Below are 72089 nucleotides of genomic sequence, written 5' to 3'. Positions count from 1 at the left end.
TAACTATGGTCCCCAATCAGAGACAACGATAAACAGCTGCCTCTGATTGATAACCAATCTAGGCAACCATAGACATATAAACACCTAGACTAGAAAAACCCCATAAACATACAAAAACACATAGACTTTACAAAAACTACACAAACCACCCTTGTCACACCCTGACCTAACCAAATAATAAATAAAACAAAAGATAACAATTTTTTTCTAGCACCTACAGATTGAAACTTATGGAGTCTTAAAGGAAGCCTGGGTATGCCCAAAATACCATAAACATGCTAATTTTGATTATACTCAATTATGCTTTTAGATACATTATAAATGTAAAATATATGTTAATAAACCTTCCTCCAAAAGGACCATTCTAAATCAAAGCAAATCACATTTTATTGGTCACATACACATATTTAGCAGATTTTATTGCTGGTGTAGCGAAATGCTTGTGTTCCTAGCTCCAATAGTGCAGAAGTATCGAACAATTCACAACAGTACACAACAATAATGTAAAATAATGGAATGAACAAATATAGAAATATTAGGACGAGCAATGTCAGAATGACATGAACTAAAATACAGTTGAATACAGTATACACAGTACATTCTTAAAGTATTTCGACCCCTTGACATATTCTACATTTTGTTACGTTACAGCCTTATTCTGAAATGGATTCAATTGTCCCCCCCATATCCATATACACACAATACCCCATAATGACAAACAAAAACACGTTTTTAGAAATGTAAAAAAAATCTAAATAATAATAAAATGTAACATTTACATAAGTATTCAGACCTTTAACTCAGTATTTTGTTGAAGCACCTTTGGCAGTGATTACAGCCTTGAGTCTTCTTGGGTATGATGCTACAAGCTTGGCACACCTGTATTTGGGGAGTTTCTCAGGTTGGATGGGGAGTGCTGCTGCACAGCTATTTTCAGGTCTCTCCAGAGATGTTCGATCGGGTTGTGACGCTTGGCATTCAGTCTAAAGAGTTCAATCTTGGTTTCATCAGACCAGAGAATCTTGTTATTCATGGTCTGAGACCCCTTTAGGTGCCTTTTGGCAAACTCCAAGCGGGCTGTCATGTGCCTTTTACTGAGGAGTGGCTTCTGCCTGGCCACTCTACCGTAAAGGCCTGATTGGTGGAGTGCTGCAGAGATGGTTGTCCTTCTGGAAGGTTCTCCCATCTCCTCAGAGGAACTCTGGAGCTCTGTCAGATTGACCATCAGGTTCTTGATCACTTCCCTGACCAAGGCCTTTCTCCCCCAATTGCTCAGTTTGGCCAGGCGGCCAGCTCTAGGAAGTATCTTGGTGGTTCCGAACTTCTTCCATTTTAGAATGATGGAGGCCACTGTGTTCTTGGGGACATTCAATGCTGCAGATATTTTTTGGTACCCTCCCCCAGATCTGTGCCTCAACACAATCCTGTCTCAGAGGTCTATGGACAATTCCTTCAACCGCATGGCTTGGTTTTTGCTTTGGGACCTTACACAGACAGGTGTGTGCCTTTGCAAACCCAAATCATGTCCAATACATTTAATTGACCACAGGTGGACTCCAATCAAGTTGTAGAAACATCTCAAGGATGATCAATAGAAACAGGATGCATCAGAGCTCAATTTAATTTAGAGTCTCATGGCAAAGGGTCTGAATACTAACGTAAATAAGGTATTTCATTTTTATTTTTAATAAATTTGCAAACATTTTTAAAACCTGTTTCCACTTTGTCATTATGGGCTATTGTGTGTAGATTGATGAGGATTTTTTATTGATTTAATCCATTTCAGAATAAGGCTGTAACGTAAAAAAAAGGGGGTCTGAAAAAAAAGAGGTCTGAATACTTTCCGAATGCACTGTACATATGTAATGAATAAAGCAGTATGCAAACATAAATAAAGTGACAAGTGATTCCATGTCTATGTATATAGGGCAGCATCCTCTAAGGTGCAGGGTTGAGTAACCAGGTGGTAGCCGGCTAGTGATGGCTATTTAACAGTCTGATAGCCTTGAGATAGAATCTGTTTTACAGTCTCTCGGTCCCAGCTTTGATGCACCTGTACTGACCTCACCTTCTGGATGCTAGCAGGGTGAACAGGCCGTGGCTTGGGTGGTGACTCTTGATGATCTTTTTGGCCTTCCTGTGATATCGGGTGCTGTAGGTGTCCTGGAGGGCAGGCAGTGTGCCCCCGGTGATACGTTGGGCAGACCGCACCACCCTCTGGAGAGCCCTGAGGTGGGCAGTGCAGTTGTTGTACCAGGCGGTGATACAGCCCGACAAGATGCTCTCAATTGTACATCTGTAAAAGTTTGTGAGGGTCTTAGGGTGCAAGCCAAATTTCTTCAGCCTCCTGAGGTTTGAAGAGGCAATGTTGCGCTTTCTTCACCACACTGTCTGTGTGGGTGGACCATTTCAGATTGTCAGTGATGTGTACACCGAGGAACTTGAAGCCTTTCACATTCGCCACTGCGGTCCCGTCGATGTGGGTACGGGTGTGCTACATCTGCTGTTTCCTGAAGTCCATGATCAGCTACTTCAATTTGTTGATGTTGAGGGAGAGGTTGTTTTCCTGGCACTACTCCATCAGGGCCCTGTCTTGTCGTTGTTGGTAATCAGGCCTCCTACTGTTGTGGCGTCTGTGAACTTTATGATTGAGTTGGAGGCGTGTGTGGCCACGCAGTCGTGGGTGAAAAGGGAGTACAGGAGGGAGGGAGGTGTTGTTTCCAACCTTTACCACCTGGGGCGAACCATCAGGAAGTCCAGGACCCAGTTGTACAGGGCCTCAAGCTTAATGATGAGCATGGAGGGTACCTGATGGAGGGTACCAGCCTCAATCAGCTGCCTCTGATTGGGAACCATACCAGGCCAACATAGAAATACAAAAACTAGACTACGCATAGAAATAATAAACCTACTCCACCATAGAAAATAAAGGCTTTCTATGGTCAGGACGTGACAGGCAGTATTCAAATTAAAGTGGGTCTAGGGTGTCAGGTAAGATAGAGGTGACATGATCCTAGCCTCTCAAAGCACTTCATGATGACAGAAGTGAGTGCTGCAGGCGATAGTAATTTGGATTAATTACCTTTGCTTTCTTGGGTACAGGAACAATGGTTGATATCTTGAAGTAAGTGGGGACAGCAGACTGGGACAGAGAGAGATTGAATATGTTGTTAAAAAAACCACAGGCAGCTGGTCTGCGCATGCTCTGGGGACGCTGCTTGGGATGCTGTCAGCAGACTTGCAGAGGTTAACACGCTTAAATGTCTTACTCACGTTGGCCACGGAGAATGAGAGCCCACAGTCCTTGGGAGCAGGCCGTGTTAGTGGCACTGTGTTATCCTCAAAGCGGGCAAAGAAGGTGTTTAGCTTGTCCAGGAGCAACATGTCAGTGTTTGTGACATGGCTGGGTTTCCATTTGTAATCTGTGATTGTCTATAGACCCTGCCACATATGTCTTGTGTCTGAGCCGTTAAATTGCAACTCCACTTTGTCTCTGTGCTCGTGTGGGTTGCTGGAAACCAGGTGCAGAGGATAAGGCTGGAGCAAGAGGGGTTGAGACAGGGGAAGCAGGTTGGAGGGAGAAGGGTTGAGACAGGGGCAGCAGGTTGGAGCGAGAGGGGTTGAGACAGGGTAAGCAGGTCGGGAGGGGAATCCAAGGCAACAGTAGAGTGGGGAAGAGTAGCAGGATGGCGAGACATGGGACTGCAGACAGGGACCAGAGTCAGAGCAGGCAAAACTGTAGCAGAGAGGAAAACATCGTCGGGCAAGGGATAACAGGAACAAACAGATAACAGGATCTGGATAGTAACAAACGGCTAGAAATGTAGCCTGCCTAAGCCGAGATTGCGATCTGGCTGCGTGGACGTGACAGGGTTGAGTATTTGTAGAGGTCTTGATTATGGAACAGGTTGCAGCTTGTGGGGATCTGCTCTGACTCCAGCACACCTGTCTCTGCCCACACAATCACACACAAACAGAGAGAGAGTACTGGGGGAGTGGCGGAAGGTCAAAAAGACACCGGATGAGGAGTAGAGGGCATTGCAGGATGTGACGGCTACAATAAATGCGGAGTCAAGATATGTGGTTTCCAGTTTGCACAAAGTCCAGCGTAGTAACTTGAGGGCCATTGTGGTATCGGCTTGAGGGGGAATATACACGGATGTGACTATAACCGAAGATCATTATTTTGCGAGGTAATGTGGTCGGCATTTGATTGTGAGCTATTCCAGATTGGGAGAACAAAAGGACTTGAATTACTGCACTTTATCACAATCACAAAATGAGTAGTTAATCATGAAACATACAACACCACCTTTCTTCTTCCCGGAGAGTTCTTTATTCCTGTCTGCAGGATGTACTGAGGACCCAGCTGGCTGTATGGACGGGGACAGTTTATCCGGAGAAAGCCATGATTCCGTGAAACAGAGTATGTTACGGTCCCTGATGTCTCTCTGGAAGGAGAGCCTCTCCCTACTTTATTGTCCAGAGACTGAACCTTAGCGAGTAATATACTTGGAAGTGGTGGATGGTGTGCACGCTTCCTGATTCGGACTAGAAGTCTACTCTGAATATGTCTTCTCTGCCGGTGGCATCTTGGAGTAGCCAAAGGATGATCCAATTCAGGAAAGTCGCATTTCAAAGGATCCAATTCAGGAAAGTCGCATTACTGGTCACAATGCTGGTGAATCTGATATCCAAAAGTTATTTCCGGCTGTATGTAATAACACAAAAAGCGTTCTGGGTTAACAAAGTAAGAAATAACACACAGAAAACAAAATACTGCAAAGTTCCTTAGGGCTGAGATCCCGCTAAAGGCATCGATATGACAACAGCCAGTGAAAGTGCAGGGTGCCAAAGTCAAACAACAGAAATCTCAAAATTAAAATTCCTCAAACATACAAGTATTTCACACCATTTTAAAGATACACTTCTTGTTAATCCCACCACAGTGTCCGATTTCAAATAGGCTTTACAGCGAAACCACCACAAACGATTATGTTAGGTCAGAGCCAAGTCACAGAAAAACACAGCCATTTTTTTCCAGCCAAAGAGAGGAGTCACATAAATCAGAAATAGATTTCACTAACCTTTGATGCTCTTCATCCGATGACACTCATAGGACTTCATGTTACACAATACATGTATGTTTTGTTCGATAACGTTCATATTTATATAAAAAAATCTCAGTGTACATTGACGCGTTATGTTCAGTAGTTCCAAAACATCCGGTGATTTTGCAGAGAGCCACATCAATTTACAGAAATACTCATAATAAATGTTGATGAAAATGCAAGTGTTATACATGGAACTTTAGATACACTTCTCCTTAACTTCTTGGTGACAGGGGGGCAGTATTGAGTAGTTTGGATGAATAAGGTGCCCAGAGTAAACTGCCTGCTACTCTGTCCCAGATGCTATTATATGCATATTAGTAGTAGTATTGGATAGGAAACACTCTGAAGTTTCTAAAACTGTTTGAATGATGTCTGTGAGTATAACAAAACTCATATGGCAGGCGAAAACCTGAGACAAATCCAACCAGGAGGTTTGTAGTTTCATATAAAAGTGATTGCCTTTCCAATGTGCTGTGTCTATGGGGCCAGATTGCACTTCCCAAGGTTTCCAGCAGATGTTAACAGTATTTAGAAAGTTGTTTGAGGCTTCTATTGTGGAAGGGTGTCAAATAAGAGTTGTTTCAACAAGTGGACTAGGCTGAGGCCAATCAGTTGTTTATTGCGCGGTCATTCGGGCGCGCCGTTCCTTATTTTTCCTCTGTAATGAATACGCTTTTGTCCGGTAGGAATATTATTAAAGCTTTATTATAAAAATACCCTACGGATTGATTGGTAACATCGTTTGACATGTTTCTTCAAACTGTAATGGAACTATTTTGATTTCTCGTCTGGATTTTGAGCTCACGCATTGTGCCTTTGGAATAGTGAACTAAACACGCAAATAAAACGGAGGTATTTGGACATAAATATGGACGTAATCGAACAAAACAAACATTTCTTGTGGAAGTGGGAGTCCTGGGAGTGCATTCCGACAAAGAACGGCAAAGGTAAGTGAAGATTTATAATGCTAATTATGACTTTTGTTGACTCCACAATTTGGCGGGTATGGCTTGCTTTTGTGGCTCAACCTGTTCTCAGATTATTGAATATAAGTGCTTTTGCCGTAAAGCTTTTTTGAAATCTGACACAGCGGTTGCATTAAGAACACGTTTTTCTTTAATTCTATGTAAAAACATGTATCTTTCATCAAAGTTTATGATGAGTATTTTTGTTATTTGATGTGGCTCTCTGAAATTTCTCTGGATGTTTTGGAGGCATTTCTGAACATGGCGCCAATGTAAACTGAGGTTTTTGGATATAAATATGAACTTGATCGAACAAAACATACATGTATTGTGTAACATTGAGTCCTGGGAGTGTCATCTGATGAAGATCGTCAAAGGTTACTGATGAATTTGATCTATATTTCTGCTTCTTGTGACACCTCTCTTTGGTTGGAAAATGGCTGAATGCTTTCTGTGACTAGTTGCTGACCTAACATAATGATATGTTCTGCTTTCGCCGAAAAGCCTTTTTGAAATCGGACACTGTGGTTGGATTAATGAGATCCTTAAAATGGTGTAAAAAACTTGTATGGTTGAATTTTAAACATGAGATTTCTGTTGTTTTGAATTTGGTGCCCTGCAATTTCACTGGCTGTTAGCGAGGTGGGACACTAGTGTCCCAAACGATCCCAGAGAGGTTAATGCAACCGCTGTGTCAGATTTCAAAAACACTTTACGGAAAAAGCAAACTATACAATAATCTGAGTACGGCGCTCAGAGACCAAAACAACCCAAACAGATATCCACCATGTTGGAGTCAACAGAAGTCAGGAATCCCAGTTCCACAATAAATGTTTGTTTTGTTCGATAATGTCCATCATTTATGTCCAAATACCTCCTTTTGTTAGTGCATTCAGTTCACAAATCAAAATTCATGACGCGCATTCACTAGGAGCAGACGAAACAGTTCCGTTACAGTCCGTAAAAACATGTCAAACGATGTATAGAATCAATCTTTAGGACGTTTTTAACATAAATCTTCAATAATGTTCTAACCGGAGAATTCCTTTATCTGTAGAAACACAATGGAACAGAGCTCGCTCTCACGTGAACGAGCGTCACGAGCTCATGGCACTCTGCCAGAGCCCTGTCTCATTCCCCTCTCATTCGCCTCCACTTTACAGTAGAAGCATCAAACAAGGTTCTAAAGACGGTTGACATCTAGTGGAAGCCTTAGGAAGTGCAACATGACAAATATCTCACTGTATCTTCAATAGGGAATTAGTTGCAAAACGACAAACCTCAGATTTCCCACTTCCTGGTTGGATTTTTTTCTCAGTTTTTTGCCTGCCATATGAGTTCTGTTATACTCACAGACATCATTCAAACAGTTTTAGAAACTTCTATCCAAATATACTAATAATATGCATATCTTAGCTTCTGGGACTGAGTAGCAGGCAGTTTACTCTGAGCACCTCTGGGCACCAAGCTACTCAATACTGCCCCCAGCCATAAGAAGTTGAGAGCTAGAAGCAGGGCTCCCATGTCTCTCGGCGCCAACTTCTATTTATTAAATTTTGTGAAAATCAGTGTCTTTTTCCTCCTGGTTTCGTGAGGAATCACTCATGTGCCATGCATGCCCTTTGTGCCAGGCCTACTGTGCCTGGAGCTCTTGGAGAGATTCAGAGCCAAGAGCGCAGTGTGTGTTTGTCTCTGAGTGTGGGTGTGTTCGTGTGAGTGTCTGTTTGTGTGTGTGTGCGCGCGTGTGCTTGTGTGAGCATGCTTGGCAGGGCCCACTGTAGAGACCCTTCTGGGTATCCTGGCCAAGTTCATGTCCAACAGATCAGCGGGTTTATGTGCTGTATCAGAAACATGTTCCACTTTAAATTAAGCCTTGTACTGTGTGTGTGTGTGTGTGTGTGTGTGTGTGTGTGTGTGTGTGTGTGTGATTTACCTTGCCAAAGCCACATGCAATGACACAAATGTCATGAACATGGAGAAACAGCCAGGAGCAATACGCAACCTGCCATTATTGTCAGTACATTTCCCAAGCTGGGTGTTGCCTGGGGGTGTCTTGCTGCTGATATATAACATATTCATCATGAATACAGAAAATAACTCTCTGCTAATTAATGTATTGTGCCTCATGTCGTAATTCTGGGGTCATTTTTCTCATGTTATTTAGCTTGCTACCACTTATTAGTGCATTATAAACATGCATCAAATTTGCGTCAACTCTCAAACACTTTTAAATGTCGAAATCTCCAACTTAATTGTGTCATGATTACTGAAATCCCAACAAAAAGTGAAGTCTCCTTGGCATATTCAATATATATTTTTTAAACCTTTCTGGACTTTTCACATTTAATCATTCAGTACTGAAGTTTCCATTTGCGGAGAATGTGTCCACTTTCCACACAGCCGAATAACTGAATGAGTCAACAACAACAAGGGCGGATCATTTTTTACCACCCCGGGGCCATTCCTCAAAATGCCATGTCCTGATGAAATCAAGATGATTAGGATTGGGGGAGAAACTCAGAGAGCAAGATGCATAGTGACATCGTATACCGTCACACTTCGTCTGATGGAGCTGGTGATGAAATAGTAAAGGTCGAACATGAAGATCATCCTTTATTACTACGAGCCTCTGCTTTTATTAATGAGTCAAAAGAGCAACTCAAAGATTTCCAAACATAGAAATATAATTATTAATAATAGTAATAGTAATAAATGGTGATTTCTATTGTATATATCAAACCAATCCCTCTCTCCTAGTAGTTGTTCACTATAATTGGACTAGAGGAGCCATATTGGCCATTGTACGCATGATTAAGGCCTACTTGAGAATGAGAGGAAAAGTCATTTAGATGTCTCTACTTTTCTATCTCTCTCCGTATGCCTGCTGCAAAAAAATGAGCTTTTAGTCTCAGGTTTAAAGGGAACCTGTAATCTTTGGGGAAAGACAAGATGGCACCGACATACATGGTCACCCTGTTTCTACCTCCTAGCCATTTTTTGTGTGTGTTATTTCTTACATTATTACCTACAGCCATAAATAACTTTTGGATAATAGATCAGCAGTCACTTCCCAGCATTTCGACCAGAAATTAGACTTTCCTGAGTTGGATCACTTATTTGAACTCTCCGAGGCAATTCCATTCATCCTGGGGGCTGCTCCATGATGCTGTCGCCAGAGAAGAGGAATAAGAAATGGGCTCCTAGTTAGACTCAGGAGGCGTGCATACCATCCACCGCTTCCGAGTATATTACTCACTAACGTTCAGTCCCTGACCTGTGAAGTAGGCAAGCTCAGGGAGAGGATCATCTTCCAGAGAGACTTCAGAGATTGTAACATACTCTGTTTACAGAATCATGGCTCTCTCTGGATATACTGTCCCCATACATTCAGCCAGCAGGATTCTCCGCCCATCGTGCGGACATGAAGAAATAGCAATGATGCATACACTGTGTCGGTGACTGAGTTCATCAGGAAGTGGATAGAAGATGTTGTCCCACTGTGACGATTACAACTTATCCAAACCAAAAATGGTGGATAGATGACAGTATTTGTGCAAAACTGAAAGCACACACCACCACATTTAACGCCATGTCTGTCGGCGCCATTTTCTATGGATTACATTTTGTGAAAATCCCCCAAATCTGTGTCTTTTCCCCCCCTGGTTTCGTGAGGAATCACTCATGTGCCATGCATGCCCTTTGTGCCAGGCCTACTGTGCCTGGAGCTCTTGGAGAGATTCAGAGCCAAGAGCGCAGTGTGTGTTTGTCTCTGAGTGTGGGTGTGTTCGTGTGAGTGTGTGTGTGTGCGCGCGCGTGCGTGTGCTTGTGCGAGCATGTTTGGCAGGAACCACTGTAGAGACCCTTCTGGGTATCCTGGCCAAATTGATGTCCAACAGATCAGTGGATTTATGTGCTGTATCAGAAACATGTTCCACTTTAAGCAATTACTTGTGTCTACTGTACGTGTGTGTGTGTGTATTTGTGTTTTACTTTGCCAGAGCCACATGCAATGACACAAATGCAATACAATACTAAAACAACAACACAAACAAAATATGGGAGCAATGTCATGAACATGGAGAAACAGCCAGGAGCAATATGCAACCTGCCATTATTATCAGTACATTTCCCAAGCTGGGTGTTGCCTGGGGGTGTCTTGCTGCTGATATATAACACATGCAGCGTGAATACAGAAAATAACTGTCTGCTCATTAATGTATTGTGCCTCGTATCGTAATTCTGGGGTCATTTTAAACATGCATCATATTTGTGTGAACTCTGAAACACTTTTAAATGTCGAAAACTAATTTTCTCATGATTACTGTATCCCAACAGAAAGTAAATTCTCGCTGACATATTCACCATTCTGTGGATGACAGAGGAGCTAGTACAAAGCCTTGCAGCTAAAAAAATCCTTCCTGGATTCCTCAGATTTAATCATTCAGTACTGAAGTTTCCATTTACGGAGAACTTGTCCAGTTTCCACATAGTCGAATAACTGAATAAGTCAACAACAACAAGGGAGGAGAATCTGTTTCCACCAGGGACCATTCCTCAAAATGCCATGTCCTGCTGAAATCAAGATGATTAGGATTGGGGGAGAAACTCAGAGAGCAAGATGCATAGTGACATCGTATACCGACACACTTCGTCTGATGGAGCTGGTGATGAAATAGTAAAGGTCGAACATGAAGATCATCCTTTATTACTACGAGCCTCTGCTTTTATTAATGAGTCAAAAGAGCAACTCAAAGATCTCCAACCATAGAAATATAATTACTAGAACTGGAATCCCCATTAAAGGGGCCTTTTCCCCATTCTAGTCATTTTATTTCTATGGTTAGAGATCTTTGAGTTGTTCTTTTGACCCATTAATAAAAGCAAAGCCTCTTAGTAATAAAGGGTGATTTCTATTGTATTTCTCAAACCAATCCCTCTCTCTTAGTTGTTGTTCACTATAGTGGGACAATTTATTATTTATTATATATTTAACAAATTTTTATTTTCAATGACGGCCTACACCGGCCAAACCCATGCAACGCTGGGCCAATTTTGCGCCGCCCTATGGGACTCCCAATCACGGCCGGTTGTGATACAGACTAGAATTGAACCAGGGTGTTTGTAGTGATGCCTGAGATGCAGTTCCTTAGACCTCTGAGCCAATCGGGAGCCCCCCGAGGGGCCATATTGGCCATTGTATGGGCCATTGTATGCATGATTAAGGCCTACTAAAGAATGAGAGGGAAAGTCATTTAGATGTCTCTGTTTTTCTCACTCTCCATCTCCCTCTCTCTCTCTGTATGCCTACTGCACCAAAAATGACAAGATGGCACTGACAGACAACTCCTAGCCATTTTTTTGTATGTTATTTCTTGCATTATTACCTACAGCCATAAATTACTTTTGGATATTAGATCAGCAGTCACTCACCAGCATGTCGACGAGAAATGAGACTTTCCTGAGTTGGATCTTTTGTATGAACTCGCCGAGGCAATTCAATTCATCCTGGGGGCTGCTCCATGATACTGTCGCCGGAGAAGAGGGATAAGAAGTGGGCTCCTAGTCAGACTCAGGAGGTGTGCATACCATCCAACACATCCGAGCATATGACTCGCTAACGTTCAGTCCCTGGACAATAAAGTAGACAAGCTCAGGGAGAGGATCATCTTCCAGTGACTGTAACATACTCTGTTTACAGAATCATGGCTCTCTCTGGATATACTGTCCCCGTACATTCAGCCAGCAGGGTTCTCCGCCCATCGCGCGGACAGGTATAAATAACTCTGCGGGAAAAAGAAAGGTGGCGGTGTATGATTCATAATTAACTACTCATGGTGTGATTGTGATAACATACAGGAATTCAAGTCTTTTACCTCAACATCAAATGCCTACCACATCACCTCCTGAGAAAATGTTCTTCGATCATCATCACGGCCGTGTATATTCCCCCCAAGCCGACATCGCAATGGCTCTCATGGAACTACACTGGACTTTGTGCAAACTGGAAACCGCTTATCCTGAGGCAGCATTTATTCTAGCTAGGGGTTTTAACAAAGCACATCTGAGGAAAATGCTACCGAAACTCTATTAATACATCTCCTGAGCTACTCGCACATCAAGAACTCTTGACCACTGCTACTCCACCTTCCGGGACGGCTACCAGACCCTTCCCCGCCCTCCCTTAGGCAAATCAGATCATGCCTCCATTTTGCTCCTCCTCTCCTGTAGGTAGAAACAGTAAGTACCTGTGGTAAGGACTAGTCAAATGATGGTCTGACGGATTAGAATCGATGGTCCTAGATTGTTTTAAATCAAGCGGACTGGGAAATGTTCCGGGTTGCCTCTGAGAATAGTATTGATGCATACACTGTGTCTGTGACTGAGTTCATCAGGAAGTGGATAGAGGATGTTGTCACACTGACAATTAGAACTTATCCAAACCAGAAACTGTGGGTAGATGGCAACATTTGTGCAAAACTGAAAGCACAAACCACCGCATTTAACCATGGCAAGGTCACTGGGAACATAGACGTGAACAAACAAACCAGCTATGACCTCTGTAAGTCAATCAAAGAGCCAAAACAACAGTACTGGGCCAAAGTGGAGTTGCAATTCAATGGCTCAGATATGAGAAGTATATGGCAGTTACTCCAAACAATCATGAATTATAAAGAAAAATCCAGCCACGTTGCCAACACCGACGTCTTGCTCCAAGACAAGCTAAACACCTTCTTCAGTCCCCCGCCTCTCACAGGGACTGTGAGCTCTCATTTTCCGTGGCTGACGCGTGTAAGACATTTAAGCGTGTTAACCATCACAAGGCTGCCTGTCCTGACAACATCCCAAGCCGCATCCTCAGAGCATGTGTACACCAGCTGGCTGGAGAGTTTATGGACATATTCATACTTCCCTATCCCAGTCTGTTGTCCCCACTTACTTCAAGATGTCCACCATTGTTCCTGTAACCAAGAAAGCAAAGGTAACCTATCGCCCGTAGCATTCACTTCTGTCATCATTAAGTGCTCTAGTTAAGGATCATATCATATCACCTCCACCTTACCTGAAACCCTAGACGCATAAAAATGTGCATAGCGTCCCAACAGATCCACGGTGACACAATCGCCATCGCAGTGCACACTGTATTATCCCATCTGGACAAGAAGAATACCTATGTAAGAATGCTGTTCATCGACTACAGCTCAGCATTCAATACAATAGTGCCCTCCAAGTTCATCACTAAGCTTGGGGCCCTGGGTCTGAATCCTTCACTGTGCAAAAGGGTTCTGGACTTGCTGACTGGCCGAACCCAGGTGGTGAAGGTAGGGAACAAACCTCTGCCACTCTGATCCTCAACACGGGGTGAAGAGCCCATCTGTACTCCCTGTTCACCCATGACTGCATGGCCACTCACATCTCCAACTGAATAATGTTTGCAGATGAAACAACAGTGGTATGCCTGATTAACAACAATGACGAGGCAGCCTACAGGGAGGAGATGAGGGCCCTGGCGGAGTGGTGCCAGTAAACTAACCTATCCCTCAATGTCAACAAACTTAGAAGAATGATCGTGGGACTTCAGGAGACAGCAGAGAGACTATGCCCCCATCCACATCGACGGGGCTGCATCAACGGGGCTGCAATCTTCAAGTGCCGATGGCATGCACATCACTGACAGTGTCGTGAAGAATGCGCAACAGCGCCTCTTCAACCTCAGGAGTCTGAAGAAATTTGGCTTGGCCCACAAACTTCTACAGATGCACCATCGAGAACATCCTGAGAGACTGAAAAACAGGCCATAAATAGTCACCACTAGCCGGCCTCCGCCCAGTATCCAGCCCTGAACTTAGTCACTGTTACTAGCCGTCTACCACCCAGTACTCCAATTTTTTGTATTTGTGTGTATTGTTTTTATTGTTAGGTATACTTCACTGATGGAGCTATTAGGGATACAACGGTACACAGTATGTTATCGTGTCTGCTCCTAGTGAACGCGCTTCGTGACTTTGGATTTGTTTACAAAACGCGTTAACAAAAGTAGCTATTTGGACATAAATGATGGATATTATCAAACAAAACAAACATTTATTGTGGAACCGGATTCCTGGGAGTGCATTCTGATGAAGATCATCAAAGGTAAGTGAATATTTTTCATGTTATTTCTGGCTTCTGTTGTCTGCACAATATGGCGGATATCTTTTTGGCTTGTTTGGTCACTGAGCACCGTACTCAAATTATTGCATGCTTAGTTTTTTCCGTAAAGCTTTTTTGAAATCTGACACAGGGGTAGCATTAACCTCTTGGTGTTAGGGGGCAGTATTTTCATTTTTGGAAAAAAAACGTTCCCGTTTTAAACGGGATATTTTGTCTGGACAAGATGCTAGAATATGCATATAATTGACAGCTTTGGATAGAAAACACTCTAACGTTTCCAAACTGTAAAGATATTGTCTGTGAGTATAACAGAACTGATGTTGCAGGCGAAAGCCTGAGAAAAATCCAATCCGGAAGTGCCCCAGGTTTTGAAAGCGCTGCGTTCCAATGACTCCCTATATGGCTGTGAATGTACCATCAACGAGCTTACGCTTTCTACGTATTCCCCAAGGTGTCTACAGCATTGTGACGTAGTTTTACGCATTTATGTTGAAGAATAGCCATATGGGGGCACATTGCGTAAGTGGTCACATGGTGGCTCCGAGAGAGATTCTCGCGTAAAGTGCAGAGGTAGCCATTACTCCAATCGGTCCTAGAGAAAAAGGAATTGTCCCGACGGATCCATTATTGAATAGATATTAGAAAAACACCTTGAGGAATGATTCTAAACAACGTTTGCCATGTTTATGTCGATATTATGGAGATAATTTTGAATATTTTTTGGCGTTGTGGTGACCGCAATTTCCGGGCGATTTCTCAGCCAAACGTGAAGAACAAACAGAGCTATTTCGCCTACAAAAATAATATTTTGGGAAAAAATGAACTTTGGCTGTCTACCTGGGAGTCTCATGAGTGAAAACATCCGAAGTTCATCAAAGGTAAACGATTGAATTTGATTGCTTTTCTGATTTCCGTGACAAGTTTGCCTGCTGCTAGCAAGGCATAATGCTATGCTAGGCTATGATAAACTTACACAAATGCTTGTCTAGCGTTGGCCGTAAAGCATATTTTGAAAATCTGAGATGACACGGTAATTAACAAAAGGCTAAGCTGTTTTCAGGAATAGGAATATTTTCTAGGAAGATTTATGTCCATTGCGTTATGCTAATTAGTGTCAGATGATGATAACGGTCCCGTTCACGGGCTGGGCGTCACTACAGGTTAAGGAGAAGTGTATCTAAAGTTCCATTCATAACACTTGTATTTTCATCAACATTTATTATGAGTATTTCTGTAAATTGATGTCTTTTTCTGCAAAATCACCAGATGTTTTGGAACTACTGAACATAACGCGCCAATGTATACTGAGATTTTTTTATATAAATATGAACTTTATCGAACAAAACATACATGTATTGTGTAACATTAAGTCCTATGAGTGTCATCTGATAAAGATCATCAAAGGTTGGTGATTAATTCTAGCTCAATTTTTCTGATTTTTGTGACTCCTCTCTTTGGCTGGAAAAATGGCTGTGTTTTTCTGTGACTTGGCTCTGACCTAACATAATCGTTTGTGGTGCTTTCGCCGTAAAGCCTATTTAAAATGGGACACTATGGTGGGATTAACAAGAAGTGTATCTTTAAAATGGTGTTAAATACTTGTATGTTTGAGGAATTTTCATTATGGGATTTCTGTTGTTTTGAATTTGGCGCCCTGCACTTTCACTGGTTGTTATCACATCGATCCCGTTAGCGGGATCTCAGCCCTAAGTTAAACAACCAATGGACGATTTGCAATGACATCCCAGTAGGAAACCTCCCTAAACGGGCCCCATGAAGAGAGGGGAAACTAAAAACAAATATTCTCAGCTCCAACTTGACAATGGCGAGCGCTAGCGAAACAGAGAGAAGCAAAAGAAGAGGCATTGCCGCCTTTCAAATCCGCTGTGTGGGAACATTTTGGATTCAGATTTCAATACGATGATGACGGTAAAGAAGACAGTAAAAAACAAAGTACAGTCCGCAAGCATTGCTTTGCCACTAGCTACTCGAGTGGAAACACTTCTAACAGGATGTGTCATTTACGTCACCATCACCCGGCAGTATCCCTTGCAGGTGGAGTTGGAGCAAGGAGAGCACACTCGTTAGCAAAAACACAACAATCTCTCGCTGCTGCCTTCCAAAAACAATTTGCGACAAATTCAGAAAAACATAAAGAAATAACCAAAGATTTGCAGCCCTATTCGGTGGTTACTGACTCTGGATTTCATCCCCCGATGAAAAAAATGTAATCGCGTTACAATGTCCCCTCCCACACACATTTCAGCAGAAAAGTAATTCCCAAACTCTATGAAACATCACGGAGAGAAATTGGAAACAAATTGACACAGACACCCTATCTAGCTCTCTCTACTGATAGTTGGACCTCCAGAGCAATTCAATGCTACCTCACTGTGACGGTTCACTATGTACTGGATTGAGAGAGCTATGTGTTGCAAACTTGTCCCCTGTATGAGTCATACAAGCTCACAATCTTCTTAAATATAAAGGTACCGAAACCATACCATTACCGTGGCTGACAAACCGTGATACATACCGAACCTTGGGCCCACTGTACCGTTGCATCCCTAGGAGCTATAAACATAAGCATTTCACTGCACCTGCAATAACATCTGCTAAATATGTGTACGCGACCAATAAAATGTGATTTGATTAAAGGGTCCTACGTGACAAGCTTTGACGGCTTCACACCCTCTCCCGCCCAAGCAAACAAGACCTGGTGTATGTTTACAGCTGATATAGCACAGCTTTGAGTGGTTTCCACGACAACATCATCTCAGAATATGGAGACATAGGGGACTTATGTTATTAAAAACGCCTAAGCTTTTGCTGTTCGTTAGACCTACTCATCTTGTTGGCTAACAAAAAATAAAGCTTGCTCTAACATCTTCAATATGCCCCTCGGAATTTGATAAGGACACGCACAGTTGTGTCCCCGATGTGTTTGTCTTTACCTCTCTCTCTCTCCCCCTCTCTCTCTCTGTGAAATGATAAAGGTGAGGTCTACTCTCTGGTATTGGACTATTTCAAACACTTGACAATTGACAAAACAGGAAGTGGTGGTGTGAAGGTCTGCAGAAAGCCAAACATGATAGAATGTGTGATGATTCCATTAAACCTACCCACTGTTTTGTCCATATCCAAAGCCGTTTGGAGTATTGGCGATGTATACTGGACATGTAATATGAAAAGCATCACCCCCTCTATTTCCTTTCCTTCCTTTCCACAACACCTTCTGTCCGGATAAATAAATCATACAGTACATTTCTATTTTCTCTCGTTCCATTTATTTCACCATAAAACACCTCATTCAGCCCCTTATCAGAAGGTGCTGCGGGCTACCCAAACACCTCGCTCCCATTTGTTATCTGGACTCAAAGAGGCACAATCAGAGCTGGCTGTCTGCACATGGTGTGTGTGTGTGTGTGTGTGTGTGTGTGTGTGTGTGTGTGTGTGTGCATGTGTGTGTGCCTGCGAGCATGTGTGTGTGCAACAGAAGGAGATGGGGCTGTCTGCATATGGTGTCCGTGTGAGTCTGTGTGAACGTCTGTGTGCGTGTCTGCATGTATGTTTTAATTAATTTAAGGATCGGACCCTTTATTCAATTTTCGCCTAGAATACCCAAATACCTGACATACCCACATCTAACTGCCTGTAGCTCAGGCCCTGAAGCAAGCATATGCGTTTTCTTGGTACCATTTGAAAGGAAACACTTTGAAGTTTGTGTGAAAGGAATGTAGGAGAATATAACACATTAGATCTGGAAAAAGATAATACAAAGAAAAAAACAACCATTGTTTTTTTTTGTACCATCATCTTTGAAATGCAAGAGAAAGGCCATAATGTATTATTCCAGCCCAAGTGCAATTTAGATTTTGGCCACGAGATGGCAGCAGTGTATGTTTTAGACTGATACAATTAACCATTGTATTTCTGTTTAAAATGTTGTATCAAGACTGCCCAAATGTGCCTAATTTGTTTATTAATAAATGTTAATGTTCAAAACTGTGCACTCTCCTCAAACGATAGCATGGTATTATTTCACTGTAATAGCTACTGTAAATTGGACAGTGCAGTTAGATTAACAAGAATTTAAGCTTTCTGCCAATATCAGATATGTATATGTCCTGGGAAATGTTCTTGTTACTTACAACCTCATGCTAATCGCAATAGCCTACGTTAGCTTAACACGTGTGTGCGCATGTGTGTGTGTGTGTGTGTGTGTGCGCATGTGTGTGTGTGTAACAGCTATCTGCAAGGGATGCTCTTTACCTCTGTGCTCCGTCTGCAAAAGATGTGCCCTGTCAAAGAACACAAACAGAGTTCTGTGGGCCGTAACAGCATGGCATGGTGATAAGAGTGGAGCAGACACTCATCTGAGATCTGACACTGTAGGGGAGGTGCCGCGATACTGCCCTGAAGCCAGCTCGGGCCATGATAAAAGCTGTCACAGGCATCACCCCTTTCTCTCTCATTCTTCACTCTCTTTGATTTGAATTGGATGGGTAAATGCATGCCACTATGGTCTGGTCTGATAATTCAAGTGATGCTGTCCCTTGCTTTGTTATTGTCATTTGCTGCAGTTCTTTTTCAATAAATGCCAATTATGTTTTTTTTTTTACCAAGCTTGTTTTCATCACTCATTTATCACTGTCATACTCAGGACTATCTGAATGAGGTCATCTCACTTTCAAGTATAATGTTCAAGTGAACAGTTTTATATGACTGAGCTTTGCTGTATTTGTAGCTCTGGTCATTTCCAGTGGCTGGTCCATTGGCCGATGGTTCAGAGGGAAGGTCAAAGAGAGCTTCAGGCCAACCTGGACTCAAGGATAGACGTAGCATAATAAATGTATCTCCTTCCATTTTTAATTTAATTTTTTTTTCTTCCATTTAGTATGGTATGTATTCATTTGTCGATGTCCATGTTACATTTTGCATTTTAAAAATTTGCAATAAGTATTCTATGTTACGAATTCCACTTTGTTGTGGCTAACATTAGCTAGGTGGATAATGTTAGCGAGGCTAGGGTTTAGGGGTTAAGGTTAAGTTAGAGGATACGGTTAGGGGAAGGGCTAGCTAACATGCTTAGAGTTGCAAAGTATCTAAAAAGTTGTTGCAAAGTTGCTAATTAGCTATAATGCTAACCTTTGGGTTGCTAGATGTTCATGTTGTACACCCACCCATCCTCCCTGACCAGCAGCTTATAAATAAAATATTATATTTTATTGGTCACATATACATGGTTAGCAGATGTTATTGTGAGTGTAGCAAAATGCTTATGCTTCTAGATCCAACAGTGCAGCAGTATCTAACAGGTAATATCTAACAATTCCCCAACAAAACCTAATACACATAATCTAGTAAAGAAATGGGATAATAATATATAAGTATTAAATATATGGATGAGCAGTGACAGAGCGGCTAAGATGCAATATATAGCAAATAATAGATAGTGAAGGATACAGTAGTGGCTCAGGTGGTTATTGTCCTTGATTATCTTTTTTGCCTTCCTGTGACATCGGGTGTTGTAGGTGCCCTGGAGGGCAGGTAGTTTGCCCCCAGTGATGCGTTGTGCAGACCGCACCACCCTCTGGAGAGACCTGCGGTTGTGGGCGGTGCAGTTGCCATACCAGGCAGTGATACAGCCCGACAGGATGCTCTTAATTGTGCACCTGTAAAGATTAGTAAGGGTTTTCGGTGATAAGCCACATCTTTTCATCCTCCTTCATCCTCATCCTTTTTATATTGAAAGTATAAAAAAATATATTAAAAAATAGTTCTTAACAGGGTGTGTTTTTTATTTATCCTCCCATTCTTCACCACATTGTTTGTGTGCCATGAACCATTTCAGTTTGCCGGTGATATGTACACCGAGGAACTTAAAACTTTCCACCTTCTCTACTGCTGTCCTGTCAAAGTGGATAGGGGTTTGCGGTTTCCTGAAGTTCACGATGATCACTTTTGTTTTGCTGACATTGAGTGAGAGGTTATTTTCCTGACATCACACTCTGAGGGCCCTCGTCTCGTCGTTGCTGGTAATCAAGCCTACCACTGTAGTGTCGTCTGCAAACTTAGGTAACCTTCTGTCTTATGTAACCATACCTAGGGCTGTTGCGGTGACCATATGACCGCCACACCGGCAGTCACAGCAGTCATGATCGGAGTCAAATTCCACATGACCGCTTAGTCACAGTAACTTTGCTTCTCCAAGCTCTGATGCTGCTGCTGGTCATTAGTAGCCTACCAAACTTTGTAACTGCTTGGTACCCAGCACTCTATTGTCTCTCTAATCACTCTGACATCAGTGCAAATGTAATCAAACATCTAATGAAACACTTCATGAGAGCCCATGAGCTCATGTTGTGCAACATTTCTATAGGCTGTGTAATTATGAGAAAGCAAAACTCTATTGAAAAATGGAGGATCCCATCAGCTTTCTATAGGCTAGGCCTATTATATTTATTTCTCAACTTTCTTAATACTAAACACATTGCTTTGCTTTACAACAGGAGTATAGCCTACCTGGCTGGCATGAAAATGAACCATGGGAAAAAGTGCATAGATTACATGTATTTTTCTCCCCTGCCCCTGTTCTGAGATAGGTGCATGATAATGGTCTAATTTCACATATTTTATTGAGTATATGTAAACATATTCTGATGGGTGACAATATTAGCCTTTCACTTGTGAATGATGCCCAGCATAAAGTAGCCAAATAACTTCTTAAAATTAAGAACAATTCATTCGCTTTACAACCGGTGAAAAGCCTAACTGGCATACAAAGGCGACGCATGAGTTTAAAGTATGGGGAAGATCATTTTCACCATAAAAATGCACCTTCATAATAAAGTATAACATAAATAATCACATTTGCGGTCACTTTTGAGAATGGTGTTTTTCCGCTAATTGATTGCATTTTGGAACATTGTGTATAGCCTACTACCGTGTGCACACTGCGGCGCTTATAATGTGAAGAAATAGCCTAACATGTTATCAACATTTTAAGCTAAACATTCTGATCTGTTGCATCAGCCTCATTGCTTTGAATTTTTTTTTTGATGCGAGTTGATCTGTCACATTCCACAACTGTCCCAGAATATGTTTCGGATATTAGAATAGGTCAACTTTTGTACTATGGGAGATAGTAGATTGACATAGACTAGTGCTTTTGCTCATCTGGTTGGCTGACGAAAAATAAAGGTGGACATCTAACATCTTCAATATGGCCCTCGGAATATGATAAGCAGGACGCGGTTGTGTCCCTGATGTGTCTGTCTTCACTTGTACCCTACTTCGGAGCTGAGATGCCTGGGAAAAGGACCCGATCACATGACGGGCATTGGCTAATAAGAATTGAGATATCTGAGAGAGCCATGTGAGTGAGAAGTGCTTCGGAACACGGTGACTGGCAGACAGGAGAAGGGAATTGTAATTATTATATTCAGCCCAAGGGCACAACGGCCACTTTGGCAGCAAAAGGCATGGATTTTTATAAGGGGGGGTTATGGCCACACAAGGGTGATGCCCCCAGGAAATTTGAGGCCTGGTGAGAATATTATCAAGTGGTTGTCAAATTGTGAATGAGAGACTAATGAAGTGTGTGCAACCTGCGCAAGAAACAATGCAGAGCTCCTGCCTTTCACGCACCTTTTTGCATTTCAAAATGCTGTCTTTGACATTGGGAGAACAGGAGCTCTGGATAAAGTATTGAGCAATAAATTAGGTTTATGCAAATAAATTGTTTTCCATGAAGTTGAGCTAATTAAAATTCCCTGACTTTCTCAAACTGAAAAACTCTTAGCAAAGATCCACAATAACAGTTTAGCAAAACAACGTTGAAATTAGCATGACCTCATTAAAAATGTGGGTGATTTGCATGAAGTACTTTATTTTATAATCCACAAAAACAAAGAATTTGAGGCTCCACTACTGTCAAAATTATAATACTTTCTAAACATTTAAAATATAACAATCTATTTTCTCTGTCCTTCATCTCCTCATCCAGACTCCTTCTGTCCTGCTGCTTTTGGTGTGTGGAAGCATGACGAAATTTGCCAACCAAACCATTGAAATGAAATCTGTTGGGTGCAGGCAAACTGCGAACAGGACACACATCTTTCCATCTATCTTCTATAAGGGAATAGGTGTTGAGGGAGAGAGAAAGAGAAGAGGGAGAGAGAAAGAGAAGAGAGAGAGAAAGAGAAGAGAGAGCGAGAGAGAGAGAGAAGAAAAGAGAAAAAACGGAGAGAGAAAATAGAGAGGGAGAAGGTGAATGTTATGGTGCATTGTACTAGCTATTCTGTATCAAGCACTGCCCTTTGCAGATATTGACTGGTATTGGCTTGGCTGTCAACAGACCCTGACACGTTAACTACCAAGACCAAACAAAAAACAGCCTCAAAGTCATGTCGGAATATGCAACCTCTACCTGTGTGTGTGTGTGTGTGTGTGTTTACATGTGCTTGCATGTGTATGTTGTTGTTATTACTATGGCACTAAGATTTTCAGAGTTGCAGGTGGAATCTGATTGTCATCCCCTTTCCATTTTCAAATATTTTGAGTGACTTCAAAAATGGAAATTTAGCACATTTGCAATTTGTTGCTAAGATGCATATTCTAGAATGTATTTTCTCTTGTGAAGTGTCTGTGTGCAATTGTGTGTACTTGAGTATGTGTAGGCCTACGTGTGTGTATCCCTGCTCATCTTCAAAATGTCTTCCAAGTTCAGCATGATGTCGGACGCGCAGGAGATATTAGATATGTGTAGGTGCCGTGTAGTAACCATGGGGCTCAGGTATCTCTGAGCAACCAATTAAAGATCTGGAATGAGAGGTATGAAAGAAGCAGTGATGGCCATTGCTACCCCTGTAGCATCTCTACTGCTTCCCTTCCTCATGGGCCAAGTGTCACTTCACCTGCTGGGGCCCCAATATGGCCAGGAGGTTTTTCCTGACCAATGTACCTGAGCAGGAAAAACTTGGGAATACTTACAATATAGGCTAAAACCAGAGCCCAGAGTTTTTCCTGCTCGGGTCACCTGGCCCCAGTCCCTATCAACTTTGTTCCTTCCTTCACCACCAAACTTGAGCTCCAAGAGGGAGGGGAGGGGACACAGTCGGCCTCAGTCTCCCAACATGGCAGCCCTTCTTTGGGAAGGACATTTGACATGTACATGGTCACACATGGCTGCCTGGAGCAGGTTTTCCACCAGCCTGTCCCCCTCACGCTCTGACAACACCCCGCCATCACACGCAATGAGAAAGGTGAGTGGAACAGATTTCTGCCAGGTACAGGAGCTTGTGGAGGGATAGAAAAGAGGAATGGAGAGAGGGAGGGAGATAGAGAGATGGAAAAAGGAATAGAGTAAATGGTAAAGCAGAGGGAGAGGGAGAGAGATTGGGAGGAAAGTAGGAAGGGAGTGAAGGAAGGAAGGAACAGTGGTGGAAAAAGTACCCAATTATCATACTTGCGTAAAAGTAAAGATACCTTAATAGAAAATGACTTAAGTAAAAGTGAAAGTCACCCAGTAAATTACCACTTGAGAAAAAATCTTAAAGTATTTGGTTTAAAATATACTTAAGTATCAACACTAAAAGTATAAATAATTTCACATTCCTTATATTAAGCAAACCAGATGGCACCATTTATTTAATTTTATTTACGGATAGCCAGGGGCACACTCCAATAATTTACAAACGAAGCATGTGTGTTTAGTGAGTGCCGATCAGAGGCAGTAGGGATGACCAGGGAGGTTCTCTTGATGAGTGTGTGAATTGGACCATTTTCCTGTCCTGCTAAGCATTCACAACTCAACAAGTACTTTTAGGTGTCAGGGAAAATGTATGGAGTAAATGGTTAATTATTTTCTTTAGAAATGTAGTGAAGTAAAAGTAAAAGTTGTCAAAAACATAAATAGTCAAACTAAAGACAGATACCCCAAAACACTATTTAAGTAGTACTTTTAAAGGATTTTTACTTAAGTACCTTACAGATTTTCTGTCTGTGAGGTGTCAGCGACTCCGACAGACGGTTCCTTAATAACAAGTGGTCGCCCCCTCTTGAACTCTGAAGTGACGCGCAGCATACAACCAGACGGGTGTGCATGGTGGTGGTGTGACCCTGGAAAAGGGGCCAAAAAACTGGGGTTTGAGGGGCTGGAGGGAGTAAGGGAAACACCACAGGGACCAGCTGCTGGTGAACTATTGATAGGTGTACAGAGTTGTGTTGCCAACAACAATAATGCTGACTCCCAACCTGAATTTGTGGAAACTATATTTATGGCAAGAATGAAAATATAGAGTTCATAGAATTCTGCAAACTCAAATGCAGATTCAAAATCATATGTGGGCGCTGTGGTGGCATCAAACATTCAAAAATGGACAATACCTTATTTTTCCCCATATACTTGCTTTCATTGCCACCCCTAGCCTTTTGGGGGCCGTAAGCAAGTTTCGGTTGGTGGGGCTCCCTCACCTCGTGGGCAAAAGCAATTATACACATTTTCCCATGGGTGTAAAGTAAATGTTGCAGTTTTAAAGCAAGTTTTCAGGTGTTCTTTCATTTCCCCATGTAGCGGCGAGAACATTTTGCAGTTACATTTCAGTGCAGCCTTTGATATTATTGATCATGAATTGTTATTGAAGAAACTCACTTGCTTTGGCTTTACATCACCTGCCCTCACATGGTTGAGCTCACTGAAATTCTAAATAAGGAGATACAGTGAGTATCAGAATGGGTGATTCATAATAAACAGGTATTAAATGCATCTAAAACTAAAAGCATTGCATTTGGTTCAGAACAGTCTAAGACCTGAACCTCAACTGGAGTTGTGTATAAAGGGTGTGCCCATTGAGGATGTTGAGGAAGCTAATATCCTAGGTATAACAATGGATTGTCAATTATCATGATCGAGTCATATTGACAAAGTTGTTGTGAAGATGGGGACAGATATGACTGTTATAAAAAATATGTTCTGTGAAAGAACTTTTTTGTCCCATCTTGATTACTGTCCGGTAATATGGTCAAGTGCAGCAACAAAAACCTAGCAAAGCTTCAGCTGGCTCAAATCAGTGCATACGGATGCGGATTTAGGGTTGTACCTGGTAGGTTCCTTGATGATTTGTGTGAGATTGAGGGCATCTAGCTTAGATTGTAGGATGGCCGGGGTGTTAACTTCTCTAGGGTAATGGGCAGAATTCTGAACTTTGGATGAAAAGCATGCCCAAATCAAACGGCTGTAATGAATTTCCTCCTCCTCCTCCGAAGAGGAGAGGCGAAATGGATCTGAGGACCAATATGCGTCGTGGTAAGTGTCCATGGTTCTTTTTAATGCGTTAAGGTACACATGAACAACTGACTACAAAAAACAAGAAATGTGAAAACTCAAAACAGTCCTATCTGGTGCAAACACAGAGACAGGAACAATCACCCACAAACACAGTGAAACCCAGGCTACCTAAGTATGATTCTCAATCAGAGACAACTAATGACACCTGCCTCTGATTGAGAACCATACTAGGCCGAAACATAGAAATACTCAAATCATAGAAAAACAAACATAGACTGCCCACCCAACTCACGCCCTGACCATACTAACTAATTACAAAACACAGGAAATAAAGGTCAGAACGTGACAGTACCCCCCCCCCCAAAGGTGCGGACTCCGGCCGCAAAACCTTGACCTATAGGGGAGGGTCTGGGTGGGCGTCTGTCCGCGGTGGCGGTTCTGGACCCCACTTCAACATTGTCTTAGTCCGCCTTATTTTCCGCCTCCGTGGCTTTCTCATCATGGCCACCCCTCTCAATGATCCCACTGGACAGAGGGGCAGCTCGGGACAGAGGGGCAGAAGCTCTGGACAGAGGGGCAGGGGCTCGGGACAGAGGGGCAGGGGCTCGGGACAGAGGGGCAGGGGCTCTGGCGCCTCTGGGCTGAGGGGCTCTGGCGCCTCTGGCCTCTGGGCTGAGGGGCTCTGGCGCCTCTGGGCTGAGGGGCTCTGGCGCCTCTGGGCTGAGGGGCTCCGGCAGCGGCGCCGGGCAGGCGGGAGGCTCCGGCAGCGGCGCCGGGCAGCGGCGCCGGGCAGGCGGGAGGCTCCGGCAGCGGCGCGGGCAGGCGCTCCGGCAGCGCGGGAGGCGCTCCGGCAGCGGCGCCGGGCAGGCGGGACGCTCCGGCAGCGGCGCCGGACAGGCGGGACGCTCCGCAGCGGCGCCGGACAGGCGGGACGCTCCGGCAGCGGCGCCGGACAGGCGGGAGGCTCCGGCAGCGGCGCCGGACAGGCGGGAGGCTCCGGCAGCGGCGCCGGACAGGCGGGACGCCCGGCAGCGGCGCCGGACAGGCGGGAGGCTCCGGCAGCGGCGCCGGACAGGCGGGAGGCTCCGGCAGCGGCGCCGGACAGGCGGGACGCTCCGGCAGCGGCGCCGGACAGGCGGGACCACCTGCAGGGAGGAGACAGAGAGACAGCCTGGTGCGTGGGGCTGCCACAGGAACCACCAGGCTGGGGAGACCTTCAGGAGGCTTGGTGTTAGGAGGAGCCTGAAGGACCGGGCTGTGGGGAGCACTGGAGCTCTGGTGCGCAACCTTGGCACCACTTCCCCAGGCTGGACAACTACTCTAGCCCGGACCCTCCAGAGTGCAGGCACAGGTTGAACCGGGCTGTGGGTAAGCACGGGAGATCTAGTGCTTACTACACGCACCTCTCCCTTTGGCTCCACTCCCACATTTGCCCGGCACGAGTGGAGCGCAGGCAGAGGACGCACTGCACCCTCCCAGCGCCCCGGAGACACAGCACGCAGAGCCGGCGCAGGATAACCTGGACCAAAACTGCGTACCGGCGACCAGACCCGCTGAGCAGGCACCATACGCCCTGGCTCAATGCCCACACTCGCATGGCACTTTCGGGGGGCTGCCCTATAGCGCAACGGGCTATGGGCACGCACTGGCAACACCGTGCGCTTAACCGCATAACACGGTGCCTGACCAGTAATGCGCTGCTTATCATAAGCACGAGGCGTGAGCTCAGGTCTGCTACCTGGCTTAGTACCACACCTTGTGTGCCACCCCCCAAAAATAATTTGGGGCTGCCTCTCGTACCTGTCGCACTGCCGTGCTGGCTTCGCCAACCTCATCCTCCTGTAGCCTTCCTTGCACTGCTCCATCGAATCCCAGGCGGGCTCCGGCACTCTCCCTGGGTCGACCGCCCACCTGTCTATCTCCTCCCAAGTTGTGTAGTCCAGATTCTGCTCTGATGCTGGCCGCTGTTGTTGCTGCTGCTGCTGCTTTCGTCGCTGCTGTTTACCACGCCGCTTGGTCCGAGTTGGTTGGTGGGTGATTCTGTAATGAATTTCCTCCTCCTCCTCCGAAGAGGAGAGGCGAAATGGATCTGAGGACCAATATGCGTCGTGGTAAGTGTCCATGGTTCTTTTTAATGCGTTAAGGTACACATGAACAACTGACTACAAAAAACAAGAAATGTGAAAACTCAAAACAGTCCTATCTGGTGCAAACACAGAGACAGGAACAATCACCCACAAACACAGTGAAACCCAGGCTACCTAAGTATGATTCTCAATCAGAGACAACTAATGACACCTGCCTCTGATTGAGAACCATACTAGGCCGAAACATAGAAATACTCAAATCATAGAAAAACAAACAGACTGCCCACCCAACTCACGCCCTGACCATACTAACTAATTACAAAACACAGGAAATAAAGGTCAGAACGTGACAACGGCCTGCTACTCGGGCCCAGAAGATATGATATGCATTTAACTGGTAGATTTGGATAGAAAACACTCTAAAGTTTCCAGAACTGTTAAAATAGTGTCTGTGAGTATAACATAACTGATCTGGCAGGCGAAATCATGAAAAAATCCATTCAGGAAGTATATATATTTTTGTTGTTGTTGTAGTTTTCTATTCAATGCTATTACAGTATCCATTGACTTAGGACTCATGCCTTCCACGAGATGTCAATAGTCTTTAGAAATGGTTTCAGGCTTGTATTCTTATAAATGAGAAAGTAAGACCAGTCTGAATGAGTGGGCCCTACCGTGTCGTAGAGCTTTTTCATGCGCAATCCCGAGAGAGTGCATTTCTTGTTTACCTTTTATATTGATGACGTTATTGTCCGGTTGAAATATTATAGATCATTTAGGCTAAAAACAACCTGAGGAATGAATATAAACATTGATTGACATGTTTCTATGAACTTTACGGATACAATTTAGATTTTTTTGTCTGCCTGTTTTGACTGCGTTTGAGCCTGTGGACTACGCGCAAACAAAACAGAGATTTTTTTACATATAAAGAGACTTTATCGAGGGCCACCATATGAAGATCATCAAAGGTAAGGGATTCATTTTATCTCTATTTCTGAGTTTTGTAACGCTTCTGCTTGGCTGGTTACTGTTTGTAATAATTTGTTAACTGGGCTATGTTCTGGGCTAGGTATGCTCTTGTCCGAAAAGCATTTTATAAATCTGACACTGTGGTTGGATTAACAAGAAGTTCATCGTTAAACCTGTAAAATATGTTTTGTTTTCAGAATTTTTATAATGAGTATTTCTGTATTTGAATTTGGCGCTGATGGGACACTAGCGTCCCACATACCCTAGAGGTTAAGCATGTCCCAGTTTAGGTCACCTAACAGTACGAACTCTGAAGATAGATGGGGGCGATCAATTCACATATGGTGTCCAGGGTACAACTGGGGGCCGAGGGGGGTCTATAACAAGCGGCAATGGTGAGAGACTTGTTTCCGGAAAGGTGGATTTTTAAAAGTAGAAGCTCAAATTATTTGGGCACAGACCTGGATAGTATGACAGAACTCTGCAGGCTTTCTCTGCAGTAGATTGCATCTCTGCCCCCTTTGGCAGTTCTATCTTGTTGGAAAATGTTGTAGTTAGTAATGGAAATGTCAGAATTTTTGGTGGCCTTTCTAAGCCAGGATTCAGACACGGTGTAAGGGATTTCCTCCTCTTCTTCCAAAGAGGAGAGGCGAGAAGGATCGGAGGACCAATATGCGGCGTGGTAAGTGTCCATGGTTCTTTTAATAAGAAATACTACACATGAACACGACTGAAATACAAAAACAATAAATGTGGAACGAACGAAACCCAAAACAGTACCATGTGGTGAAAAACACAGACACGGAAACAAACACCCACAAACAAACAGTGAAACCCAGGCTACCTAAGTATTATTCTCAATCAGAGACAACTAATGACACCTGCCTCTGATTGAGAACCATACTAGGCCGAAACATAGAAATCCCCAAATCATAGAAAAACAAACATAGACTGCACACCCCAACTCATGCCCTGACCATACTAAATAATGACAAAACAAAGGAAATAAAGGTCAGAACGTGACACACGGCTACGACATCTGGGTTTGCTGAGTGTTCTAAAGCAGCGAATAAAACAAACTTAGGGAGAAGGCTTCTAACGTTAACATGCATGAAACCAATGCCATTACTGTTACAGAAGTCTTTTTAAAATTATATATATATATTTTTTTACTGTGACAGAAGTCAACAAATGAGAACGCCTGAATTTAACCGATTTACACATTTCTTACTGAAAATGTAGTTAATTTAATCTGATTGTCATGAGGTTCCATGACTTTGTCCACACGTCTGAACACACAAAATACATTTAGATGGTTTTCATTACATTTTGGGTGTTTTATTTCATTTTTGTACACCTGTGGTGTTCCCGGGTAAAAATGGCCGGTCATTGGAAATGAATGGGTGAGACTACAATTAGTGTATTAAATTGAGTTCAGGCACATGCCCATTCATCAAATGGACACACTTTCTTTCCCAGACCCCCACATGCATGTTTGTTTGAGCACACACACACACCTCATTCCCCTTCTTGGCTTCCATGGCAACCCCAACAGGAACCTTTCCTCAATGAGTCTTTCCCCCAGGAACCACACCTGTTGGTATTTTCACAAACAATCGCAACATTGTTTCAATAATACAGTACATAGAACTTTTCTGGCAGTTCTGGTATATAAAAGCTTTTTTGAGGCCTTGCTCACATTTCATTCTGTGGCAGCACAATGACCAAACGATATAGTGTTTGAGGCTCTTCATGTCTTTGATCATGACACTGGTGAGGAGAGAGGCCAGGAAACCCGACAGTGAAGATACATTAGAGGAGAAAGTAGTCTGTGATAAATATATGTTTCATCTGCCTATTTGTTATATTCAAAATAATCCGTACATTATGCTTTTTCTACTCAAAAATGAGTTGTATAAGCTCAGGTCAATGAGGCCTACAGGCCATAAATAGCAAATAGAAGTTAAAAACTTGTAATGTTCACAAGAACTTAACTAGATAAAAAGATCTAACACAACATTAGGTGATAATATATGTATTATTATGGATTTATAATCAGCTATAATGGGGCGGTCATTTTGGACCGGGAACACAGAATTAATTAACCTAAACGAACACAACAGGAGGGTTAAGTAGTATGCTTTATTGGTTTAACCAGTAGTTGTTGGCTCTCTTCAAAAGTAAAAACTGGTATTCCTGCTTATGTTCAGACATGTATTTTCTTTACATTGTAAAGATTATTCATGGGCTTTTTCTAAAATAGGGATTTATTTTTTATTTCTAATTCAGATTTAATTTTTGGGGAGTATAAGATTATCATTCCCCTAATGCACGCCTTGAAGACATCTCAAATTATACCGGGGATCGGCTTTTCTCTGTCCTCTATGTCTACATTTGCAATGGTAAAGGTTTTTATATTTTTTGTTTATGTATTTAATACATTTCGGGTCCAATACATGTGCTTTGTTTATTCTCCAAATTCTGGTTGCTAAGTGTATTTTCCATTAGTGTATTTAAGAATGATCCGTTATCATTATATCATGAATTTTGGAATCCAGTAAATTGTATAGTGCATTTTTGGAAACAAAATCTAGTCAATTCTTGAAAAGATTTTCTTACTTTGAGAAAAAAAGGATTAGTATTTTGTAGTTGAGAATAGTAATCTCCAGGTGTGCTGTAAATCATTTGTAGAGATTACATTTTTCAACCGCTTTGGAGGCTCCTTAAATTAGCCTTTTTATTGCTACGTCTGTCAGTCTTAACAAATGTATGATTTAGTTCACTTGCTAAGATAATAGTTCCTGTTTGGATTTGAAACAACAATGTGTAATCTTCACAATGCAAGGTAAAATTCAAAATGGCCTTCTTGGTCCATGTGCTGGGATAATGCTATATTCTTATTTACCAGGATGCCTACACCTCTGCTGTTACTACAGTAAGAGACAGCACAGGCCTCACCAAACCAGCTTCTCTTTAAATGTAACATGTATATATTTTTTAAATGTAACTCTTGCAAGAAAACGATATCTGCTGCCAATCTCTTTAAGTGTTTGAGAACTATTTGCTTTTTTTTTGCCCCCATCATGGAGCCCATGCATATTTCATGTGATAAATTTGTTTTTGTTTTCTTGTATAGAATCAAAGTTAACCTTATCTGTTCTGTCTATCATTGAAGAACCAACTAAAACATTTTAGCAGACATGATATATGAGGGTGGTGGGCATTCCATAGAATGGGAGGATCATAGTATAAACACAGTACATAATACAGTACATAGTTACAGTATACCCTATGTCATATAATCTGTCGTTCTGCCCCTGAGCAAGGCAGTTAACCCCCAACAACAACTACTCTCCGAGCGCCGATGACATGGATGTCGATTAAGACAACTCCCCGCAACGCTCTGATTCAGAGGGGTTGGGTTATATGCGGCAGACACATTTCAGTTGAATGCAGTCAGTTGTACAACTGGCGAGGTATCCCCCTATGCCTCCTCACACCCATTCTCCCCCTCCCTCCTACACATATTGTCAAAGATTCCAGTCACCCAACTCAAATACTGTTCTCTCTGGCAAACGGTACCAGAGCGCCAAGTCTAGGACCAAAAGGCACCTTAACAGCTTCTACCCCAAGCCATAAGACCGCTGAACAATTAATCAAATGGCCACCCATACCAATTACATTGACCCCCTTCCATTTGGTTTTACACTGCTGCTACTCGCTGTTTATTATCTATGCATAGTCACTTTACCCCTACCTACATGTGAAAATTACCTCGACTAACATGTACCCTTGCACATTGACTCGGTACCGGAACCCCTTGTATATAGCCTCTTTATTGATATTCTATTGTGTTATTTTTTATAATTTTTTACTTTAGTTTATTTTGTAAATATTTTCTTAACTCTTTCTTGAACTGCATTGTTGGTTAAGGGCTTGTAAGTAAGCATTTCATGGTAAGGTCTACACTTTTGTATTCGGCACATGTGATCAATAAAGTTTGATTTGATTTATTAATATTCACCTGCCTTCACTCTCCCATTCATATACACGGACATATACCTACACATACACCCACTGACACCCTCTCTCCCACACACATAGAACAATTCACAATTATTGACTTACATGCTTTATTTAATCTTTTATATTGTCTTTTCAGTCTCCATGTATCTCATTGGCATTGGTTGATTCTAGCGTTACTTCCTAGAGAAGAACATTTACCTGGGGACAATAGAGTCTAGATTGTATTGGGGGAGGGGGAAATAATTATGTCTCAATTTACAATAAGCTGGTCTTGGGCATCACTATATGTAGGTTAGCGTGTTTATCAGTTTTTATCACATGTTGGATTATTCAAGGAGAGTTGGGTTGAAGCATTCGAATGCCAAGAAAAATTGGTTTTGTTTTCAGTGAGGACTGGATTGAATTGTGAGGATGACCACACAATTAATTTTCATAATGAGACAAATCTATTGCTTTTTCTACCCAAAGACGCAAAATAAATGTTGTGATCTGTTTAATAAACATGGGAGGGCAGCAAAATGGATAAACGAGTGTGGCATTAAAGAAGGAACATCTTGATCGAATGGTGAAAACTGGTACTTTCACACTACTTTATGGTAAATTTTCACGCCCTGATCTGTTTCACCTGTCTTTGTGATTGTCTCCACCCACCTCCAGGTGTCACCCGTTTTCCCCATTAGTCCCTGGGTATTTATTCCGGTGTTCCCTGTTTTTCTGTTGCCAGTTTGTCTTGTCAAGTCAACTTTTGCCTCTCCACAACCATTTTCTTGCCTGCCCCTTGTATTATAATAAATATCAGAGACTCGAACCATCTGTCTTCCGTGCCTGCATTTGGGTCTTGCACCGTGCCCTCATAGTAAATAATGCAAGCGACTTCAATTACTAATTTCTCTGAGCAGGGGAAAAATAACATCACCAGATTCACAGGGAATACATTATATAGTATGGAGAAGCAACCCTCTAAGCCACAGCTTCATACTACTTGTTAAACATAGAGAACTGATACCGTATTGTTGTGTCTTTGGCTATGCCGGATTAAGTGATGACATGCTATTCTATAAAATCCTTTCTCCGTAATTAATATTACCTGATTGAGCTAATCATGTAAATGTAATTAACTAGAGAGTCGGGGCACCACAAAATAATATTTATAGAGCTGTTATCTTCCGAATAAACTCTTAAAGACCTAGTAATATTTTACATCAATAGCAGTCAATATTAATCGTCACCTTAATTCAGTCTCATCTGAAAGTTGTACATTCTTGGTTCTTCACGAACCCTGGCTAACAAGTTGAATCAGCAATACAAAATTGGGTTTACATTTACATTTACATTTAAGTCATTTAGCAGACGCTCTTATCCAGAGCGACTTACAAATTGGTGCATTCACCTTATGACATCCAGTGGAACAGTAGTGCATCTAAATCTTTTAAGGGGGGGTGAGAGGGATTACTTTATCCTATCCTAGGTATTCCTTAAAGAGGTGGGGTTTCAGGTGTCTCCGGAAGGTGGTGATTGACTCCGCTGTCCTGGCGTTGTGAGGGAGTTTGTTCCACCATTGGGGGGCCAGAGCAGCGAACAGTTTTGACTGGGCTGAGCGGGAACTGTACTTCCTCAGTGGTAGGGAGGCGAGCAGGCCAGAGGTGGATGAACGCAGTGCCCTTGTTTGGGTGTAGGGCCTGATCAGAGCCTGGAGGTACTGAGGGTTTATTATTTATTTACTAAATACCTAACTAATCACACAGAATTACATATACAAAGAATGAATTATACCTTGATTACAAATTATGTCATAAAGGAAAATGTCCCAAGCGGGCGGAACAGATATGACAGCTGGTTACACAAAAGAAAAGGAACTGGGTTTGAGTGAAAGAGCGGGAAGACTGAGGGACAAAGGGAGAAGCTGTGCTATCGTAAATACAGTATATTATGCATTCTAAATTACCGCCCATTTGGAAAAGGAAAATGCAATAAATATTTACTCTGAGCTGCGCTTCGGTAGGTTGGTGGTAGATGGAAGGCCATGTTGCCAATCCGAGTCCTTTGAAGAATGTCTTTGGTGGTCAATTGGATACGTTGTAGTAACGTCGTTGTGTGGTAGACAGGATACTCTGTCTGTTCTATCCTAGCCCGCGTTTGCTGTTGCTAACTCAACAGCTAGGAGGTATCACTTCTGTAGTGAATAAGAGTTCAAAGTTCATACCATTCGCAACCAAAGCTCACGCTGAGGTTGGCTTAGTTCTGTAGTTGACATGTTAGTCCTTTTAACGCAGAGGCTGCAGACCTTGCATACTTGGAACAGGAGGTTATATTGTCATCAAGGCTTTATATAGGAAGGGAGAGGAGGGCGTGTTTGAAAAGTTTTATAACCCATGTCCCTTCACAGGGGCGGGCCACTGATTGAGCAGAGCCCTAACCTTATGAAAACCCAAATCTCTCATTTGGAAGCTAAAATTACATTTCATCTCTTCACCAATAATTTTATATTCAAACATTTAAATTGAACAACAATTCCATGTGAATCCGATAACTACAATGTGCAGACTTTCCACTGTAGAGTTTATGTCATCTTATCATTGATGAGAATGTCTCAGATGACAACCGAACTGACATCATATTTATTAAGTACCGCCGCCTATGTTCAATTGGTCGGATTACCAGAATATAGTTAATTTCCCCCCACCTTCTGATGTTCCCAGAATCTCTATGTTAATTTTCAAATTTCACATCAGTAGGGTAGAGAGAGGAAAAAGGGGGGGGGGGGAAGAGGTATTTATTACTGTCATAAACCTAGCCCCAGGCCAAAGTCATGACAGTATATTGGTTGTTGGGGTGGGATTGGCATTGGAAATGGGGAATCCGTGGGTGGCTTTTGACCGAACAATTATGGATTACTCATTAGTAGGATCAAGTTTGGTCCAAATTGAATGTTGGGTACTATATGTCTTATACATTTAAATGACCTATTTGGCTGCAAACAATAAGCTTCATTTCTCAGAGATCAGATTATATTTCAACAAAATAATTTTTCAGGAATGCTAAATGCTAAATTGTATCTGTTCCTACTAAAACTACAGAAACGATTTCAGAACAATCTGAGATGGTGGGTGTCAATCCTCTTTCCTGTGTTTTTGAGGTGGAATGGCTCAATGCTGATATCTTGCAATTCTACACATTTTGCTGGAGAGAAAATGTTGCAGTTATGAAGATTATTCTTTAGATTTTTCCATGATTTATAACATGTTCGTATGATATCTAAGAGAAAGTGACTTGGCCATGGACCCTATAGCAGCCGTGGGGCCCTATGCGCAGCGTGAAGTCTGATATGTAATGATATGTCTGGAATCAATATACTTCTTTATGATCAACATACATTTATTCAGATCCAGCCTATAGCTTATCCAACCCTATTCAATCAACATACATTCCCTTCTACTATCAACAAGCTGATCCCTTTACAATCAGCATATGCATTAATCTAGTCCAGAAGCTCTCTGACAGACATGCATATTGTGAGAAGTGAAAACAGTCACCCAGTTTGTATTCTATTTATCCAAATATTATCAGATTCCTATCAGCAGGCTGTCTCACCAAGCACTGGCACATTTACAATGCATGGCATATGAATATGATGCATGGTGCCGGATGATGTCACAATGTATAAGAGACATCTAATCAGGTGGATTTGTCATCCACATTCCAGGTTTATTCCGAGTGTTTTTAAACACATGCAGCCTCATGAATAGAAATATGAATTAATTGAAAGTGCAAACAAAACCGCTTTTTATTGGTATGAATAAATGTTTTCCTTCTAACTTAGTTGATGTATATGCTTTTTTAAATACAATACCGGAGTATTTTTGTAATGAAGTAGATTGTAATGTAAAAGTATTCATACCCCTTGACTTATTTCAAATGTTGTTGGGTTAGCATGAATAAAAATGTGATTAAATTACATTTGTTTTCTCACCCACACAATACCCCATAATGACAAAAAACGAAATACAGAAATATCTAATTTACATAAATATTCACACCCCTGAGTCAGTACTTTGTAGAAACACCTTTGGCAGTGATTACAGCTGTGAGACTTTCTGGTTAAGTCACTAAGAGCTATCCACACCCGGATAATTATTTTCAAAATTCTTCGAGCTCTGTCAAATTGGTTGTTGATCATTGCTAGACAACCATTTTCAGGTCTTGCCATAGATTTTCAAGTAGATTTAAGTCAAATCTGTAACTCGGCCAATCAGGAACATTTACTGTCTTCTTGGTAAGCAACTCCTGTGTAGATTTGGCCTTGTGTATTAGTTTATTGTCCTGCTGAAAGGTGAATTCATCTCCCAGTGTCTGGTGGAAAGCAGACAACCAGGTTTTAATCTAAGATTTTGCCTGTGCTTAGCTCCACGCCCTGCGACAAACCATCAAACAGGCAAAGCGTCAATACAGGGCTAAGATTGAATCATACTACACCGGCTCCGACGCTCGTCTTATGTGGCAGGGCTTGCAAACTATTACAGACTACAAAGGGAAGGACAGCCGAGAGCTGCCCAGTGACACGAGCCTACCAGACGAGCTAAATCACGTCTATGCTCGCTTCGAGGCAAGCAACACTGAGGCATGCATGAGAGCATCAGCTGTTCCGGACAACTGTGTGATCACGCTCTCCGTAGCCGACCTGAGTAAGACCTTTAAACAGGTCAACATACACAAGGCTGTGGGGCCAGACGGATTACCAGGACGTGTGCTCCAGGCACGTGCTGACTAACTGGCAGGTGTCTTCACTGCCATTTTCAACATGTCCCTGATGAAGTCTGTAATACCAACATGTTTCAAGCAGACCACCATAGTCCCTGTGCCCAAGAACACAAAGGCAACCTGCCTAAATGACTACAGACCCATAGCACTCACGTCTGTAGCCATGAAGTGCTTTGAAAAGTTGGTAATGGCTCACATCAACACCATTATCCCAGAAACCCTAGATCCACTCCAATTTGCATACCACCCAAACAGATCCACAGATGATTGAATCTCTATTGCACTCCACACTGCCCTTTCCCACCTGGACAAAAGGAACACTTACGTGAGAATGCTATTCATTGACTACAGCTCAACGTTCAACACCATAGTACCCTCAAAGCTCATCACTAAACTAAGGATCCTGGCACTAAACACCTCCCTTTGCAACTGGATCCTGGACTTCCTGACGGGCCGCCCCCAGGTGGTGAGGGCAAGTAGCAACACATCTGCCACGCTGATCCTCAACACTGGAGCTTCCCAGGGGTGCGTGCTCAGTCCCATTTAAGTAATTTACATTTACATTTAAGTCATTTAGCAGACGCTCTTATCCAGAGCGACTTACAAATTGGTGCATTCACCTTATGACATCCAGTGGAACAGTAGTGCATCTAAATCTTTTAAGGGGGGTGAGAGGGATTACTTTATCCTATTTATCCTACTTTATCCTATTTATCATCGATAGATATTACATTTACATTTACATTTACGTCATTTAGCAGACGCTCTTATCCAGAGCGACTTACAAATTGGTGCATTCACCTTATGACATCCAGTGGAACAGCCACTTTACAATAGTGCATCTAAATCTTTTAAGGGGGGTGAGAGGGATTACTTTATCCTATCCTAGGTATTCCTTAAAGAGGTGGGGTTTCAGGTGTCTCTGGAAGGTGGTGATTGACTCCGCTGTCCTGGCATCGTGAGGGAGTTTGTTCCACCATTGGGGGGCCAGAGCAGCGAACAGTTTTGACTGGGCTGAGCGGGAACTGTACTTCCTCAGTGGTAGGGAGGCGAGCAGGCCAGAGGTGGATGAACGCAGTGCCCTTGTTTGGGTGTAGGGCCTGATCAGAGCCTGGAGGTACTGAGGTGCCGTTCCCCTCACAGCTCCGTAGGCAAGCACCATGGTCTTGTAGCGGATGCGAGCTTCAACTGGAAGCCAGTGGAGAGAGCGGAGGAGCGGGGTGACGTGAGAGAACTTGGGAAGGTTGAACACCAGACGGGCTGCGGCGTTCTGGATGAGTTGTAGGGGTTTAATGGCACAGGCAGGGAGCCCAGCCAACAGCGAGTTGCAGTAATCCAGACGGGAGATGACAAGTGCCTGGATTAGGACCTGCGCCGCTTCCTGTGTGAGGCAGGGTCGTACTCTGCGGATGTTGTAGAGGATGAACCTACAGGAACGGGCCACCGCCTTGATGTTAGTTGAGAACGACAGGGTGTTGTCCAGGATCACGCCAAGGTTCTTAGCGCTCTGGGAGGAGGACACAATGGAGTTGTCAACCGTGATGGCGAGATCATGGAACGGGCAGTCCTTCCCCGGGAGGAAGAGCAGCTCCGTCTTGCCGAGGTTCAGCTTGAGGTGGTGATCCACACTGATATGTCTGCCAGACATGCAGAGATGCGATTCGCCACCTGGTCATCAGAAGGGGGAAAGGAGAAGATTAATTGTGTGTCGTCTGCATAGCAATAATAGGAGAGACCATGTGAGGTTATGACAGAGCCAAGTGACTTGGTGTATAGCGAGAATAGGAGAGGGCCTAGAACAGAGCCCTGGGGGACACCAGTGGTGAGAGCATGTGGTGTGGAGACGGATTCTCGCCACGCCACCTGGTAGGAGCGACCTGTCAGGTAGGACGCAATCCAAGCGTGGGCCGCGCCGGAGATGCCCAACTCGGAGAGGGTGGAGAGGAGGATCTGATGGTTCACAGTATCGAAGGCAGCCGATAGGTCTAGAAGGATGAGAGCAGAGGAGAGAGAGTTAGCTTTAGCAGTGCGGAGCGCCTCCGTGATACAGAGAAGAGCAGTCTCAGTTGAATGACTAGTCTTGAAACCTGACTGATATGGATCAAGAAGGTCATTCTGAGAGAGATAGCGGGAGAGCAGGCCAAGGACGGCACGTTCAAGTGTTTTGGAGAGAAAAGAAAGAAGGGATACTGGTCTGTAGTTGTTGACATCGGAGGGATCGAGTGTAGGTTTTTTCAGAAGGGGTGCAACTCTCGCTCTCTTGAAGACGGAAGGGACGTAGCCAGCGGTCAGGGATGAGTTGATGAGCGAGGTGAGGTAAGGGAGAAGGTCTCCGGAAATGGTCTGGAGAAGAGAGGAGGGGATAGGGTCAAGCGGGCAGGTTGTTGGGCGGCCGGCCGTCACAAGACGCGAGATTTCATCTGGAGAGAGAGGGGTGAAAGAGGTCAGAGCACAGGGTAGGGCAGTGTGAGCAGAACCAGCGGTGTCGTTTGACTTAGCAAACGAGGATCGAATGTCGTCGACCTTCTTTTCAAAATGGTTGACGAAGTCATCTGCAGAGAGGGAGGAGGGGGGGGGGAGGGGGAGGAGGATTCAGGAGGGAGGAGAAGGTGGCAAAGAGCTTCCTAGGGTTAGAGGCAGATGCTTGGAATTTAGAGTGGTAGAAAGTGGCTTTAGCAGCAGAGAGAGAAGAGGAAAATGTAGAGAGGAGGGAGTGAAAGGATGCCAGGTCCGCAGGGAGGCGAGTTTTCCTCCATTTCCGCTCGGCTGCCCGGAGCCCTGTTCTGTGAGCTCGCAATGAGTCGTCGAGCCACGGAGCGGGAGTCCCCTCCTGTACTCCCTGTTCACCCATGACTGCATGGACAGGCACGACTCCAACACCATCATTAAGTTTGCAGACGACACAACAGTGGTAGGCCTGATCACCGACAACGACGAGACAGCCTATAGGGAGGAAGTCAGACCTGTCCGGGTGGTGCCAGAATAACAGCCTACCCCACAACGTAACCAACACTAAGGAGATGATTGTGGACTACGGGAAAAGGAGGACCGAGCACACCCCCATTCTCAGCGACGGGGCTGTAGTCAAATTCCTTGGTGTCCACATCAACAACAAACTAGAATGGTCCAAACACACCAAGACAGTCGTGAAGAGGGCACGACAAAGCCTATTCCCCCTCAGGAAACTAAAAAGATTTGGCATGGGTCCTGAGATCCTCAAAAGGTTCTACAGCTGCAACATCGAGAGCATCCTGGTTGAATCACTGCCTGGGACGGCAATTGCTCGGCCTCTGACTGCAAGGCACTACAGAGGGTAGTGCTTACGGCCCAGTACATCACTGGGGCTAAGCTGCCTGCCATCCAGGACCTCTTGTCATGGCCGTCAAAAGAAGTGGGCCAAGGTGCAGCGTGGTGAGCGTACATTTATTTTATTTTATTTTAGACATGTCGCCAACAAAACAACAAACAAAAGAAACAACCGTGAAGCTTACAAGGCATTAGTGTCACAAACAAGTTAACTTCTTCGATATAGGGGGCGCTCTTTTAATTTTTGGATAAAAAAACGTTCCCGTTTTAAACAAGATATTTTGTCACGAAAAGATGCTCGACTATGCATATAATTGACAGCTTTGGAAAGAAAACACTCTGACGTTTCCAAAACTGCAAAGATATTATCTGTGAGTGCCACAGAACTGATGCTACAGGCGAAACCAAGATTACATTTCAAACAGGAAATGGCCCAGATTTTGAAGGCGCTGTGTTCCAATGTCTCCTTATATGGCTGTGAATGTGCCAGGAATGAGCCTACACTTTCTGTCGTTTCCCCAAGGTGTCTGCAGCATTGTGACGTATTTGTAGGCATATCATTGGAAGATTGACCATAAGAGACTAAATTTGCCAGGTGCCCGCTTGGTGTCCTCCGTCGAAATTATTGCGTAATCTCCAGCTGCGTGCATTTTTCCATTTGCTCCAGAGGAGAAACACAACTGCCACGAATGATTTATCATCGAATAGATATGTGAAAAACACCTTGAGGATTGATTCTAAACAACGTTTGCCATGTTTCTGTCGATATTATGTTAATTTGTTAATTTAATTTGGAAAAAAGTTCGGCGTTGTAATGACTGAATTTTCAGGTTTTTTTCTTAGCCAAACGTGATGACCAAAACGGAGCGATTTCTCCTACACAAATAATATTTTTGGAAAAACGGAACATTTGCTATCTAACTGAGAGTCTCCTCATTGAAAACATCCGAAGTTCTTCAAAGGTAAATGATTTTATTTGAATGCTTTTCTTGTTTTTGTGAAAATGTTGCCTGCTGAATGCTAGGCTTAATGTTATGCTAGCTATCAATACTCTTACACAAATGCTTGTGTAGCTATGGTTGAAAAGCATATTTTGAAAATCTGAGATGACAGTGTTGTTAACAAAAGGCTAAGCTTGTGAGTGAATATATTTCTTTCATTTCATTTGCGATTTTCATGAATAGTTGCGTTATGGTAATGAGCTTGAGGCTATGATTACGCTCCCGGATACGGGATTGCTCGACGCAAGAAGTTAACTACCCACACTGAAAGGAGGGAAAAGGGCTACCTAAGTATGATTCCCAATCAGAGACAATGACAGATAGCTGTCCCTGATTGAGAAACATACCCGGCCAAAACAAAGAAATACCAAAACATAGAACATAGAATGCCCACCCAAATCACACCCAGACCAAACCGAAAAAGAGACATAAAAAGCTCTCTAAGGTCAGGGCGTGACAGTCTCCCCCCCCCCCCCAAAGGTACGGACTCCGGCCGCAAAACCTGAACCTAGGGGAGGGTCTGGGTGGGCATCTATCTGCGGTGGTGGCTCTGGTGCGGGATGTAGACCCCGCTCCACCTCTGGCTCACCCCACTTTGGTAGCGCCTCTGGTGTGGGGACCTGCGCGTCTGACTCCGGACTGGGGACCCTCTCTGCGGGCCCCGGACTGGGCACCCTCTTTGCGGGCCCCGGACTGGGCACCCTCGTTGCGGGCCCTGGACTGGAGGCCGTCGCTGGAGGCTCTGGACTGGAGGCTGTCAATGGAGGCTTGGTGCCATGGATCATCACTGGAGGCTTCGTGCCATGGATCATCACTGGAGGCCAAAGTGCTCAGGTATGTGGGAGCTCCTTCAAGACCATTCTAGTTGAAGCTGGTTGAGAAAATGCCAAGGGTGTGCAAAGCTGTCGTCCAGGCAAATTGGTGGCTACTTTGAAGAATCTCAAATATAACATATATTTTGATTTTAATACTTTTTTTGGTTACTAGATGATTCCATAGTTTTACATTATAGTTTTGATGTCTTCACTATTATTCTACAACGTAGAAAATTGTAAAAATGAAGAATCCTCGAATGAGTAGGTGTGTCCAAACTTTTGACTGGTACTGTATATTGTTGGTCCCTTGTTTCATGAGTTGAAATAAAAGATCCCTGGAATTTTCAATACATACAGAAAGCTTATTTCGTTCAAATTGTGTGCACAAATTTGTTAACATCCCTGTTAATGAGCATTTCTCCTTTGCCGATATAATCAATCCAGCTGACAGGTGTGGCATATCAAGAAGCTGATTAAACAGCATGATCGTTACACAGGCGCACGATGTGCCGGGGACCATAAAAGGCCACTAATGTGACCGACTGATTCGATTCATTCTTATGTAGCAACATTTTTAATGGCTTTTTGAAAGTAGACTCAGACCTAGAAAATGGTATATCATACATTACAGTTGAGGAACAATTGGAAAGTAATTCTGCTTTGAAAGTAGATAAACTTGTAACCTCACTTTTAAGAAAATGGCCCTGGAATGCTTTTTTACCTACTGGAAGGCTCTTCTTTGTCTACACACATTCAGCATCATTACACCCTCTTAATCTTTAGCCCCACCCATCTCTGTAAGGATTCGCACGTGAATCCTAAACAACAGAGGTGGGACCAAGTCATTGTTTTACAAGTCAGAAGTAAGTCTCAGCACTCAAGTCAAGCCCGTCAAGTCTCAAGTCCTAAACTTTGAATTTTGAGTCCTAAACAAGTCATAATGTGCTCTTCACCAAATGTAATACCATTTCATATTTTTAACAATAGTATTAGTTAGTATATTACATTTACGCAAATCATGAATGCTTTAAAAAATATCTATACATTTATTACTTTCCAAATAAACCTTATATTTCCATGAGAAAAACACCACTACCCCCCCCCATAGTGATCGACTATCGAGGATCGCTATGGGGCGCAATCGGTCGATGTAGGAGTAGGGTTTATCCGAGCATTCTGACCTAACAACAGCAGTCAAGCACACAAGCTAATTGGCTGACGTTGGCTAGCTTGCTAGCTACTTCCAGATACAAATGAGAGAACAGCTCACTCTGACCATTTTACTCACCCTAGCAGATCTGGTTAGGCTGTTTTCATGTTATCCAGAGTGTTGGTGACGGCAACTGTGCTGCAGGCAACAATTTAATTATGCTTTTTTTGCCAACGTTTATTGACACCGGCCATATTCAACAGTTGTTGAGCGCTCTGGCACACTCAGAAGTGAGTACTCTGAAATCAGAGTAGATAGCCAGAGCGAATTTACCAGTGACAGTTGTCACAGTGACATCATAAACATTCTCCTGAAATAGTTACTTGCATAGTGGAGTCTTTCGTTTAGACATGTAGCTAGTTAGCTAAACATTGAACCATAATCCCAACTCATAATGTTACTACTATTCCTAGAAGATGAAAATGTCCCAGTTTTTCCATGGCCTGCATATGGACCCGACATGTCAACCATTGAGCGTGTTCCAGTTCCCGTCAATATTCAACAACTTCACACAGCCATTGATGAGGAGTGGGACAACATTAAACAGGCCACAATCAATAGCCTTTTCAACTCTATGCTAAGGAGATGTGTCAAGCTGGATGAGGCAAGTGGTGGTTACACCAGAGACAGACTATTTTTCTGGTCCACACCCCTAGCTTGTTTTTTAGGGTGTCTGTGACCAACAGATGCATATCTGTATTCCAATTCATGTGAAATCCTAATATTAGGGCCAAATAGATTTATTTCAATTGACTGATTTCCTTATATGAACTGTAACTCATTAAAATCTTTGACATTTTGGCATGTTGCTTTTCTTTTTTGTTAAGTATAATATGACTAGCCATTAGCTGGAATGTCACTCAAACAATTTGATTACAGTTGGATTTAATCCCCTGAGATTGATTGGCTATGATTATCGATACAAATGGCAGTATATCTACAGAAGCAGACATATTATGTGTGAGTGAGTGAGTGTGTGTGTGTGTCCATGCATCCACATGTTCTATCCACTACATGTCAAACCTCACACAGTATTTACATATGAAAACCACTAAAATCAATACAGACACAGAGGGGGTTGACAGCATAGAAAATCAATGTCGGCAAACACTCATTACATTCAGCAAGACAGGGATGAGGAAAGGTCCAAGGCACAAGGCCGATCTGTACTGTACTGACCGAAGGTCCCTATCAATTGACCAGACAATCAAGTTATGGCATACTACAGGCCACTAGGGAGTCATTACCATTACGAAAGTGCCACCTTTATCGACTCCAATGAGCCATGGCTGTCGCTAGTATCGCTAAAAGGATTTTGCAGAGTCACAGTGAATTAGGACTCAAAATGGCACCGGCCCCTTTTCGCTCCTTGTCACGGAATATTGAGTGGTGGTTTTCGGGATGGCTGTTCGGCGCTCAGCATGAACTCATGCAATATCAGGGGCACAGGGGAGGTGAGGTACAGACGCGGAGGGGCGGGTGGATGGATAGATGGGTGGAAGAGGGGAGAGGCAATGGGGCAGAGGAATGGAGAGATATAGGGGTCATAGGCATAGATGAATAGCAGGATTTTGGGGTAAATTTTTTAAATTTAGTTTCAGCGCGTACTGTTATGTCTTGAGATTGATCTTTTCCCCGCAATGGCTTTTTAAATGTATGTATTTTTTGTGCTATTAATTACTTTTCTCATTAATTAAATGTTCTCAGTGAACAATGTTAACAGAGACATCTGTTCATCAAAATCTAACCGCCAAGTCACATTTGCAAATAAAATCCTGTCACTTCCTGTTCTCTTTCACTAGTCATCTCTGTCTCTCTCTTTCTCCTCCTTTTCCCATTCCTATCTTTCTCTCTGGTGAGCGATCAATGGTTATCATCTGCTGAGCGCGGTGACAGAGACCGAGACAGAGACTGCTGCAAGCCCATTCCAAGTCGATGGCACTTTTTCATCAAGGCTGACACCAACCTAAACAAAGCAGACCCATTTCCCTGCCACCACACACACACATTATCCTGTCCATAATGGGCCTGCCTGTATGAAAGGGAAGCAGGAGGAACAAAATGGAGTTTCACATTATAAGAATCACTAACTCTCTGGTCCACTTCTTTCTCTTTCCCTTTCATTCAACTTTTCTCGGAGGCCATGGCGTCTTTATAAACCAACGCATTTGACTTTTGTTGGATGTTGAATTCAGAATGATGATAATAGTGTTGCTCCCATCTGTCCTTCTGTCCATTCAGCTATCCATCCATCTGTCCCTACACCATCCATCCGTCTACCTATTAATCTGTGGGTGAGATGTGTTTGTGTGTACGTGCTTGCGTGTGTGCCTTTGTGGGTTCACATATGTGTGTGTGTTTGCGTGCGTGCACATGTGTACGTGTGTCTCTGTGTGTTGTTTTGTTTTGGCGCACCTGTTGTTTCATCAAATGAATAAATGATGGCGGTGCGCTGGAGTGGAAAGCATAACGAATGGCTAGGAGAAAAGGCAATTTAGGAAGAATTGCACAGGGCTGCATGGCCAAGGAACGGAATGGGTTTTTACTGTGAAGTATAACCAATGCATTACAAAACGCATTACCAGAGCTTTATTGAAAAAGCCAAGTACCCCTCTCTCCCCTTTCTGAACATGGCCTGCATTAACTCAGCCTACATGCTTAGGTACTCAAAGTCACTTTCAAAAAAGTCAGAGAAGAGCTGGTTTCACTTGAGAAGGCCACACAAGCAGAAGTGAGAAGAAAAGGACAGTGATAGGTGGTATGTTTTTCTGTTCAAACAATGGGATTGTAGACACACTGCTCAGGGGTCACAGTGGAGTATTACAGTATTGAACCGTCACAACCCACGTTAACAACACACTCTGCCATTCCTGACTCCCCTTATTGTCATCCCTCTTCCATGATTTACAGGACAAACATACAGTTATTCTGCACTACCTGACTAACCTCCTCTTACATGGCTAACCTAGGCCTATCTAAGCTGACCCTGACTTAAATGATTTGTGCTCTGGGGCAATCAATGTTAGCCCTAACCTCTGGAAACAAGTCACCTACAGCTTAAAATGCTTCCCCTGACCCAAGATGGTTACGCTATGGCCAAGTGAAGCGTTCCATAAATCGCTGACAGCATACTTACCCTGGCTCGTCAATACAAGCACTGACCCCCTCTAAAACACATGCTGCTGACATGGAATCAGTGGGCTTCGTTCTAATCCCCTATGGACACGTAGCTTCCCAAACCACAGAAATGCAAGCCTCATGTAACCCCAACTGGACCACAGCAGTCGTTCTCCCCTTGAGAGGCTTACGCTGACCATCGCTATGCTCAGTGCCCAGGACCTTATTAGGCTTACCAAAGCCTCACCATGGTCACACTCTCCTGGGTACAGTAAGACCATACTCGCAGCCCCTCGCTTTAAGCTTACCCAGGACCCTCCAACACACACACACACACACACACACACACACACACACACACACACACACACACACACACACACACACACACACACACACACACTACCTAGAGCCCGATAAGGCTTACTGTGACTCCCTTCAGACAGTAGACACACTGTCCTGGGCACTGAACTGATTGGCAGGCTCAGAGGCTCAGTAATGGGAAGAAGAAGGCTGGACCCCATTTCTCCATTTAGGCATTCCTCAGCCTGGTTCTGTCTTTATCTGACAGAGCTGTTCCCAGGGACTTCTGCAACAGACAGATACTCATTCACTGTGTGTGTGTGCGCATTGTACACACGCATTTGTGTGTAACCCCCTCAGATCTGATTTGGGGTTATATAAACACAATTCTAATGGTGCCTGCTGTGCTTCTGTGGGCCTGCTCTGCGCTGGAGATAGGGTTCTCTGAATTTTCTCTGTGAATACTTTTATTCCAATACCACCTCTCCTCAAGCAGTCCCGGCTCACACCACATCACTTTTTATTTTTTCAAAATAAAACAAGTCCTTCATGTGCTGCTTTCATTTCGCCTTGTGCACTTTTTGTCCTCACACATTATCAAATTGCCTGGGAAAATCACATTTTCTCTCACTTCAGAGGAAACCCTGTAATTAAAAGGACTGTGTATCAATGAGCGAATCATCAATGGGTGATCATCAGGCTTGAATATACATCATGTATTTAAATGTTGTTCAAATGGACTGATTAGGCATGTTTTTTCTCTCTCCTGGATACTACTCTGAAAAACTAGCTTTGCTTATCAGGAATATCAGTCATATGGAAAATAACAACCTTTATCCCGTCATTAAAGGGATGGGAAACCATATCCAAGTCTGGGACAAAAAGGCTTCTGTTTTTACCCCCAAGCCATAAGACTCCTGAACAGGTAATCAAATGGCTACCTGGACTATTTGCATTGTGTTCCCCCCTAACCCCTCTTTTACGCTACTGCTACTCTCTGTTCATCATATATGCATAGTCACTTTAACCATATCTACATGTACATACTACCTAAATCAGCCTGACTAACCGGTGTCTGTATGTAGCCTCGCTACTGTATATAGCCTGTCTTTTTACTGTTGTTTAATTTCTTTACTTACCTATTGTTCACCTAATACCTTTTTTGCACTATTGGTTAGAGCCTGTAAGTAAGCATTTCACTGTAAGGTCTTCACCGGTTGTATTCGGCGCACGTGACAAATAAACTTTGATTTGATATCTTGTTGCTAAGGTGCGGATTTTTAAGACCGAGCTCACTGTCTTTCATCCCGAAAGCAAAGAACCCTGGAACTTCTCTTCACTCATATGAGTCCGATCAACCAATCTCTGCCATGTGCAATCTGTTAAGAGGCTACTTTATAATGTCTTCCCATCTTACATACTCTAGAACATGTGCCAAACTCATTCCACAGATTGTCTGCTGGGTTTCGCTCCTCCCTTGTATATGATTGATGAATTAAGGTCACTGATTAGTAAGGAACTCTCCTCACCAGATTGTCTAGGTCTTCATTTAAGGGAAAAAACAAAAACCAGCAGACACTAGGCCCTCCATGGAATGAGTTTGACACCCCTGCTCAAGAATGTCTTCCCATGCTACACTCCTTGATAAGTCTGATCCTTCTCAGACACATCACTTTGTCTTACTTAGGGAATCCGTCCTTTATCCGCCGTGAGATTGGTGAGGCAGCTAGAGTTAGCAGCATTCAGCCTCCTCTCTGTCTTATAGAACTTGGCACTAACTGCAGCACTGCAGCTTTGGAAAAATGTTTAAGAACTTCTGATAATTTTGTTGTGTAGTTTTCCTCTTTCCACCTGGAACCACTTACCAGTATGTGCAGTGGGGAACCCTTCAGAGAAGGCTTAAGCATCTATACAAATATGTTTAATTTAAATGTAATATTTTCAATAATATTCTAATTGTTTTATTATTTTCAATATTATTCTGATTTAATAACTTCAATTTTTGTCTTTGAAAGGAAAGGGTGAACACTGAAGAGAAAAACATATTCAATCAGGATTTTTCTTTGGATGTCTCTGGGGAGACACATCTAGCTAGCTAAGTCAGCAGTTGGCTAGGCGCTCAGAAGCTAGATTAAAGGCATCTGCTATTCAACTGTATAAGGGCAGAATTTTGCAGTGACGACGGACTAAACCAATTACATTTTGACTTGCAATGGGTGGGACCGTTTTAACATAAACGTATGGAAACTTCCACCTTCTTGAAGGCCGACAGGTCACTTGCACAACAGCAAGCGCTAGTTTTCCCATGGTCTAGCTAGCTAACTTTTCTTGTAGGCTAGTGTGCAGTGGCTGCAGCAGGTGTTGATTAACGAAGAGGATATTGTTGATAATTTGTTAGCTTCGCCCTATTAAATTTGAACTTTCATCAATAAGTTCCGTTTCTTTGTGTGCGGAACATGAAAAATATGCTTGAAAGGGGAAGTAATAGTTGTACATTTCGATTGGGAAATGCTTAGCCTAATGGTTGGGGTTTTGTATTCTTATGATTGGGACCTACTGCCTTATTTTGTCTGAGTGAATGTGCTTTTACTAAAAGTGTGCTTTCCTACATGGAGTTCGCTGCATATTACAGTCGCTGTCCGTTCAGCATCACAAACTTGTCACACTCACATCCTTATATGTGTCACTGTTATTGTTACACTTTTGCTGAGTGTGCTAGTGATGGCGTTAGGCTACAATAGGATGTGTAAGCAGTGTGGTTGAGGTTGCTGGTAGCATTATCCATGCTGGTGCTGTCTTACTGTACCCAGGAGAGTGTGACCATGGTGAGGCTTTGGTAAGCCTAATAAGGTCCATCAGATGACCTGGCCACCACAATCACCCGACCTCAACGCAATTGAGATGATTTGGGATGAGTTGGACTGCTAAGTGAAGGAAAAGCAGCCAACAAGTGCTCAGCATATGTGGGAACTCCTTCAACTGTTGGAAAAGCATTCCAGGTGAAGCTGGTTGAGAGAATGCCAAGAGTGTGCAAAGCTGTCATCAAGGCAAAGGGTGGCTACTTTGAAGAATCTCAAATCTAAAACATATTTAGATTTGTTTAACACTTGTTTGGATATTTCATGATTCCATATGTGTTCAAATTAAATGTTATTTGTCACACGCGCCGAATACAACAGTTGTAGATCTTACGGTGAAATGCTTACTTAAAAGCCCTTAAACCAACAGTGCAGTTAAGAAAAATATGTGTTAAGTAAAAAATAAAAATTGAATTAACAACTAATTAAACAGCAGCAGTAAAATAACAACAGCGAGGCTATATACAGTACAGGTGGTACCGGTACAGAGTCAATGTGCGGGGGCACCGGTTATAGGGCAAAGAGTGTAAAGCTAATCCTGTCATCTGGGCAGGACCCACTAATTTCATTCGTACTGACAAAAAATAAATACCACATTATCCCTGTCAATAGTCGGAGTAGGACGATGACAGAGCACCGTGCCCCAGACTGTCAGGATGTTCATTTTTTCGCTGACAAACTACGTTCCTTTGCTGTGATGATTTATTTGATTCATTCTTGTCTCTCACATGATCTATTCGGCTCTCCTATGTCCTGCTCCCAGAGATCAACCAAGTGCTATTTGAACTAGCCCTGCCGTCACTATTTAGAAATTGGGACCACATATGCATTTGCCTGTTGTCTTTTCTTTGTGGATTTTGTCTTACACAGTCTAGCCCATTTTAGAGTTCAACACCCACTACAGATATACATGCTTGTTTGAGCATCTCAAAGACTAAATTCAATGTAGAATCAGGTTAACAGGTGACAGGTTATTTTACTATTGTAACATGCAGTGGCAGAATTCTACTGAAATGAGACAATCATGCCAAAACAGGATTAAAAATTGAATTCATTGACATTAGCTTCCTGATTAGGCACATTGCTTTTTACAGTATTAGCTGGCAAGTCTAGTCAACTGTAACATTGGATAGCTTCCAATAAATTGGCTAAATGGTCAACGGAGTTACGACGATCGTCAAAGGTTAGTATTAATTTTATCTATATTTCTGCTTTTTGTGACACCTCTCTTTGGTTGGAAAATGGCTGAATGCTTTCTGTGACTAGTTGCTGACCTAACATAATGATATGTTCTGATTTAGCCGAAAAGCCTTTTTGAAATCGGACACTGTTGTTGGATTAACGAGAAGTGTATCTTTAAAATGGTGTAAAATACTTGTATGGTTGATGAATGTTAATTATGAGATTTCTGTTGTTTTGAAATTGGCGCCCTGCAATTTTACTGGCTGTTGGCGAGGTGGGACGCTAGTGTCCCGAACGATCCCAGAGAGGTTAATGGAGACAAAACTTATGATGGGATGATTGAACTTGCACATGTTCAATTCAAAACGGGTCAATATGCTGAATTGAATGACCGTGTTTTAACTTCTCTAGGGAAGGGGGCAGCATTCTGAATTTTGGATGAAAAGCGTGCCCAAATTTAACTGCCTGCTACTCAGGCCCAGAATATAGGTTATGCATATGATTAGTAGATTTGGATTGAAAACACTCAAAAGTTTCCAAAACTGTGAAAATAATGTCTGTGAGTATAACAGAACTGATACAGCCCTTGGTTCACTCCAGACCTGACTGCCCTCGACCAGCACAAAAACATCCTGTGGCGGACTGCAATAGCATCGAATAGTCCCCGCGATATGCAACTGTTCAGGGAAGTCAGGAACCAATACACGCAGTCAGTCAGGAAAGCTAAGGCCAGCTTCTTCAGGCAGAAGTTTGCATCCTGTAGCTCCAACTCCAAAAAGTTCTGGGACACTGTGAAGTCCATGGAGAACAAGAGCACCTCCTCCCAGCTGCCCACTGCACTGAGGCTAGGTAACACGGTAACCACCGATAAATCCATGATTATCGAAAACTTCAACAAGCATTTCTCAACGGCTGGCCATGCCTTCCGCCTGGCTACTCCAACATCGGCCAACAGCTCCGCCCCCCCCCCCTCCCCGCAGCTACTCGCCCAAGCCTCTCCAGGTTCTCCTTTACCCAAATCCAGATAGCAGATGTTCTGAAAGAGCTGCAAAACCTGGACCCGTACAAATCAGCTGGGCTTGACAATCTGGACCCTCTATTTCTGAAACTATCCGCCGCCATTGTCGCAACCCCTATTACCAGCCTGTTCAACCTCTCTTTCATATCGTCTGAGATCCCCAAGGATTGGAAAGCTGCCGCAGTCATCCCCCTCTTCAAAGGGGGAGACACCCTGGACCCAAACTGTTACAGAACTATATCCATCCTGCCCTGCCTATCTAAGGTCTTCGAAAGCCAAGTCAACAAACAGGTCACTGACCATCTCGAATCCCACCGTACCTTCTCCGCTGTGCAATCTGGTTTCCAAGCCGGTCACGGGTGCACCTCAGCCACACTCAAGGTACTAAACGATATCATAACCGCCATCGATAAAAGACAGTACTGTGCAGCAGTCTTCATCGACCTTGACTCTGTCAATCACCATATTCTTAATCGGCAGACTCAGTAGCCTCGATTTTTCGGATGACTGCCTTGCCTGGTTCACCAATTACTTTGCAGACAGAGTTCAGTGTGTCAAATCGGAGGGCATGCTGTCCGGTCCTCTGGCAGTCTCTATGGGGGTGCCACAGGGTTCAATTCTCAGGCCGACTCTTTTCTCTGTATATATCAATGATGTTGCTCTTGCTGCGGGCTCTACGCAGACGACACCATTCTATATACTTCCGGCCCGTCCTTGGACACTGTGCTATCTAACCTCCAAACAAGCTTCATTGCCATACAACACTCCTTCCGTGGCCTCCAACTGCTCTTAAACGCTAGTAAAACCAAATGCATGCTTTTCAACCGATCGCTGCCTGCACCCGCATGCCCGACTAGCATCACCACCCTGGATGGTTCCGACCTTGAATATGTGGACATCTATAAGTACCTAGGTGTCTGGCTAGACTGTAAACTCTCCTTCCAGACTCATATCAAACATCTCCAATCGAAAATCAAATCAAGAGTCGGCTTTCTATTCCGCAACAAAGCCTCCTTCACTCACGCCGCCAAACTTACCCTAGTAAAACTGACTATCCTACCGATCCTCGACTTTGGCGATGTCATCTACAAAATTGCTTCCAACACTCTACTCAGCAAACTGGATGCAGTTTATCACAGTGCCATCCGTTTTGTCACTAAAGCACCTTATACCACCCACCACTTTTTTATTTTATTTTATTTTTATTTATTTCACCTTTATTTAACCAGGTAGGCTAGTTGAGAACAAGTTCTCATTTGCAACTGCGACCTGGCCAAGATAAAGCATAGCAGTGTGAACAGACAACACAGAGTTACACATGGAGTAAGCAATTAACAAGTCAATAACACAGTAGAAAAAAAAAATGGGCAGTCTATATACAATGTGTGCAAAAGGCATGAGGAGGTAGGCGAATAATACAATTTTGCAGATTAACACTGGGGTGATAAATGATCAGATGGTCATGTACAGGTAGAGATATTGGTGTGCAAAAGAGCAGAAAAGTAAATAAATAAAAAAAAAAAACAGTATAAAAACAGTATGGGGATGAGGTAGGTGAAAATGGGTGGGCTATTTACCAATAGACTATGTACAGCTGCAGCGATCGGTTAGCTGCTCGGATAGCTGATGTTTGAAGTTGGTGAGGGAGATAAAAGTCTCCAACTTCAGCGATTTTTGCAGTTCGTCGGCTGGCCCTCGCTACATATTCGTCGCCAGACCCACTGGCTCCAGGTCATCTACAAGTCCATGCTAGGTAAAGCTCCGCCTTATCTCAGTTCACTGGTCACGATGGCAACACCCATCCGTAGCACGCGCTCCAGCAGGTGTATCTCACTGATCATCCCTAAAGCCAACATCTCATTTGGCCGCCTTTCGTTCCAGTACTCTGCTGCCTGTGACTGGAACGAATTGCAAAAATCGCTGAAGTTGGAGACTTTTATCACCCTCACCAACTTCAAACATCTGCTATCTGAGCAGCTAACCAATCGCTGCAGCTGTACATAGTCTATTGGTAAATAGCCCACCCATTTTCACCTACCTCATCCCCATACTGTTTTTATTTATTTACTTTTCTGCTCTTTTGCACACCAATATCTCTACCTGTACATGACCATCTGTTCATTTATCACTCCAGTGTTAATCTGCAAAATTGTAATTATTCGCCTACCTCCTCATGCCTTTTTGCACACAATGTATATAGACTCCCCCTTTTTTTCTACTGTGTTATTGACTTGTTAATTGTTTACTCCATGTGTAACTCTGTGTTGTCTGTTCACACTGCTATGCTTTATCTTGGCCAGGTCGCAGTTGCAAATGAGAACTTGTTCTCAACTAGCCTACCTGGTTAAATAAAGGTGAAAAAATAAATAAATAAATATGGCAGGCAAAAACCCAAGGGAAATTAACCAGGAAGTACTATTGAAAGGCTGTTTATCCATTGAAAGCCTATCCACCATACAAAGACGTAGGACCCAGTTCATGAGCTCTCTAGCTTCTTCTACATGTGGCCAGTCTTTAGGCATTGTTTCAGGCTTTTACTCTGAAAAATGAGGGAGATATAGAACTTTCAATCAATGGAAATCTCCAGACATCAGCCATGCGCCTGATCTGGAACATGCCTTTCTTTGACCTTTGATCTGGAACGCGCCTTTCCGGTTGAAATATTATTTACAAAAACAACCGGAGGATTGATTTTAACCTGTTGCTTCTACCCGGGACGCTTGCGTCCCAACTAGAGCTCTGGAAATGCAAATGCACTACGCTAAATGCTAATAGTATTAGTTAAAACTCAAAAGTTCATTAAAATACACATGCAGGGTATCGAATTAAAGCTACACTCGTTGTGAATCCAGGCAACAAGTCAGATTTTTAAAATGCTTTTCGGCGAAAGCATGAGAAGCTATTATCTGATAGCATGCAACACCCCAAAAGACCCACAGGGGACGTAAACAAAATAATTAGCATTTCGGCGTTACACAAACCGCACAATAAAATAGAAAACATTCATTACCTTTCACCATCTTCTTTGTTGGCACTCCTAGATGTCCCATAAACACTATTTGGGTCTTTATTTCAATTAAATCGGTCCATATAAAGCCTAGATATCGTTATATGTAGACTGTGTGATAAACGAAAAAAACATTGTTTCAAAACGTAACGTCATTTTTTAAAATTCAAAAAGTCGACGATAAACTTTCACAAAACACTTGAAATACGTTTGTAATGCAACTTTAGGTATTAGTAAACGTTAATAAGCGATAAAATTCATCAGGAGGCGATGTAAAGATTATTAGCTGTCCGTCTGGAAAAATGTCCGGCTAGAAACTCAACGAAAATATCCGGTCCTAGACCGGATTAGATACGGTGTCCTGTATGTGTTTGACCAAGAAAAAACTCGAAGGGAAATGACAAGACTCTAGACACCCTGTGGAAGCTGTAGGTACTGCAACCTCAGTCAATTAATTGTGGTTCACGTTTATCAATGGGTTCAAGTAGCGCATGGATATATTTTCCCCATTTTCAGTGATCAGTTTTTCCTGTGCTTTTCGATGTAAATGCCGTTCTGGTAAAGCCACAGCAGTGATTTAACCAGTTTTTTAAACGTCTGAGTGTTTTCTATCCACACAGACTAAGCAAATGCATATACTATATTCCTGGCATGAGTAGCAGGGCGCTGAAATGTTGCGCGATTTTTAACAGAATGTTCAAAAAAGTAGAGGGTCGACTGAAGAGGTTAAACATCGTTTGGCATGTTTCTACTAACTTTTATTGTACTTTTGAAAAACTTTTCGTCTGGAACTAGTGCACGCGCCTTGAGCATTCGGATTACTGGACAAAACGCGCAAACAAAAATGAGGTTTTTGGTCATAAAGAGGGACATTATCGAACAAAACAAACATTTATTGTCTAACATGGAGACCTGGGAGTGCCACCAGATGAAGATCATCAAAGGTAAGTGATTAATTTTAATGCTATTTCTGACTTGTGAGCCCTCTCCTTGGCTGGAAAATGGCTGTATGGGTTTCTGTGGCTAGTTGCTGACCTAACATAATCGCAAAGTGTGCTTTCGCAGTAAAGACTTGAAATCTGACACAGCGGTTGCATTAAGGAGAAGTTTATCTTTATTCGTATGTTTAACACTTGTATCGTTTATCAATGTTTATGATGAGTATTTCTGTAATTTGTGGCTCTCTGCACTTTCACCGGATGTTTGTTTGAGACAATGCATTTCTGAACATAACGCGCCAATGTAAACTGAGATTTTTGGATATAAATATGCCTTTTTGAAATCGGACACTGTGGTTGGATTAAGAAGAAGTTGATCTTTAAAATGTTGTATTATACTTGTATGGTTGAGGAATTTTAATTATGGGATTTCTGTCGTTTTGAATTTGGTGCCCTGCAATTTCACTGGCTGTTGTCGAGGTGGGACGCTTGTACCAGAGAGGTTAAAGCATTAAAGAAGGTCTAAAGGGGCATTGCGTTTAACAATCAAACCAACAACTGTCATTGTAAATTGAGTGAACTAAAAGTGAATGATGATGGATTAAATCCCAAATTAGACCCCACTGGAGAGGGCAGAGGAGCATTTAAATTCACTTTGTGCAGCCCCAAGAGGCAAACTTAGAGTGTGTACACGCAAAATTAATGACATAAAAGTCCTTCTTGTTGATGGAGGAAACGTTGAAACTGTGAATGAAGGTCTTGAAGTATTTGATGCTGTTCTCAATTACTTTAAGAATGCTCAGGAATCTGTGCTAGAGCTAGTCACAAAAGAGGAACAGGAAAATGAGCATGAACTATTATCAACCAAGAATGAGGACCTATGAACATTTCCTGAAAGAGGTGGAAATATGAAAAAAAGCTGAAGTTGAGCCACAAATGCTCATTGAACCACACGACAGCATTTCCAATGTGTCAAAAATATAAAGTAAAACAAAGTATTCTAAGACTGCTTCCTCAGTGTCCTCTGCACGCCTAAAAGCTGAGGCAGAATGAGCAGCTCTACTAGTTCGCCAAGCATCATTACAGGACAAGCATGCATTGGAACTGGAGAAAGCTCAACTGAATGTTAGGATGGAAAAAATGACACTGGAAACGAACATAGCAGCATATAATGCCAGACTGAAGGTCCTGGAGAGTGTTGAGTCAACTTCTCAATCCCATGCTGTGGCAGCCCACTTACTAAGCCAAGAAGAGGGAATGAACACATATTTTGGCAAACAGGAACCTGAGGTCTATGATGAACCTGAACCATCACCTGTTGAGTTTGCTGTATTAGGTGCAGTTCCAAAGACCCCATTACAATGAGTTTTACAACAACCGACAACAAAGCCATCAAAACCTATTCAGAAAACAGTCATAAACCACACCCTTCAGCAGCCAATAGCAAGGTCTAGCAATCAACACATAATCAAAACTGCGGGTATCAGACATAATACCAGCCATGATAACCTCTACTGTCATGCAAAGGCAGAATGAAATTGCTGACCACCTTGTAATACAGCACAAACAGGCCCCACTCTATGTTTGATGGTGATCCTCTAAACTTTAGGCCTTTCATGCATGCATTTGAGCATAGTATAGAAGATAAGACAAGCAGTCACCAGGATAGGCTCTATTACCTGGAACAGTACACCTCTGGTCAGCCCAAGGATCTGGTCCGTAGTTATCTGCATATGGAAGCCAGAAGAGGCTATGCAGAGGCTAAGAGGAACACTTTTGCAATGACATCAGTCACCACTGCTTACGCCCAATTTTTCAGTTTTTGATTTGTTAAAAAAGTTTGAAATATCCAATAAATGTCGTTCCACTTCATGATTGTGTCCCACTTGTTGTTGATTCTTCACAAAAAAATACAGTTTTATATCTTTATGTTTGAAGCCTGAAATATGGCAAAAGGTCACAAAGTTCAAGGGGCCCGAATACTTTCGCAAGGCACTGTATGTAGCAGAGTTCTCATTGGCAAATTATATTTCTTAGGAACCTGTTTTCAGTTCCTACCACTTCCACTGGATGTCACCAGTCTTTTGCATTTGGTTGAGGTTATTCATTTGTGCAATGAAGAAGTAGGCCATCTAGGAACTGGGTAACACTGTTGAGAGTTGCGCAAGACGTGAAAAGTAGCGTTGGCTTGTTGTCTTCCTGTATTGAACACAGATAGACCCGTCTACAATTTGACCGATTATTAACGTTTAAAAATACCTAAAGTTGTATTACAAAAGTAGTTTGAAATATTTTGGCAAAGTTTATAGGCAACTTTTGAAATATTTTGTAGTGACGTTGCGTTTTTTGGAAGCTGTTTTTTTCTGGATCAAACACGTCAAATACATGGACATATATGGACGGAATTAATCGAACAAAAGGACCAATTTTGATGTTTATGGGACATATTGGACTGCCAACAAAAGAAGCTCGTCAAAGGCAATGCATGTTTTATATTTTATTTCTGCAGGGTTGAAATATGCAACCCCCTTTGTTTACTATCGGGCGATCATCAGATAATAGCTTCTTATGCTTTCGCCGAAAAGCCTTTTTAGAATCTGACATGTTGGCTGGATTCACAACGAGTGTAGCTTTAATTGAGTATCTTACATGTGTGATTTAATGAAAGTTAGAATTTTATTTCATTTTTTTGAATTTGCCGCGCTGCATTTTCCCTGTTTTTTTTTGCCCATGTGGGACGCCGTCCCCGATACCATAAAAAGTTAAACAAGAAACTGCAGTAGTTGTGAAGGAAAACAATGTGCCAAGAGAAGCGACTCAATCTGTAAGCTTGATCCAATTGTTGACAATGGCATTCTGAGAGTGGGAGGAAGGTTAACCTCTCTAGGGTATGTGGGATGCTAGCGTCCCACCTGGCCAACATCCAGTGAGATTGCAGAGCGCCAAATTCAAATACAGAAATACTCATTGTAAAAATTCAGAAAATGATACAACCATTTTAAAAAGGTTTATTAAAGATGAACTTCTTGTGAATCCAACCACGGTGTCAGATTTAAAAAATGCTTTACGGCGAAAGCATACCTTACAATTATTTTAGATCATAGCCCAGCAGACAATTCATTACAAACAGTAACCAGCCAAGTAGAAGAGTTACACAAGTCAGAAATAGACATAAAATGTACTTACCTTTGATGATCTTCATATGTTTGCACTCAGAAGACATTCATTTATTCAATAAATGTTCCTTTGGTTCAATAACGTCTCTTACTCCCTCATTTTTCAGAATACAAGCCTGAAACAATTTCTAAAGACTGTTGACATCTAGTGGAAGGCATAGGAACTGCAATTTGAGCCCTAAGTCAATGGATACTGTAATGGCATTGAATAGAAAACTACAAACAAACAAAAAATCCTACTTCCTGAATGGATTTTTCTCAGGTTTTCGCTTGCCAAATCAGTTCTGTTATACTCACAGACATTAGAGTGTTTTCCATTCAAATCCTATCTTATGAGCCTGAGTAGAAGGCAGTTTAATTTGGGCATGCTTTTCATCCAAAATTCCAAATGCTGCCCCCTACCCTAGAGAAGTTAAAGCAAAGCTGCTATGCATACGGAACTAAAGAATCTTATGATCCTGGCCAAAGACTCCTACATCTCCAGAATGATCTTAGTCCACATCCATGAGCAGATTGGCCACTCTGGGAGAGGTCACATGCTTTCTAGACTTCGCCAGCAATATTGGATACCCTGTGCCAACTTCTTAGCAAGGAAGATCCTTAACCTCTTCCCTCTACTCGGGACGCTTGCGTCCCAACTAGAGCTCTGCAAATGTGCTACGCTAAATGCTAATAGTATTAGTTAAAACTCAAACGTTCATTAAAATACACATGCAGGGTATCGAATTAAAGCTACACTCGTTGTGAATCCAGGCAACAAGTCAGATTTTTAAAATGCTTTTCGGCGAAAGCATGAGAAGCTATTATCTGATAGCATGTAACACCCCAAAAGACCCACAAGGGACGTAAACAAAATAATTAGCATTTCGGCGTTACACAAACCGCACAATAAAATAGAAAACATTCATTACCTTTCACCATCTTCTTTGTTGGCACTCCTAGATGTCCCATAAACACTATTTGGGTCTTTATTTCGATTAAATCGGTCCATATAAAGCCTAGATATCGTTATATGTAGACTGTGTGATAAACGAAAAAACATTGTTTCAAAACGTAACGTCATTTTTTTAAAATTCAAAAAGTCGACGATAAACTTTCACAAAACACTTCGAAATACGTTTGTAATGCAACTTTAGGTATTAGTAAACGTTAATAAGCTTATAAAATTCATCAGGAGGCGATGTAAAGATCATTAGCTGTCCGTCTGGAAAAATGTCCGCTAGAAACTCAACGAAAATATCCGGTCCTAGACCGGAGGAGATACGGTGCCCTGCATGTGTTTGACCAAGAAAACTCGAAGGGAAAAATGACAAGACTCTAGACACCGTGTGGAAGCTGTAGGTACTGCAACCTCAGTCAATTAATTGTGGTTCACCTTTATCAATGGGTTCAAGTAGCGCATGGATATATTTTCCCATTTTCAGTGATCAGTTTTTCCTGTGCTTTTCGATGTAAATGCCGTTCTGGTAAAGCCACAGCAGTGATTTAACCAGTTTATAAACGTCTGAGTGTTTTCTATCCACACAGACTAAGCAAATGCATATACTATATTCCTGGCATGAGTAGCAGGGCGCTGAAATGTTGCGCGATTTTTAACAGAATGTTCAAAAAAGTAGAGGGTCGACTTAAGAGGTTAACCTCTTCAACCTAATTTCATTATTGGATAAAAAACGTGCCCGTTTTAAGCGCAATATTTTGTCACAAAAAGATGCTTGACTATGCATATAATTGACAGATTTGGAAAGAAACACTCTGACGTTTCCAAAACTGCAAAGATATTATCTGTGAGTGCCCCAGAACTGATGCTACAGGCGAAACCAAGATGAAACTTCAAACAAGAAATGAGCAGGATTTTTGAGGCTCTGTTTTTCATTGTCTCCTTATATGGCATGAGCCTGCCCTTTCTATCGTTTCTCCAAGTTGTCTGCAGCATTGTGACGTATTTGTAGGCATATCATTGGAAGATTGGCCATAAGAGACTACATTTACCAGGTGTCCGCCCGGTGTCCTTTGTTGAAATTGCTGCGTAATCTCCAAGCTGCTCGCATTCATCCATGTGATTGAGACAGAGAGGAGAATTCCAGGAACGATATATCATGAAGAGATGTGTGAAAAACACCTTGAGGATTGATTCTAAACAACGTTTACCATGTTTCAGTCGATATTATGGAGTTAACCTCTTACCTCTACCTGGGACGCTTGCGTCCCAACTAGAGCTCTGGAAATGCAAATGCGCTACGCTAAATGCTAATAGTATTAGTTAAAACTCAAAAGTTCATTAAAATACACATGCAGGGTATCAAATTAAAGCTACACTCGTTGTGAATCCAGGCAACAAGTCAGATTTTTAAAATGCTTTTCGGCGACAGCATGAGAAGCTATTATCTGATAGCATGCACCAATACACTACAACACAAAAGCACAGCAGGGGACGTAAACAAAATAATTAGCATTTCGGCGTTACACAAACCGCACAATAAAATAGAAAACAGTCATTACCTTTCACCATCTTCTTTGTTGGCACTCCTAGATGTCCCATAAACACTATTGGGTCTTTATTTCGATTAAATCGGGCCATATAAAGCCAATATATCGTTATATGTAGACTGTGTGATAAACGAAAAAACAGCGATTTCACAACGTAACGTCATTTTTAAAATTCAAAAAGTAGACGATAAACTTTCACAGAACACTTCGAAATACGTTTGTAATGCTACTTTAGGTATTAGTAAACGTTAATAAGCGATAAAAATCATCCGTAGGCGATGTACATATCATTAGCTGTCGTCTTGGAAAAAATTTCAGGAGAGAGCTCTTCCGGAATGATCTGACGTCGTGCCCCTCTTTCGGTTCAACCAAGAATCAAAGAGGATTAAATTCACAAGATACTCGACTACATGGGGATGCTGTGGGAGTTGAATGCTCGGTCTTATCTAATTCGGCTCACTGTTAACAATTGCTGGAAGTGGCGCAAGGATATTTATTTCCATTTTCTGTGATCAGGTTTTCCTGCGCTTTCCGATGTAACGCACGTTATGTAATAGCCACAGTCGTGATTTAACCAGTTTTAAAAACGTCCGAGGGTTTCCTATACACACATTCTAACCATATGAACGTACTATATTCCTGGCATGAGTAGCAGGGCGCTGAAATGTTGCGCGATTTTTAACAAAATGTTCAAAAAAGTAGAGGGTAGGAGCAACTAGTTTAATGTGGAAAAAAGTTTGGCGTTTTGATGAATTGAATTTTCGTTTTTTTTTTTGGTAGCCAAACATGACGCAGAAAACGGACCGATTTCTCCTGCACAAATAATCTTTCAGGAAAAACTGAACATTTGCTATCTAACTGAGAGTCTCCTCATTGAAAACATCCGAAGTTCTTCAAAGGTAAATGATTTTATTTGAATGGTTTTTTGGTTTTTGTGAAAATGTTGCCTGCTGAATGCTAACACTAAATGCTAATGCTAGCTATCAATAGCTATCAATACTGTTACACAAATGCTTGTTTTGCTATGGTTGAGAAGCATATTTTAGAAAATCTGAGATGACAGTGTTGTTAACAAAAGGCTAAGCTTGAGAGCTAGCATATTGATTTCATTTCATTTGCGATTTTCATGAATAGTTAACGTTGTGTTATGCTAATGATCTTGCGGATAGATTTACACAATCCTGGATACAGGTTTTTTTCTTAGCTAAACGTGACGCACAAAATGGAGCGATTTCTCCTAAACAAATAATCTTTCAGGAAAAACTGAACATTTGCTATCTAACTGAGAGTCTCCTCATTGAAAACATCAGAAGTTCTTCAATGGTAAATGATTTTATTTGAATGGTTTTCTGTTTTTTGTGAAAATGTTGCCTGCTGAATGCTAACGCTAAATGCTATGCTAACTATCAATGCTGTTACACAAATGCTTGTTTTGCTATGGTTGAGAAGCATATTTTTGAAAATCTGAGATGACAGTGTTGTTAACAAAAGTCTAAGCTTGAGAGCTAGCATATTTATTTCATTTCATTTGCGATTTTCATGAATAGTTAACGTTGCGTTATGGTAATGAGCTTGAGGCTGTATTCACGATCCCGGATCCGGGATGGCTCGACGCAAGAAGTTAACAACTTCTTAGGGCTGAAATCCCGTTAACGGGATCAATATAACAACAGCCAGTGAAAGTGCAGGGCGCCAAATTCAAAACAACAGAAATCTCATAATTAAAATTCCTCAAACATACAAGTATCTTAAACCATTTTAAATGTAATCTTGTTGTTAATCCCACCACAGTGTCCGATTTCAAATAGGCTTTACAGCGAAAGCACCACAAATGATTATGTTAGGTCAAAGCCAAGCCACAGAAAAACACAGCCAAAGAGAGGAGTCACAAAAAACAGAAAGAGATAAAATGAATCACTAACCTTTGATGACCTTCATCAGATGACATAGGACTTTATGTTACAGAATACATGTATGTTTTGTTTGATAAAGTTCATATTTATATCAACAAATCTCAGTATACATTGGGCGCGTTATGTTCAGTCGTTCCAAAAACATCCGGTGATTTTGTAGAGAGCCACATCAATTTACAGAAATACTCATTATAAATGTTGATGAAAATACAATCCAAATACTTCTCCTTAATGCAACCGCTGTGTCAGATTTCAAAAACACTTTACAGAAAAAGCAAACCATGCAATAATCCGCCATGTATCCGCCATGTTGGAGACAACAGAAGACAGAAATAACATTATAAATATTCACTTACCTTTGATGATCTTCATCAGAATGCACTCCGAGGAATCCCAGTTCCACAATAAATGTTTGATTTGTTCAATAATGTACATCATTTATGTCGCGTACAAAAAATCTGAGAGCGTGCTCCTAATCTCAGCTCGTTACCTGTATAAAAGACACCTGGGAGCCAGATGTTGGTTAAGGGCTTGTACGTAAGCATTTCATGGTAAGGTCGACACTTGTTTTCGACGCATGTGACAAATAAAGTCTGATTTGATTTTAATATAATGCTATTGTATATGACAGATAAATAATATCTGTATATTATTCAATTTAAAATAACTCCACCATTTAACTGTAAAAGCCCAATGTTTCCACATTTCTATGAAATATATGACCTATATTTACTTACAATATGAACTAGTTTTCCTTCCAAAATATCATATTTAAGTAGGTTAAAAAGAAGCTTTTCTGTGTTGGAATGGTGTGTGCAGATCCCAACAACAGAATGGTGTGGGCAAATACCGGTCATTAAAAATATTAATGCAAGTAGACTGCTGACTGACCAACTCATCCTCCTCTAGACTGCTGATTGACCAACTCATCCTCCTCTAGACTGCTGATTGACAAACTCATCCTCCTCTAGACTGCTGATTGACCAACTCATCCTCCTCTAGACTGCTGATTGACCAACTCATCCTCCTCTAGACTGCTGATTGACTGCTGATTGACCAAACTCATCCTCCTCTAGACTGCTGATTGACCAACTCATCCTCCTAGACTGCTGATTGACCAACTCACTGACTGATTGACCAACTCATCCTCCTCTAGACTGCTGATTGACCAACTCATCCTCCCAGACTGCTGATTGATCCTAGACTGCTGATTGACCAACTCATCCTCCTCTAGACTGCTGATTGACCAACTCATCCTCCTCTAGACTGCTGATTGACCAACCATCTAGACTGCTGATTGACCAACTCATCCTCCTCTAGACTGCTGACCAGACTCTGATTGACCAACCATCCTCCTCTAGACTGCTGATTGATCCTTCTAGACTGCTGATTGACCAACTCATCCTCCTCTAGACTGCTGATTGACCAACTCATCCTCCTCTAGACTGCTGATTGACCAACTCATCCTCCTCTAGACTGCTGACTGACCAACTCATCCTCCTCTAGACTGCTGATTGACCAACTCATCCTCCTCTAGACTGCTGATTGACCAACTCATCCTCCTCTAGACTGCTGATTGACCAACTCATCCTCCTCTAGACTGCTGATTGACCAACTCATCCTCCTCTAGACTGCTGATTGACCAACTCATCCTCCTCTAGACCTCCATCCTCCTCTAGACTGCTGATTGACCAACTCATCCTCCTCTAGACTGCTGATTGATTGACCAACTCATCCTCCTCTAGACTGCTGATTGACCAACTCATCCTCCTCTAGACTGCTGATTGACCAACTCATCCTCCTCTAGACTGCTGATTGACCAACTCATCCTCCTCTAGACTGATTGACCAACTCATCCTGATTGACCAACTCATCCTCCTCTCTGATTGACCAACCTCCTCCTCTAGACTGCTGATTAGACTGCTGATTGACCAACTCATCCTCCTCTAGACTGCTGATTCCTCTAGACTGCTGATTGACCAACTCATCCTCCTCTAGACTGCTGATTGACCAACTCATCCTCCTCTAGACTGCTGATTGACCAAACTCATCCTCATCCTCCTCTAGACTGCTGATTGACCAACTCATCCTCCTCTAGACTGCTGATTGACCAACTCATCCTCCTCTAGACTGCTGATTGACCAACTCATCCTCCTCTAGACTGCTGATTGACCAACTCATCCTCCTCTAGACTGCTGATTGACCAACTCATCCTCCTCTAGACTGCTGATTGACCAACTCATCCTCCTCAGGGAGATGACTGCATTTTTTGTTTTTTTAAGTGTTTTTTAAAAACTCAGATTTATGCCATGGCCACAAAGACGAATATAGGACGAGTCAACAACATCATTTTGATATGAGTTAATTAACAGATTATGAACTTGTGATATTTTTACTGGACAGTTACTTTAAAATTACAAAATCTTTATATGTTTTTAGGAAACTCACCCAATTAGTTAAAGTCAGCGACCTCTAATATGAAATGTGTCATAGCTACAGTAGCTAACTTCAGATTCTGAATCTATGATGCCTATTTAGTCTGATAGACAAAGCCCAAATACAATCAAAGTGACTAAATCTGACATAAGAGGGTTAGAAAACGGCACATTTAAAAAAATTCCACTCGTTATAATTTCTCCGTTGTGAGGATATAAAGGCTTTGTACTACTGTACAATGGGTTCAATTGAATCAGGCTATTCGGGACATTATTTGATTCACAGGTAGTGTGGAACTCGAGCAGCTGAATACATATATTAAATTGTATCACAGTATAACCTGCAATTTTCTCCTTCAGTGTTGTTAGAGCATGGCAGAGTGAGTCTATTGTGAGAGTGCATTATGGTAGGGATAATATAGCCTTGTAAAAAGCCCATGTCCAACAGTCGGCAGTGTACCAGGTGAATACCAGACTGAAACTCGGGCATTATCACCTGGAACCAGCCAGACAAAAGGCTTCTTTCACTGAAACCAAAACAGGGTTAGTTCACAGCAAGCATGCACGCGTGTACGTACACATGGGCTTTCCGAGTAGCGTAGCGGTATAAGGCACTGCATCTCAGTGCTAGAGGCATCACTATAGACCCTGGTTTGATTCCAGGCTGTATCACAACTGGCCGTGATTGGGAGTCCCATAGGGCTGGCGCACAATAGGCCCAGCGTCGTTCGGGTTAGGGTTTGTATGGGGTAGGTCTTCTTTGTAAATAAAGAATTGCTCTTAACTAACTTGCCTTGTTAAGTAAAAAAATATATAATACATACATGTGTACACACACAATCCCATCACAATAGACTGAATGTAATGGATTGTTGATCGAGATGTCATTCATCAAGACAAATGCTCGTTGCCTTGCTTATCTTTGAAACACACAATGTTTGGACATCCTCGCAGTATATTGCCATACAGTCCGGGTGTTAGAGTGAAATATTTTCGACAACTGATCTCCCCATTCTAAATTACCACGAAATGTAAATATGGTTCTCACACTGCATGAAAACATGAAACAGCCACCTCATGTATATTCCATTGGCCTGCTGGCTGGCATGGCATTGCATCAGGGGCGTTTTGCATGTGTTTACTTTAGGAGAGAGATCCTCCAGAAGCCAGGGGATCTCAGCCTTCCACAAAATTATGCAATGATAATGTGAGACTTCTCCTAAGAGAAACCAGCTATAAAGAGCAATAAAGGAATGCGCCTATCAGCTGTTCCATCAAGTAAATAAGTAGAGAGACTGGAACATTGTATATACAGTATAGTGCAAATTAATTGAGAGATCAGAGAGGGGAACCCCCCGGAGGATTCTGACCACTCAGAGACACAGCCAGGGGTGTGAAAGGTTGCTACATTGGTGGCGGAGGTATCGCTGAAGATCCATTGTGTGGAAGGACCAGCAGAGAGCAGGCTGGGCTCACGGATAGTAGCCCAACAAGGCATGTGAGACAAGGTAACCAGAGGCAATTAAACAGATGACTGTACTAATGAAATTCTCTTTCCTCTATAAAAGAGAGGATGGAACCAGCAGAGGGGGGAAGACAAACTATCTCTGTAGAATGGCTACCAAGAGAGGGGGAGCTATCGAAGAAGATCCATTAAGACAAACTATCTCTGTAGAATGGCTACCAAGAGAGGGGAGCTATCGAAGAAGATCCATTAAGATAAACTATCTCTGTAGAATGGCTACCAAGAGAGGGGAGCTATCGAAGAAGATCCATTAAGACGGTGACAAATCTGTGATTGTTATTATAGTTTAGAGATAATCGTCTTGTGTTCCTGTTTCATCTAAAGAAGAAGATATATGTTGTTCCTTGGGAGATTCTCATTGATTGTGTTTGTATTGCCAGAAATCTCTCATTAGAGAACTGTGTTCAAGAAAACCTACCCCTGACTCGTTTATTCCACCTTTCCGCTTTAGAGTGATACCAAATTACTTGGTAAGCTCACAATTGTTTAACGATGACACACAGTCAAACATTTTGTTTACACTGAGTCGCTATTGGCCTATTGTCTGTAAGATATTGTCTGTTTCCAATATCATGTACAGTTGAAGTCGGAAGTTAACATACCTTAGCCAAATACATTTACACTCAGTTTTTCACAATTCCTCACATTTAATCGTGATAAAGATTCCCTGTCTTAGGTGAGTTAGGATCACCACTTTACTTTAAGAAAGTGAAATGTCAGAATAATAGCAGAGAGAATGATTTATTTCAGCTTTTGGGAAGATCCATTTGCGACCAAGCTTTAACTTCCTGACTGATGTCTTGAGATGTTGCTTCAATATATCCACATAATTTCCCCACCTCATCATGCCATCTATTTTGTGAAGTGCACCATTCCCTCCTGCAGCAAAGCACCCCCACAACATGATGCTGCCACCCCCATGCTTCACGGTTGGGATGGTGTTCTATGGCTTGCAAGCATCCCCCGTTTCCTCCAAACATAACGATGATCATTATGGCCTAACAGTTCTATTTTTGTTTCATCAGACCAGAGGACAGTTCTCCAAAAATATTATATTTATCCTCATGTGCAGTTGCAAACTGTAGTCTGGTTTTTTATGGCGGTTTTGGAGCAGTGGCTTCTTCCTTGCTCAGTGGTCTTTCAGGTTATGTCGATATTGGACTTGTTTTTACTGTGGATATAGATACTTTTGTACGTGTTTCCTCCAGCATCTTCACAAGGTCCTTTGCTGTTGTTCTAGGATTGACTTGCAGTTCTCGCACCAAAGTACGTTAATCTCTAGGAGACATAACGCGTCTCCTTCCTGAGCGGAATGATGACTGTGATCCCATGGTGTTTATACTTGCGTACGGTTGTTTGTTCAGATGAACGTCGTGCGTTTGGAAATTGCTCCCAAGGATTAACCAGACTTGTGGAGGTCTACAATTTTTTTCTGATGTCTTGGCTGATTTCTTTTGATTTTCCAATGATGTCAAGCAAAGAGGCACTGAGTTTGAAGTTAGGCCTTGAAATATATCCGCAGGTACACCTCCAATTGACTCAAATGATGTCAACTAGCCTATCAGAAGCTTCTAATGCCAAGGCATAATTTTCTGGATTTTTCCAAGCTGTTTAAAGGCACAGTCAATTTAGTGTATGTACACTAAGAAATAATCTGTCTGTAAACAATTGTTGGAAAAATTACTTGTGTCATGCACAAAGTAGATGTCCTAACCGACTTGCCAAAACTATAGTTTGTTAACAAGAAATTTGTGGAGTGGTTGAAAAACGAGTTTTAATGACTCCAACCTAAGTGTATGTAAACTTTCGACTTCAACCCTATATTGCAAGAAATAGGCAGTTTATTCTGAATAGCTGTGTATGCACAAACATATTTTATGCTGCATTGTTCAAAGTATGAGTGACACGATATTGATTCAGCTGAAGGATAATTTGCAAATCTAAGAATTACAACCCGCATATTTGCGCTGGTCAGTTTTGATATTCCATTTGATAAAAGCAGTAGCGGTCAATATTTTTTACTCAAACCCCATCCTAGCTCAAGTACCACATTCAGCGTATTTCCTATATAGATGAGTCCTCATGGAAAATGTAAAAAATGATCTATTCTGTTCCTGTCTTAATGAGCAGAAATGGACATCGATTCCCTCAGAAACAGAAATTCAATTGATTAGCCTTCAACCATATTTGACTACACATCTTTAGAAAATAACAGAATATGGTCAGGGAAAGGATTTATGCCCTGACAGGTTATTTCTTCTTGAAGTGGTGGTTAAGGGAAAGCTTTGCTCCAGCTTACGTGTGTGTCTGTGTCCAGCATTTAATACACCACCCCAATACGACTCCAAGGACTAGAGACAATAAAGGAGATATTGTACAGACTCACTATACAGTCAGTCCACTGTAACACATTTATAAATGTGTTCTCCTATATTTTCATTTTATTTAACCATTCCTTTGGGGGACATTGCAGCCTTGCAAATAACATAACAGTATTTATTATTATGCAGTGATGTCTAGTTGAACGGTAGTGATGTGCTGTTAAATATGCATGATTTAAAAAACAACATATTGAAACACATTGACCTTGGTTGTGGTTTTTGTTAATTTACTCTTCTTTCTGCATTTCTATATTGTAACTCATTTTCTTATTATGCAGTTCTCCGTCTCCTGCTATTTCACCAATATCTGTCATTGTTTCCTATTCTCTGATATGTACAGTATGACTACACACACACACACACACACACACACACACACACACACACACACACACACACACACACACCTCAGAGACACAGGGCATGGTCACCTTGCTCCACATTAGCATGCTTTCTTCACTTGCAGCAGAATTATTAGCATTCTGAGAAGAGAATGGAGGCCAGAGGCCAGGGAGAAAACATGAAAACACAGCCAAATAGAGAGAAAGGAAATTATTTGTTGGGAAGTGTAAATAACAAGGTAGGTTAAGCTGTGCATTTAAATAACTGATGACTTGTGGTCAATGGGCTTTAAATGGGGCTTAAGTATGGTGGCCCTAAGGAGCAAACCAGCTTTCAAAATAATAGCCCGTGAAGTTTAGTAAAAGGCTGCAAACTTTGATAAAAGCCTGCAGAATATTTTGGCATGCAAAGTTCAGTAAAAAACTGTGAAATATTTCCAAGACCTATTATTTTGAGAGATGGTTTGCTCCTTAGGGCCACCGTCGTGTGGTCATGTATTTCATGACCTTTGCTATTAGCAATATTTCCTCACTTTGTTAGAAAGTATGTGGTGAAGCATATCCTCAAGCATAGATTGAATACAATCTCCTGGTGTTTATGTGACCCCATAAATGTTTCCTTCTAAGGCCAAAGTGTCATGGTTCCACCTCCCACCAGAGGGCGGCTGAGACCGTCCTAGAGACATTAACGACACTCAAGTGTGTCCTACTTACTCATTATGATTTCCATGTTAAAAGAGGTATGTTTTCTGTTTTTTTTGCAGAAGCTTGAATTGTTTACCGTGTGCGTTCTTTTACTGAGTGAGTTTGAGACTTTGTGTTTTTCAAGTGCACTGTGATCCTGCGACTACCGTTTCTCATTGAAGTTTTATGTTTATCCTTAACCACTTATTCCTCGTCTGGTCTCTTCTCTGCACCTGGGTCCAACCTCACCACGCCACAAAGGGGATGTACAGTATGTCTTGTTATGGTAGAGTTGACTACTTATCTCACTGACATTGTGCCTGAACATCCAACGAGTAGTTCTTTACCACTCAAACAAAAGTGTTTGATTTCTGAATGTACTATATTGGTTTATCAGGATGGAGCATTGATATACAATAAATGTATCTTCTTGAGAGTTTAATGACAGCGCCAGAATTAATAGAAGTGCTTTACGAGAGCAATATCTCTTTTCCAGACGTAATTATTCATAGCGAAGGCTTTCGACGTACTGTCTTCAACACACACACACACACACACACACACACACACACACACACACACACACACACACACACACACACACACACACACACACACACACACACAGTCATGTACAGCTAACCTTGTGGGGACACAACTTCTGGTCCCCACAAGAATACTTAAAAACGTCCACACATGGTCTGCTAACACTGATTCGTTGCTGCCTCATTTACCCAGACAGAGCCATGTAAGGACAGCTGATTTAGGTTTTTCTAATGTGCTAGCCACATATCCCCGTGCCCAGAATTAATGATCAACTCCTTCACAATAGTAACAAACTCAGACGGTTCATCCTGGATTCTGCTGCCGCTATGCCTTTCCATTAAAATCTCTTTAATTTAATTTCCAATTTTAAAGCATGAAATGTTTTCCTCATCCCATTTCCTCATCTCGCTGATGTCTGTCCTCAACAATGTCTTAAGCAATAAGAATAACTTTTCAGGAGACTGGCAAAAAAACGGAGAAAAA

The sequence above is a fragment of the Oncorhynchus nerka genome, linkage group LG9b (assembly GCF_034236695.1).
Source record: "Oncorhynchus nerka isolate Pitt River linkage group LG9b, Oner_Uvic_2.0, whole genome shotgun sequence".
NCBI lineage: Eukaryota > Metazoa > Chordata > Actinopteri > Salmoniformes > Salmonidae > Oncorhynchus > Oncorhynchus nerka.
The sequence above is the reverse complement of the archived record's forward strand: the minus strand, read 5'-3'. Positions refer to the sequence as shown.